Here is a 72,089-nt window from a genome sequence, read left to right as displayed (position 1 = left end):
TGTCCACAGAGTAACCACTCCTGACAGGGATGAAGTGAGCAGATTTGGTGAGTCTGTCCACAATCACCCATATGGAGTCCAATCTGTTGGACGTCGCCGGTAACCCCACTACGAAGTCCATAGCTATATTCTCCCATTTCCACTCTGGAATCGGTAGTGGATTCAACATTCCAGCCGGCTTCTGATGCTCTAGTTTCACCCTCTGACACACATCGCAGGCTGACACGAACAGTGCCACGTCCTTCTTCATAGCTGGCCACCAATACACTCTCTTCAGATCCTGATACATTTTGGTGGCTCCAGGGTGAACACTATACCTGGTATTATGGGCTTCCCCCATAATATCTCCCTTCAGACCAATGTCATCTGGCACACATAATCTGTTCCCGTAGCGGAGGATCCCCTTACTGTCAAATCTAAACTCATTATCTCTGCCCGACTGAACAGTCCTGGCAATCTTTACTAACTCTGGGTCCTCATGCTGTTTCTGAGCCACTTGCTCCAGAAACACGGGTGTCACTCTCATCTGAGCCACTAAAGCACCTGTGCCAGACAACCCCAACTGTAATCCCTCACTCATAAGTCTGTGGAACTCCTTCACCACCGGCCTCCTCTCTGCTGAAATGTGGGATAGACTGCCGAGTGATTTCCGGCTTAGGGCGTCTGCCACAACATTCGCCTTACCCGGATGGTACTGAATTTTGCAATCATAGTCACTCAACAGCTCTACCCATCTCCTCTGCCTCAAATTCAAATCTCTCTGACTCAAGATGTGCTGCAGGCTCTTATGATCTGTGAAGATCTCACACTTTACCCCATAAAGGTAATGCCTCCACATCTTGAGTGCAAAGATCACTGCTGCCATCTCTAGGTCATGTGTGGGGTAATTCAGCTCATGCTTCTTCAGCTGCCTAGAAGCATAAGCGATCACCTTCTCATTTTGCATTAGCACACAACCCAGTCCCACACGGGACGCATCACAATATACTGAGAAGTCATCATCACTTTTTGGCAGAGCTAACACCGGTGCTGAAGTCAATCTCCTCTTAAGCTCCTCAAAGCTTTCCTCACACTGATCGGTCCATATGAACTTCTGATTCTTCTTTGTCAATTTGGTCATAGGAGCAGCAATCTTTGAGAAGTCCTGAACGAACCTCCTGTAGTAACCTGCTAAACCCAGAAAACTCTTGATCTCGGTCACTGTGGTGGGTCTAGGCCAGTTAGCTACAGCCTCTACCTTCTTGGGGTCTACTTCAATACCCTGTTCTGACACAATGTGCCCCAAGAATGAAATGCTCCTAAGCCAAAACTCACACTTGGAGAACTTGGCATACAAGCCATGCTCTCTCAAGGTCTGCAAAACTGTCCTCAGGTGATGGGCATGCTCCTCTGCATTTCTGGAATACACTAAGATATCATCTATGAAGACAATAACGAAGTGATCCAGATACTGACTGAATACTCTGTTCATGAGGTCCATGAATGCTGCAGGGGCGTTGGTCAACCCAAACGGCATCACAAGGAACTCATAGTGCCCATACCTGGTCCTGAAAGCTGTCTTCGGTACATCTTCATTCCTTATCCTCAACTGATGGTACCCTGATCTCAGATCTATTTTGGAGAAACAACCTGCTCCTGCTAGCTGGTCGAATAGATCGTCGATCCTCGGCAAAGGGTACTTGTTCTTGGTAGTGACCTTGTTCAACTGTCTGTAGTCGATACAAAGTCTGAGGGATCCATCCTTTTTCCTCACAAACAAAACCGGAGCACCCCAAGGTGAAGTACTCGGTCGGATGAAACCCTTATCTACCAGTTCTTGCAACTGTTCCTTCAGTTCTTTCAATTCAGCTGGTGCCATCCTGTAGGGAGGGATAGAGATCGGTCTGGTACCAGGCATTAACTCAATCTCGAACTCTATCTCCCTAGCAGGCGGTAACCCTGGCAGCTCGTCTGGGAAAACATCTAAGAACTCACTCACCACAGGCACTGAGGCGGGCTCTCTAACATGACTATCTAACTCCCTCACATGAGCTAGAAACCCCTGACATCCCCTCCTAAGCAACCTACGAGCCTGAAAAGCGGAGATCAGACCTCTAGGTGTACCCCTCTTGTCTCCTCTAAAGACGACCTCTGACCCATCCTGATCTCTGAATCTGACTACCTTGTCTCGACAGTCCAAGGTAGCACCATGGGTCGATAACCAATCCATCCCTAGAATGACGTCAAAATCTGTCAAATCTAGAACCACAAGGTCGGCGGAAAGGCATCTTCCCTCTATGAAAACTGGACTACATTGGCAGACTGCCTCTGCCACTGACGGGTCACACTTGGGTCCACTGACCCATAGGGGACACTCTAACCCAGAGACCATCAATCCTACCCTCTCCACGACTCTCGGAGCAATAAAAGAATGAGATGCACCCGGGTCCATTAAGGCATACACATCAGAACAACCAATGATGAGATTACCTGCCACCACGGTGTTGGATGTGTTGGCCTCCTGCTGAGTCATAGTGAAGATCCGTGCCGGAGCTGATGGACCTTCACCTCTGTATCCTGCTGATGAAGAGGCTGACCCTCTCTCTCTGCCTCTGCCACTGGCCTGTGTTGCGGCTGGAGCTACTGGCTGCACCACACTGCCGGAGGTTGTCTGCTGAGACGGTGCTGCAAAGGCTCCTCTAGGACAGTCTCGAGCCAAATGACCCGTCTGTCCGCATCTGAAACATGTGTTTGTCCCTGCCAGACAAACTCCCTTGTGTGGTCTTCCACATCTCATACATGCTGTAATCTCTGTGCCAGAGCTTGAGCCACTGCCTAAACCCAGACCTGACTTGATCTTGTTCCAGAACTTATTCTTCTTAGATTTTCTGTGGCCTCTGTCCCACTTCTTACTGCCTGCAACTGCTGTATTCAGAGAAGAAGAGTCTAACCTTTCCCCACCTGGGGTCTTGGAACTAGAAGACTGTGCCACTGACTGTTTTACCTTCCCCTCAACGATAGCACTAGCCTCCATTCTCCGAGCCATATCCACTATGGCATGGAAACTCTCCCTCTCTGCTGACTGTACCAAAGAGGAATACCTGGAGTGCAGCCTCATAATATATCTACTTGACTTCTTTTGATCTGTGTCTAAATTCAGCCCAGCATATGGCAACAACTCCAGGAACCTGTCTGTGTACTCCTCCACACTCATCTGATCAGTCTGCCTCAACTGCTCGAATTCTATCATCTTCTGCTCTCTAGAGCTCTCAGGGAAAGCCCATCCTGCAAACTCATTTGCGAATTCCTCCCAGGACATACTGTCCGCTCTCGGGTTCACATAGTTCTTAAACCAACTACGTGCCTTCTTGCACTCTAGTGTGAACCCAGCCATCTGAATGGCTCTACTGTCATCAGCCCCTATCTCATCCGTAATAGTCTTGACCCTGCTCAGGTACTCAAATGGGTCATCCCCTGCTCTGTACTGAGGAGCACCCAACTTCATGTAATCGGTCATCTTGACCTTGCTCCCTCCAGATGAGGTAGGTTTGGGTACTTGTGTTTCCGGGACAGTAGGTACTGGTGGTGGTGGAGGTGCAACATCCCCTGGGGTAGGGTTTGCTGTACTGGTATAGGGAGGTGGAGGTGGGTACATGGGGTACTGAGAGTATGGTGGGTAGTAAGGTGGGTATGGCATGTGTGGAGGATATGGGCTAAAGCTGGGGTAATCCGATGTACCTCCCATCGAATACCCTGGATGGTGTGTATAGGGTGGGTAGTGAGGTGGCTGGACATAACTCGAGGCCTGAGTGCCTCCTTCTGATTCTCCCATGCCCTCTTCCGGCATGCTCACACCAAGATTGCCATCCCTCCTCTGGTCTACTTCCATATCCTCAGACATTCCTCCCTGCACTGTTCCCCTTACTGATCTGCTTCTGCCCAGATCCAAAGACCTTCTAGGGTCTCTAGCTACTCTGTCTCTGTTGGACCTACTGGACAATGCCCTAGGCAAAGCTGAAGGACGGGCATCAGTGCCCTCGTCCTGAGGTGGCACTCCAGTCAATCGTGCAGATCGACGAGTTCCTCTCATTCTATCTTCTGAAAAACAGCACACAGTATAAACAATCATTAGCATCATAGGGTTCATGTGGAAACACATGAACCCTCATCACATACATAGCATCATATCATAGCATTTATGCACATGCATATCATCATGGCATATCATATCATCATATAGACAGGACTCTACATCCTATCCTAGTGGACATGATTTTCCTAGTGTGCTTGACCTTCTAAAACATCTATGAGCCCAACACTCTAGGTCCGACCATATGAACCTAGGGCTCTGATACCACTCTGTAACGACCCGGAAATCCGACCCGTTACCGGCGCTAGGATCCAGATCGGCTTAAGGCCGCCGGGACCCGTAGCAAACCAAGCATACCTGCTGTAACCTGTAATATCCCATACATGATCAACAACATACATGAAACTGTAAACTTTTTCTTTCTTTTTCCAAGCTTAACCTGAACAAGTGCACATCTAATAACATAACCACCACTGGAGTCCTCATCAAATGCTCCAATGGGGTATTTCATCATTCGATAAGCTTGGACTATCAATCGTATCATAAAAACATTTCTATAAATCATGTATCAAAGGGATAACCATAAACATAGGGTCAAGCACATACTAATCCTCAATCATCATCATTACATTACATGGTCATAAATACTTATTACATCATGTTCATGTCCACTACTATCTATAATAACATACAGGACTTGACTTCACTCTAGCCGACTTCTCGATCTACCCTGTACCTGCAACTCTGGGGATAGAGGGAGTGGGGTGAGCTACTAGAGCCCAGTGAGCAGAAACTAAAAACATTTGTTTTAATTCCTCCATTTTTAGGTACATTATTATTCATTTTATTATTATTATTATTAATTAACTATTTCTTTCTTATTCATGCTTTCATGTATGCGCCATAACACAAACATTTCACAACAAGGATGAACTTGTCACCATTTAGCCCCCAATCTTTCTTACTTATACATGCCGGGGGCGTAGAGCCGTAGCAGGCACACCCGGACTTCCATAATCTGTCATAGTGCCAGGGGCGTAGAGCCGTAGCAGGCACACCTGGACTCACATAGGCTATCATGACATACAAGGGCTAATGGATCATTCAACATTCATCCACATCAACAACAAAGTATGCAATGCAACATATTCGTGAATTCTAATGCAAACAACCTAGTATTGCATGGCATAATGATGCATGGGCAATGCTTTATGATTCATTCATTTATTCATTTACTTTAAAGCTTAAGGAGTTGTTCCACTCACCTGGTAACTGAAGCTTTAACAACGCACTCGGAACGACTATCTCACAACCGGGGGTCTCGGTTCCTCGGGTCCGAACCTACACAGGTGGACTCAAATGAGGCACCAAACATACATGAACATGACTCCAAAATACTCCCCAAAGACCCCCTAAACATCCTGAAAACATCACATGAAATCCTGCAAGAAACGGCTAAACAGGGCACTTTCGGCGGCAGGTTCGGCGGCCGAAAGTCCCTCCAGAGACGAAAGTCAGGCAGGTTCGGCGGCACCTTCGGCGGCCGAACCTCCCAGACAGAGACGAAACTTGAGTTTCGGGGGCAGGCTTCGGCAGCCGAAACTGCCTCCACAAGGGGGTTCGGCGGCCGAAAGTCACTTCGGCGGCCGAACCTGAGTTTCTGCCGAAGGGCAGAAACTTGGTTCCCTTGTGTCCACAGCCTCCAAAACAAGCATAAACTTGCTTCAACGCATGCATACACATCATACATCACACCTAGGGGTCTCAAACTATAAATACCCCATCTACAACACTTCCAACAACACATAAACAAGCTACATTGTTCATCAAAGCATAAAAACCCATAAACTCAACATATACCCTAACATACATTTCTACCCATAGATCTTGCATAAAACTTAGTTAAAACACATAAGGAGCTTAAGATCGGCTCTTACCTCTTGAAGATCGAGAGGGAGACGACCCAAACTTGGAGATCCACGAAAATGAGCTCCTGAGTTCCCAAAGCTCCAAAACTTGGTTTAAATGTTCAAAACTTGCAATGTGAGTTTAAAACTCAAGAAAAATGGAAAAGATTTGGAGGAAGAACACAAGATTTGCTAAGGGAAAGTCGGAAGCTTGCTGTGGCTGAAGATGGGAGAAAACCTCGCCCATTTCGGCTAAGGGTCCCTTTTATAGTGGCTGGCCAGGCCACGTTCGGGGGCCGAAAGTGCCTCCGCATGCATGCAAGGTTCGGCGGCCGAACTTGACTTTCGGCGGCCGAACCTGGACTTCCCTCACTCATGCTTTCGGGGGCCTAACGTGCCTCCAAAACGCATGCATGTTCGGCGGCCGAACTTGACTTTCGGCGGCCGAACCTGGGTTTTCCTCCAATGCTATTTTCATTCATAAACTCATTACTTAAAAACATGAAATACATGAAAACATTTCGTAAAAATCATAGTTTTTTTTTTTTTACCCTTCTAGAGGTTTCCGACATCCGAGGTCCCACCGGACGGTAGGAATTCCGATACCGGAGTCTAGCCGGGTATTACACTGAAGTTGCAGTGGAGGCAGAAGTGGATACAAAGATGAGAACAAGCAGGGCTTGGAATAACTTGGAAAGTGTTTTAGCGAGAAAGCACATTGTGGCTATTATAGTACAAAAATAAAAGGTGGATTATTTCATGGGTGATTGAAGAGCTTTAGCTTGATAAAGAGGTATTTATAGAGAATTCTTGAGGAAATTTATGCATACACGTACATGTAGTGATCTATCTCAGAATTTAAGCATCTATATAAAAAGCACAAACTAAATTAGAACTCGGTATGATTTGATCTTATTATTTTTGTAAGTTATATATGTATGAGTTTTAAAATTTTAAAGTATTTTTACTTATTTTTTAAGGGTTTGAAAGTACTTTTTGGTAGATTATATACATATATTATGTAAAATAATTTTGGTTAAAAATCAATTTTATCTCTTTATATTATGATCAAATACTTGACTGTATATAAATATAAAAAACTTAAAAAAAAGAAATCAGTTCCAGAGGAAATCGGGTCATTGACTGATTATTATGGTTCGATTATACACTCATTATGGAAGAAAACTAGAAATCAATTTTGTTGCTCTTTCACCATGATTAAATACTTGTTTTTTTTTTTTTTTTCTATCACTCACTGAACAATACATGTTTGGAATTTCCCAATAATCACCATTCAATGATAGAATTGAAGTTCGCATGATCTTTATAAAATATGGGATCAAATTTCTGACATGTCCAGTTGGTCGAGCATGACACAAGTGAATGCAATTGCCAATCAAATGATGTGAAAACGTGACTGCCTTTGTCTTTATTACTTTTTGAGACGGAATGAATAAAAGTGGAAACTTATCGAAAAGGATTCAAATACTTTGAAAAAAATTGAATGAGGAATCCTATAAAGTAAAAATTCCATTTACAATTTTATAGAATAGTAGTATGGGTGATTTATCTGTCAATTTTTCACTATCATCTCTAATGTTGCAGAGATTAAATTAATTACGTGGCAGGAATGGAGTTACGGTGATTAGTTAGACCTGTAAATAAAAGAATGTGAAGTGGTGGGTGTCCACGACAACTACTCTGACGCTCAAGTTAGTATACCGGAGAAGAGAGTTAAAGCAATGGATTGTTTAGAGTTTGAATAGTGTAAAAAAATAGTGCATTTTTGCCTCTGTGATTCTTCTTTTTTTACACTGTAAGAAGATGGAGATAAATATAACATTTCTCGATAATCCAGCACTAATGTGGCCGGCTGCTTGATAAGGAAGATCGCCAGCTAATAAGTTGATAATCCCACAATTACATCACAATGGGAATACGCTGGACTGTACCTGATAACGGTAACTTTATATTGAGACCTGCTCTGTCGAGAAAAGGTAAGTCTTGATGATAATCCGGGTGTTAAGGTGTCTAGGTCTTCCTTTCTTTGAGCTGGACTGCGTTTTCCACTTATCAGATTATTGCCACGTGGCCCTATCTTATAGTAACAACTCATGACTTATCTTGGGTGATTATTATGTAGCATCAAAGGTCTCTCTGCTGGTCTTCGATTCTTTAGATTCGAAGGAAATAATTATTCTCGAGATCTGGGGAACATAGCCTACTGAGATTGGCTTTTTACTGCTCACACTGTTTCGCCTATCTAGCTCCTCAATGATGATTGCCCTGCTTATCATGCCGCACTTAAAGCCTACGTCAAAACCGTCTTATAAGAACCCTTCTTCTTCCCAAAATATCACTTTTGCTTTCATCTGTGAACTTCTGCTTTCAAAAAGACCCAGTCACATCTTCTTGTCCGTTTATATTTCGTATGATAATTTTTTTTTCCTTTTTTTCTCTCTTCAAGATAAATAGAAATACTTCCTCTTCTTGTACCCCTAGTGGAGATTCTACTTCAAGCTTCTCCTCTGATAGTCCCATCCGCACCCTGGCCTCCATTGTTCCATTGAAGGAGGCTCCAGAAAGCGAGGGCAGTTCTATCAATGGCATCCCCTATGCCCTATCGGAGCAGGATGTAGAACGCCTTTATGATACATATCAAATCCCTCGAGAGACCTTTCGCGTCTTTTCCCCTTCTCCCCGTGTTCATGTGAATGACTTGATTCCTGCGAAAGACACTATTATGGTCTTCAAGGAGTAGTTAAAGGCGTGTCTTCAGTTCTCCATAGACCCATTTTTTGCCTACGTTCTTCGATTCCATAAGCTTTCGGTTGCTCAGTTGCACCTCAATAGTTGGAGAATCTTGGTTTTCTTCCGGTTTGTTTGCCTTAAAAAACAACATCGAATCGAGCGTAGCCCTCTTTTCCGAACTGTATCGGCTGAGTACATACAAAAATGAATAATTTTAGTATTTTAGCGGGCAGAAACATCTAACCATGTTCGACCAGATACCTTCTTCTTTAAAGCGATAGAAAAATAATTTTTTTATCCTTCGTCACCGAACGGCTAGGGAATTTGGGTGCATTCAAACAAATTGATACCTTTGGGTGAAACTGAGGAAGGATGGAGTCCCACCAAGGAGGGAGGAGGATGAGGCTTTAGTCTCTCTTTTGACAATGGCTAAGTCTTTGAAGAAAATTGATATTACCTAGGTAATGAGGACACGATTATGTCCTGATGGAGTCATCTTTAGGCAAGCTAGACTCGGGATCCTCACTTACCCAGCCTCCCTAGTCTTAGGGAAGGCACCTCCTTGGCTAGAGATCAAGGTACTTCTCTTTCTGCCTTTTTTAAATTTCAAATTGTCTTACTTACTTACTTTTCTCTTTTTGCAGATATGATTGGGTCTAGGATCAAATTTGCTAAAGCTGCGCGTGCTGCCTGCAAAGGCAAGGCTGTTGTCGGGGCAACAGGTTCCCCTGCTAAGCGTCTTTGCCCCACGGAAGAAGTAATCATGCTTCCTCCTCCCATGGCCCAACCTACAGTAGAAGACTCAGCCTACTTACAACCTGAGTCTTCTGCCCTAAGTGCCTCTACTTGTGCCCCAGTTTCTAAGCTTCCTACTGTTGTTCCCACTCCTTCTGAACTCGTTCCTATGAGCGTGGGAGTTGAATTCCCATGGCCTCCGAGCATCCAGCGCCGGGCGTTGGTGCTAAACCGGGCACCCTCACTCCTTAATGATCCAACTCTAGGTCTCCTGTTAATCAAAAGTGCCCTGAGGCCCGTGGATTGCCACCGCCTGAATGAGCTCGAGACACACGAGCTTTTTGATAATGTCATGCACTTTACGCCTATGTGGCCAAGGAGCACCACAAAGCCTTGAGATGGGAGTTTGGCACATAAGAGACGGACAAGAGGCTCTTGGTCGAGGAATGCTCGAGGCTAAAGACTCGAGTTGATAAAGTGGAGAGCAGCATGAAGGAGATCCTGGAGTCGATAGATAAGCTCCAGGCTGAGCTGAACGAGGCTAATGCTTCGAAGGTGGTCCTTGAGAATCGAGCAAAGACTGCAAAGGACCAGGTGGCCCCATTGCATCGCCAAGTCCTGAAACTACAGGCTCAAGCTGAGGAGGCCTAGACCACCTCCACTAAGGTTTTTGAGCTTGAGGTAGAGTTGTAGGAGATGGTGGCCAAAGGTTGAGAGATGTTTGTGCAAGGCCAAGACTCGGTAAAGAAGGAGTTGGTGAAATGGTTTCCTTTCGAAGACTTTTATTGGATAGACGATATTTTCCCTGAGGAGGTGGGAGATGAGATTGAATGGGGGGGACGAGCTGAGGGCAATCCCAACAACCAAGTCTCTATAGATAATATAATAAATGTAGAAAATAGTGATATAATAGAGACTCGTACGGACGAACCTGAAAATATTCCTCCTCCTATGTAATCTTTCATAATTTCATTTCCTAATGTCATTACTTTTACTGAGTGTCTTTATACCCTGTGCTCGTTCACAATCCTCTTTCAAGATTTAAACAATTTATTTTAAAGAATTGTTAAGGGTTAACACCCGTCCACCGTAGTAGTAATAAATAGCTTGAAAGCCTTTGAACAATGGGGATAACACCCGGATATATGGCCTAGCGAATGCATGTCTCGGGTCTGAAATATCCTATAGGATTTCTTATATCCTCGAGGCTAGTACTTACCCATCTTGTGGCCTGGACATCAATTAGTGGGACCCTTACCCGTTCTTTTGGCTTGATTTATACTCGCTCTGTGACTTTGGTCATGCCTTAGGATTTTTTATAGGGGATCAACACCTAACGAGATCCATCTTGTTTAGTGGGACCAATGCCTGATGGTCTAAGGGAACTCATCTTGTGACTTGATCTGGCGACACCCACCTCGTGGCCTTATTTAGTGGGACAAATACCCGGATGGTCTAGTGGAACTCGCCTTGTGACATGACGTGGCAGAACTCGCCTCGTAGCCATTTTTAGTGAAACCAATGTCCGGATGGTTTGGCAGAACCTGCCTTGTAACCTGACTTAGCGAAACCCGCCTTGTGACTTTTTTTAGTGGGACCAATGCCCGAATAATCTGGTGAAACCCGCCATGTGAGCTGGCCTGGTGGAATCCGCCTTGTGATCTTATTTAGTAGGACTAATGCCCAGATGATCTGGCAGAACCTCCCTTGTGACCTGACCTGACGAAATCCACGTTGTGGTCTTTTTTTGTCTCCTTAATCTTTTTTCTTTTTTAAAGAAGGTGATCCCATCATTACTTATCACTAAAGAACACAACATATAAAAATATATCGTTAATTTTATTATTGAAAAAAATTCATTATGTTACAAATATATCGGGAGTGGGAAATCACTCAACCCTCCAACTCGACCAACTTATAAAGCTTATAGGCGAATGACCTTTGAGAATTTAAGAGGTCTTTCTTCAATTTATTGGACCGGCAATTGTATCGTTAATCTGCTTACTTTTCCTGCTTATCCCTAAGTCCTTTCTTTTATTGTGTATCGAGTTATTTGGAGTGGAGAGCTTTTTACACCTTACTAAAAAAGTTTTTTATATTTTTTAAAATAAATTTAAATATTTATAATTTTTAAATAATTTTTTATTTTGATAAAATTATTTATTATTTATTGCAATATAAATTAACATAAAATTATAAACTTAATTAACATTAAATTTATTTTTCAATAATAACTATGGAGCTGTTTCGTATTAATTATTATTTTTTTTAATTTATAAATAAAGATTTAACAATGTTAGCGTAAGAGAATTAACTCATTTATTATCACAATAGAGTTAGGAAGAAAAATGTGGAAAAAGGGCTTGAAATTATTGTAGTTAGGGTGAGCAGTATTTAGTTCAAATAAAAAATATTGATCGAAATAAATTAATTTGAAATCTCGATTTGATTTTTTATTTATTTCAATTTGGTTCAGTTTTTAATTTTAAAAATTTTGGTTATTTCAGTTTAGTTGGATTTTGATAAAAAAATCAAAAAAACTGAACTGAATCGATTTAGTGATAATTGTATATTATTTTTAATAATACAGATAGATTAGATCATATTAAGATTAAAATATTTCAATTAAATTTTAAAATACTAAAAAAAAGTGTAAAAAATAAAAAATTTATTAAAAATTTAAATCGAATTGAATCGAACTGAATCAGATCAATTCGATTCGATTTAATTTTTTATTAAAATCAATTCAATTTAATTTTTATAAATATTAAAATTTTATTTTTTAATTTATTTAATTTGATTCAGTTTAAAATCGAACCGAACGAATTTTGATCATGATCATAACTTTCCTTGTGTGTGGGGCAAAAAAAGAAAACCATAATGGAAAAGGGTTTGAAATTATTGTAGCTGTCCCGTGTGTGGGGCAAAAAAAGAAAACCATAATTGAAAAGGGTTTGAAATTATTGTAGCTTGTCCCGTGTATGGGGCAACAAAAAGAAAACCATAATTGATTTTCTCCATGAAATTAAAGGTGAAGTCCCCTGGATTGGCCGAAAAAATAAAATGATTGATTTGTAATTGCTCTAGAATTTTTTATTATTTTCCATATAATGTAATAAAAATATATATATTATAATCATAACTATATTACATATTTAATTATTGTGTTTAATAAATAAAATTTACGTAATAAAATGACATTTATATAATATAATCAATTATGCATATTTTAACTTTTTATTTATTTAGTATGATTTATTTTGAAAATAAAAGAATTTAAATATATTCTTATAAAAATTATATATGATTTATTTTTTTTAAATAAAATAAATTTAAAAAAATAATTTTTTTATTTTAAATAAAAAAATTAAATTAAATTTTTATAAAATTATTATTCTAAACAACAAATAAATAAAGTAACAATCATTATATACTCATGAATGCATTATAATTTTTTATTTTTATTTATTTCATTTAGTTATTAACAGCCGCTGTCACAGTATTATTGTTTTTATATGCAGTGACGCGTGGATAAAAGCACAATAATATATATATTTTTATTTTTTATTTATATTTTTCTTTGAATACTAGTGTTTTTATATTTCTTTAATTATATTTTATTATTTTATTTATTTATTTAAAAAATTATTATTATTACGAATATTAATATAAAACTTTTCAACTTATTGTCTTTTATTTAGGTTCTATTAGAAAATAAAATTACACCCATCAAATATTAATTTTTAAATTACATACACATGAAATTTAATGTGTGCATTGTCATTAAATGGATAAAATTATAATTATTTTATATTATTTTCAAAAATTAAGGTGGGCAATTGTCTACCGTATAGGTTTGTAACTGCTTATCCCATCGTATTTGACCGTTAATAAAATTATTACTACTGAAGTAAAAAGAGCTTAACAATTAAGTAATTAAAAAAATTATTAATTATACTTTATCATTCTGGCAAAGATAAATTTATTTTTTCTGTTTTCTTATCCTTTCTGAATTATACGAAATTTTTTTTATATCATAATTTATTTATTATCTTCCTAATAAATTTTTATTTAATATAAAATAAAAAAAAAAACAGTTAAAAAAAACTCTCCCAAAAACTTCTCAAGAAAGAGAGAGAAAGCACCGAAAAATTAAAGAGATAGAGGGTAAAAAGAAAGAGAAAGAAGAAGAGAGAAAGGAGAAGTGCGAGGGCAGAAGAAGAGGAAGCGATGTTAGTAACTTTCGATGAGAAAGATTTCTCTGGCGAATATTTCTCTTCATATATTTTTGTGGGTTTCTGTCTAGGTTTTTCTTTCAAACCTTTCTCTACTTTTTTGGACAGAAGAAGGTTTTTTTAGTTTTGTGCCCATAGGTCCGACGCTGTGTCCCTCATCACCGCCAGCCTGACCTTAGGATTTTTGTTTGTTTTCTTGCTTTGCGCTCTTTCTAATAGTTGATTTTCTTTAGGGAGATTGTTTTCTGGTGATTGAATGTTGGGGCTTGTATGTTTTCTTTGGTTTACTTGATCGTCGGACTAGGTATGAATTGGTGATAATCAGTGTCGGAGCTTTGTGTTTAGCTCTTTAAGGTGGCTTCCTGGTTATATAAGACTGAGAATGTCAAGATTAGTTTGTTGCTTTGTGTTTAGCTTTTTAAGGTGGCTTCCTGGTTATATAAGACTGAGAATGTCAAGATTGGTTTGTTATCCGAGGATCTTGATGGGTGAGATATACAATGATACAGATAAGTCATACTTCTCTGATTTCAGTTGAATTGTTGTTTTTTACTTTTGTTTAATTTGGTGCTTTCTCAATGAATTCTCCATTGAGTGGTGGAGTTTGTTTTGTTATGAAGGGGAGTGCTTAACGAACGGATGCGTAGAACAATGACTTTGCTGATTCCTTACGAGGACGTAGCATGACCGGTTGCGATGGAAATGACTATAGTCGGTAGGGATGTGCAATCGGTCGGTTCGGTTTCGAACCGAACCGAACCGATAAAACCGAAAATCGAAATGTTAAAATTTTAAAAATCAAAAAATCGATTATGAATATATAACCGAACCGAATCAAGCCGATAAAAATCGATTCGGTTCGGTTCAAACCGAAATCTGCTGGGTTGGGCTTGGGGCCGAAAGGGATGGAGGGGTTGGGATGCTGGGTTGGGTACGAGGAGGGCTTGGGCTCGGGCTTGGGCTTGGGCTTGGGCTTGGGCTTGGGCCTAGCCACTAAATCGATTTTTCAGTTTGATCGGTTATTTAACATGTTTAAACCAAACCGAACCGAAAATTGAATAATTTTAAATATAATAATCAAACCAAACTGATTATTCTGAAAAACCGAACTGAAAAATCAAAATCAACCGGTTTGATTCTGTTTTTCGATTTAGACCGAAATATGCACTCCCCTAATAGTCGGTTGGTGGTTGTTTTCTGGAGCATTACTCTTTTTGGATTAAGTTGGTTGGGCTAGCTTCTTTTTTTTTTTTTTTTTGCTAAATTTTTTGAATGAGTTTGTATCTCTCACAGTTGAGGACATGTCTTATTTGTATATTAGTTTAGCATGTTTGAACCTTAAAAAATACAATAAATCTTGCATTGGGTAAAAAAAAAATGAATGAATAAATTTTATTGTTTTAATTATATTAATTATATTTTCTTAATTTATGTGAAAATAACTATAATAGGAGTAATTAATAAAAATTTACAAATTACATTCTCTCAAAAAAAAATAACGATAACTTTTTTTATAAAGAATAAGTTTTATTAACTTGAAATAATTACAAAATCTTAAGAACACAATATATAATACACATATCTTAGTAGAATTACCTCGTATCTTTAATCTACAACCTAATATTAAATGAAATACATTGTATAAGCATATCAAAATAGAAAATTATGAGTAAATAGGAATAAAATAAATAGGATTATTGGAGTGGAGAGGGGTGGGGGAATCCCCCAACACCCTCCTTCCCCTCCTGCATTAAGCCATTATCAACTATTTTACTAGTATTATCACCACTTAGCCACTACTCTTACCACTAACAATATTATTCAATCACCATTATCTAATAACCTTAATAACCTTCTATCACCTGGCCACCACTATTTTATCTCTGCTATTGCCGTTACCAATATAGCTATTACACTGTTATTAACCATTAAAATCAATTATCATCATCGAAAATAAGGAAATATTAAAATCAAAACAATCATTATATTGAATTACTTATATCTTTATTATACAAATGAGCATAGTAATGCAATAAATTAAGGTACATCATTATATTACATTATTTTTTATTATTAATTACATTTTATTTTATTATATTATGTCATATTAACTGTAGCCTTATCGATTACGCAGTAATTTAAATTATGAAATTGATCTACTTAGCACTCTAAAATAAATAGAGATTTACTATTTAGCTATTAAATATTATCATTATCAACAAGTCAATTTCTACATTTTCAAAAATCTATTAAAATATCTTTATATAATCCCTCTTCTTCCTTAATAACCAAATTTCTACTTTTTCTTCCTCTCCACATCAATAACTCAATTTTTAAAATTCAATTCTTTTTCTTTTTCTTTTTCTTTCTCCTCAATAATCCAATTTTTAAAATTTAATTTTTTTACTTTTTCTTTTTTTTTCTTTCTCAATAACCTAATTTTAATTGAAAATATTTTAATTGAAAAAAAAAAGAAAAATGAAGTAATTTGGTCTTTTAATATATTTTTAACAATAGAAATAAACGAAATTAGACGGAAAGACTATTTTATTGATAAAAAAAATAAATATATTTTAATAAATTTTTAAAAATGTAAGAATTGTTTTGTTAATAATAACAATTCATAGAGACTGGATAGTAAATCTCTTTTAAAAAATAAAGCTATAACTTTAAATTAATATTTAATTATTTTTAATATTAGTTATTAATACTCCTGAATCTTAGCTACAAATTTATAAACTCTAGACTTTAAAATGTCATGTGACCCATATAAACTACTTAAAAATTAAGTTAAGATGATATTGCAATTCAATTCAGCAGATACTATGAATTTTTAAAGCTTTTATTTTTTTATCGGTTTGAATCTAGGGTGGAGATTTGTCCGAGTGCACAAAATATGAGTGAGTTTCAAATTGCAAAATTTATATATTATGTATAATTATCAATTTTTAATTTAATTATTTGACTGTTATGATGAATTAATCAGCAATTTGAAATTTATAAATACACATCAATGTATGCATACTTCATATTATTTTGTACTAAGATTGGGATAATAAAATTTAGGATATGAAAATGTATTTAATCTTAATTTTTTTTTAAATGAAAATTGAAAATTAGAGTATTTTTCAGATTTACTCAGATGCACCTACCACTAGTTTATTTGTGCGTGCATTCTAAAATTTTAATAATGCATTCCAAAATTTAATCTTTAATCTTAAATTTTAATAATTCATTCCAAAATTTAAGCATATACGTGTAGAATATTCCATGATATTAATAACCAATCAAGAAAATAATTGGTAAAGACTTCATAATGTTGTTGGTTTTCTGCCTTAAATCCCTTTGGCTCGCTTGAAAGAGAAGGACCAAAGTCTCAATATTTCGTAAATCAAAGTTTAATGATTCAGGGTTAATCGCTAGAGATATAAAAATTAATTAAATACTAAATTTTGTAGTATTTAAATTTAAATAAATGTTGCATAAATAAAATATTTTTTAAGTTTGTTTTTTTCAAATTTTAAAAATATTTTATATTTAAGATTTAAATTCAAAACACTGATTAAAAGAGAAGGGTTGCATGTATTATTTCATTTCAAATTAAAAAAAAAAAAGATAAATATAATAGAAATTATAACGCGGAACCTCTAAAATTTACTTTTGTAATTATTTTTTTATAATTTAATCCGTAAATTTGATTGTTATTTTTGCAATTTAAAATTTGAATAATTAAATTTACGTACATATATAATAAACTATAAATTTTAAATTGTATAACCTTACTTATTAAGAATTTTTTAGAGTGAATTTGAAATTACACTATCTTATAAATCATTTTGAATTTACATTTAAAATGAAGCTTTCTATATTTATATATCTTAATATATATTCATCACTATAATTAATTGAACAAAAAATATATTTATGTTCAAATTTCATATTTTAAATACTCTTATCCAAAATTCTCCTATCCAAATCAGAAGGTTAGTCAATAAGAAATTTTTATAATTAATTTATGTGTAAAAAATTAAATTAAATATTTTTAGTTAATTATCTTAAAAATAACAAAAAATGACTAAAACAAGATAATGATATTAAATTAAACTAATTAAGAAAAAAATAGATAAAAAATGGTTTAATAAATATATTAATTTATATTTTTTTAAAAATTAAATAAATTTAAAGGACTCGACTCATATGAATTCATTCATAAAAAGATAAAGTAATATATATATATATATATATATATATATATATATATATATATATATATATATAAAGTTGAATTTAAAATAAATTATAAAAAAATTGATAAGTGACATATTTAAATTCATGTAATTGACAATGGCACATATAAACATATATATTTATACCAAATAACAGGCTTAATATATTTTATTTTTATTTTTAAATTATATTTTCATATTTAAAATGTCACAATTTAATATGTTCATAATAAATGCAATTTATTTTTTTTTGAATTGGAATAAATGCAATTTATTATTTTTATTGTTATAATTTGTATATAACTTTTAAATTTTTTATTATTATTAGTATGTAATTTTTTAATTTTTTATAACATTTTTAATTTAATATAATATATTAATTTATAATTAAAAAATTAAAAATTAAAAATTAGATATATGTTTAAAATAATTAATAAAAAATTAATATATATATCTATTTTTCTAACCATAAAATGTGAGAAATAATATATTTAAATTTATAATACGAATTTTTTATTATATTTCTATTCTTAGTAAATTTATTTATATATATAATTTAACTTTAACTATTAGATTGACAAGTGACACAATTAACTCTATATACTTAGAGATTGACAAGTGACACAATTAACTCTATATATTTATGACATGCGTAAATATATTTATAATTTTTTATATAATTTTAATTTTATATAAAATAAAAATTAGTGTATGTGTAATAAATACAATTTATTATTTTTTAATCACTATTAAAATATAACATTTTGATTTCCTACAAATTTTTAATATAATAAATATAGTTTTTATTATATTTAGGGTCCCTGTTATATAATTTTTAATGTCTTACCATTTTTTAATATATTATATTATTAATATTACAATAAAAATTTTATTATATTTTTATTATTAAAAAACTTTATTGTATTCTTTTATTTTAATAATAAATAAACTATTAAAAATATATTTATTCAATATTATGTAAAAAATATTAATAAAAATATAAAATAATTAAAGAATTAATAGAATTAATTGTATAAAATATTATCAAATTAAAATTTTATTATTCAAATAACTATAAAAAATTAATAAATATAAATAATTAAAATATAATAAAAAATAAAGTTGTGATTTTAATTCTCCAAATCAAGTGTTACAAATATTAAATAACTAAATTATTAAACCTAAATTACTATAATTTATTATATTAATGTTTGTAATAATTTAGTCTTTTCAGCTTCCATAAAAATGTAACCTTCATTATTTATTCTATATAAAATCTATCAGTATAATCTCTATTCTATATATTTCTTCACCCAGATCTCTCTTTTATTTTTAAATAACTTATATATTAAAATTTTCTTTTTTTATTATTTTTTTAGTATCTAGCATAAATATATAGCTGTACAACTTTCGATGATTAATTCTCTACATGTTTTAATGAGATCATCTTATTTTTTTATCAACCGTGGAATATATTTATACGTAGTTGTTGTGAAGTCATTCATAACACTATAAAATAGTATTCGCCTAATACAATTAATATATTAAATTTTACCATTCAAGAAATTGCTATACATGAATAGTATTATGATTAAGAAAATGATTCTCTTCCTCTATCACTATCATTACCATTATCGCTACTGTCATCTATTACCATTGAATTTAGTAAATTTTATTTTTCTAATAATATAATTTTTTAAATAGAATTTATTATTGTATATTAATAATATATGATAATTAGTACTAAAATTTTTAATTTTTTTTATTGCAATTGAATTTGATATATAGTGTATAGATATGTACTTGACTACTATTTTAAATTTAAAATTTTAGAGAAAATATTTGAACTTTTTCATAATTGAATGCAGCTCCTTAACAACATCCCCCATTTTCATTCTATTTTGAGGTGACTCTACTGAGCAGGCTACTCTAACTTTGAATATTAAAATCAGCAATCTGTTTTATTAGCAATGCTTGCTCGGCTCAGGTTCCCATTATTCTCGACTCTGCTTCTACTTGTATTTCGACCTGTTCATCTATTTCAACATTTGTTATTGGTGTTTCTTACATTTTTTTTTTTTTTTGAGAGAATGGTTGGGTCTGTGATTTGTGCAAATCCTCTGGCAATTCATCCTTGATAAAGTTATGTAGATTTGAAAAGCCTTCAAATATTTTATTTGTTGGCCTTTTTCCTGAGAACATTTCCAATACAAGAATCCCAAAACTATATACATCTCCCTTTTTTTAAGCTTCCAGATCCAATTAAGTTGTGGATAGAGAATCCACTTGTTGCATTATAAAGATCCTCGTATGATGCCTTTACAATGTGATCCATTTCCTTGGATTCGACAGATGAACTTTTTTTTTTTTATATATCCTGCTCCTATAAGTAAACAGGAAGGCCAATATCATTAGGACACTAAGAATCATACAAGGAATTATGATTGCTAACTTAATGGCACTTTCCTTTCATCATTGCTTTAATAGGACATTTTGGCAGATGGAGTTTCGATACACCACCGCAAAGCTTATTATTACCCATCAATGAAATAGCACTTGCATTTTTTAAAACTCCTTCCATGGAAATCTCACCCACAAGATCATTAACAGAAAGATTTAGGTACAATAAATACAGTAAAGTTTATAAGTGTTTTGGAATTTCTCCAGTAAGATTGTTTTGTGAAAGATCTAATACCTGAATCTGAACATGACCTGATGGTTTAAGGAATTTCTCCAGAAAGCATGTTTTCTGAGACATCCAGCATATTTGTACTTATCAGCTTTCCCACATCTACTGGTAGGTTTCCGGTTCGAGATTCTTGCAATTTTTGAAACTTTGAGGAATATTTCCATCCAAATTGTTTTACGAAAAGGAAAAACGAAATAATTGAGTCAGATACTATTAAATTTGGATAAAATCTAATTCACTCCAAAATTTTAATATGAATTTACCTAAGTGATTGAATTTTTTTATATAGTTAATTTAATATTATAATCCAATCAATTATATTCACATTTATTTTATTGTATGTTTCCGATATGGGATTCTCAACAAAGAAGTGTTGAAGTTTTTTCAGTTTTCCCACAAAAGAAAGGATGAATCCAGTGAAAAGATTTGGTCTCGTGTCCGAAATTAAGTTGATAAAATTCTCCAATACTTCAGGAACACTTCCTGCAATTTGATTTCCTCCAAAGTCTGGTCTGACTCATTTCTCATCAAGAAACTATAAACAGGATACATGTATATACTCAAGGGATCAACATACTCATACTATAGGCAAAAGCACATTCTATCTCATATACACATTAACTTACTATCTATTACATCACTTACAATATCTCTTTATTTACATCATGTCCACTACTCTATTACACATGCAATACTGAAGCCTTTACTCTGTTGCTCTCTCACTTCCCAGCTAACCTGAACCTGCAAAACTGCGATTAAGGGAAAGGGATGAGCTATAAAGCCCAGTGAGTAGAAACACTGAAAACAGTTCATTCATACACACTATCAATGCAGTATGTCACAGCTCAATGTATTCCTCATCTGTGAGTAGACATGACATCAAAACTCCCTCGACGGGCTATTGATGTCGCCTTGGTCCAATCATCTGGAATTAGACATGACCTCAAAACTCCCTCGACGGGCTATTGAAGTCGCCTTGGTCTAATCCTCTACTGTCAATGTATAAACCTGTCACCACATAGTCCCACTATCTATATCGTGCCAGGCCATCTACTGGGGTCCTGGTCTTCCTGTCATGCATACATACAAACATTCATTTATTCTTATTAATCTGCCAGGCCATTGATGAGGTCCTGACTTTCTTAATCCACCAGGCCATTGATGAGGTCCTGGCGTCTCTGTATTATTATAAACGTACCAGGCCATGGAATGGGGTCCTGGATTCGCTATATCTGTCTGGGACTATTGGATCATTCAGCATTTACTCACATTAACAGATAACTATGCAATGCAACATCTTCGTGATTCTAATGCAATCACCCTGATATAAATCATAGCATTCATGATGCATGAACTATGCTCAAACATTCGGTTACTGTAATATAAAACATTACGTTTAATTCTACTCACCTCTGCTCCTCTAGCAGATACTGAACTGACTCTGCAACCTCTAACTCTGATGACCTCCTCGATCTCTCGGGTCCAATCCTGAATCAAATGGACTCGAATGAGGTGTCAAACATATTCTAGCATAACTCTTAAACAATCCCCTATAATCCCCTCTGAACCTCTGAAAACAAACACATAAATATGCAAAAGATAAGCTGGACAGAACACATTCGGCGGCAGGTTCGGCGGCCGAATGTCCTGAACAGAACCGAAACTGGCATACCTTCGGCGGCCGAATCTCTTCTTTCGGTGGCCGAATCCCCTAAACAGAATCGAACCTCAAGGCACTCGGGGGTAAGCTGTGGCAACCTAAGCTACCCTTCAAGATGTTCGGCGGCCGAATCCTTCTTCGGCTGCCGAACCTGAGTTCTTCATGAACTCAGCTTCGTGCACAACACATTCTGCCAAGCACTAACTCTACTCTATCATGCATAACTCACTTCTCATATATGAACCAAGGGGTCCAAAACTACCTACTAACCCCAACAAAACAACAAGCATAACATGTAATCAAACTTCTCCATAAACACATCAAAACTAACCTAAGCATGCAACTCATGCATAAACTCTCTACTCCCTCTTTAAAAGCTGTTAAAAGTTTATTAAAACAAACGTAAGAACTTCTCTTACCTCCTGAAATCAGAAGAGGAACAACCAAACTCAGCAACGCCTCCTCCAAAGCTTCAAACCTTCAAAACTCACTTTTCTCTCAAAAACGTTCAAACCCTTTGCAAAATGACCAAACCCTCTGCCTAAGCTGATAAAAGCTTGCAGATGAGTCATGGGAGACGTGGCTTACCCCCTAGCCATGAGCTGGAGGCAACAGCTGGCCAAACCACGGACTGAGGAGCATGCACAACTTAGCCGACCACCCCAGTTTCGCCTGCCGAAACTGCATGCAAAACCATGCAACTTTCGGGGGCCGAACTTAACATTCGGGGGCCGAAACTCTATCACTTTCGGCGGCCGAACTTAACATTCGGGGGCCGAATCTGCCAAATGTCCCCATGGTCTTTTCTTTTCAAAATCAAATCCGGTTTGATTCAAAACCTTCAGAATACCTTAAAACCTTTTAGAAACCCTTCATTCTTACCCTAGAAATCTCTGACATCCTCGAATTTCACCGGATGGTAGAATTCTGATGTCTGAACTAGCCGGGTATTACAATCTTCCCCCCTTACAAAACATTCGTCCTCGAATGTTAAAAACAAACAGATAAGCAAGTAAAGCATTGTGTTGTTGTTGAGAGAGATTTGTTGCAATGAAATAAATTACCAACTTCTTGTGGAATTTGACCACAACCAAAATACTTCAACAAAAAGTCCATGCAAGGAAAAGATCAAACTCCAATTTCTTGAGAAAGAGAAGGAGAGTGAAAGGAAAAAGGAACCTACCTCTTGAAGACTTGCTCGTATATGTGAAGGATAGGCAAAAATTCAAACTCTTAGTGGTCCTTAAAAATCAAGCTTCCATATCTTCAAACATTGTAATTTAACTCTTTTAAAATTGTTTTTACTAGAGAAAGGAAACTTGAAATAACAAAGGGAGGCAAAGAAATTTCCTCTAAGGAAGAATAATCTGCATTTTGTCCGAGGTTACTTTTTATTTCCTAGTTGCTAAGGGGAATTTCAGTAGCAAAAAGTGGACTTTGAAAGCCAAAATAACTAAATTGAAAATTTTAAAATCTTAAAACTTTTTTTTAAACAAGTAACTAAAACCTAGTAGTCTCTAAGACAAGGGAAGGCCTAAAAGAAAACTATTATAAACGGGGTTATGTGTGGAAGCCTGATTTTCTGATGAACGTGGGTTCAAATGGTGAAGTATTCAACCCTAAAGTAAATTTTTAACAATCTATTGATTGAAAATGTCACAACAAGTGCTTGCTTGCTGCACCGCAAATGCAGCAAGACATGTGCAGCAAGCACCACTTAAGAATGCATTCAAACGTTCAAGAATAGAAAAAAAAGTCAACTATATATAGCATATTCAAAATTTATAGACCTTAAGCTTTGCACTCCAAGTTCTTGTTATCACTTGGATTCATCCCTTTGTAGTCAATCTTCATTAATGGACTTTCTTCAAAAGCAGCCCTTACAACTCCATCTTTGCTATGATTAGAGTTAAAAAAAGAATTTTTTGAACTTGTTAAAAAAAAAAAAAAACAACCTGTTTGAAACTCAGAGAGACAGATAATCCAAATTATAGACATATAACCTTGTCATATATAATTTCAAAACTAAATAAAGTTTCTATAGATATTTGTGAGTATTGGCGAACACACATGAATCAACCGACTCAAAAGAGAATTTAGACTACAAATTTGAATCAGATTTCACATTTGTTCTGCACTCCACATTGAGAAGGCAATTTAACAGAAGTAACTTTCCTAATTTACATGTTGGCAGAAGCTGGAGCAACAAGAAGCTGGATTATTTTTATATGAATAAATGGTGGATGACTTATCTAATTTACATATTGGCAAAAGATTCTTCCCTTTCCTTAATTCATCGGCTTCAGCTTTTGTCAACTCTTTAGGAGCTTCTTAATCCATGTAGCTAAGCAGTTAGGACTTCAAAGAAATCAATTCAGTTGAATAGTCATGCTAAGTATTTGGCAAATGTCAAAAGCATTTAGAATTATTAATTTCTTCTATGCACTTAAAATAAGGATGCAGATATAATCATGACTTACATAACACACCATGTAGTTGATTCAAGACAGTCACACATGAATAATATGCAGCATTAAACAAACTTTTGCAAATTGCAGTTAAGTTGTGTGGTAGCAGGATCCACCTTCAAGATATCAAATTAGTTTTAGACAGAATGTTTCTCACATAACCACTACAAATATTAAAAACTGGCATTTACCTATAGAAAGGAGAAGCATTTTGTGCATACATCATAGGATAAGCAACAGTAACCCCAAATCATCCATGATTGAATGTCATCTGCAGATGCCACAATTATATTGAACCATAATAGATGTTCTCCAAATATGAATATATAATTCATTTTGCAAGCCATTCACAGATTAATAACTAATTTGAGCATAGATTTTTTTAGATTAATACTTTAATTTTATAATTTTTTACTCCACAATAATAGTACTTAGTCTAGATCAATCCCATATTTATTTTTCTAGATTTTTCTAGATTGATATTTAATAAAAGAAGAGTGAGAAGGAGCACAGAGATTCAGATTTCGAGTTTGCTCCTTTGATTAAAGATTTGAGAGAGACCCTTGCGAGTCCTAGAATTCCTCTATACCCAATTTGCTTCACAAATAAAATCCAAGGGTAAAGAAAACAGCCAGATCGCCTGAACCTTTCGAATCATCATTGTTTCCATTGATAATGGTAAGGCTTGCATCGAAGAGAGTGATTAGACAATTGACGCCATGGCCGCTCTGATCCTGCCGCATTTCTATCACGAGAATGTGATCGACCACTTCAATAACCCCATAATGTCGATTCCTTCGATCAAAGTGATCCATCAGTGGGCATTAGGCTCGTTAGTGCAGCAACGTGTGAGGATGTCAAGAAGTTACAGATTACACTAGATGAGAAGATAGTGTAAAGCTTGGGTTCTTCTAACTTCTGTTCAGGCTTTTGCACTTTCCTTTTTTTCATTTTGTTTTTTTTTTATTTTTTTAAATAACGATGAAAAACAAGCGGTATCCGAATTAGTCCTCCTATCTTTTTTTTTCTTAATAGCGATAGTAAGTCTTTTAAATTACTTTCTCTAAAAGTATATAATTTTTTTTAAATTAAGGGATGAGATATAGATTTGGTCTCTAATATCATACTATTGCGAGTACTTTAGGTAATCTTCACAAAAAAATAGTCACTAAAAATTCATTTTTCGGTAACAACATTTAAGTTTAATTAATTTCAACTGAATTAGGACTTTGGGTCAAAATAGCCACTTTAATTATAGGTTTAATGTATCTATCACGATTCAAGATTAATATTAATCTTTTAAGGCCATCTCCAACAAGATTCAAGATTAATATTAATCTTTTGGCGTTGGAAATGGCCCTCCAACGCACGCCAAAATCTTACGAGATTTTGGCGCACCGCTACAGTGTCACGCCAAATATGGCGTGATACTATAGCAGCGCCATTCTTTCTTTTTTTTTTTAATTTATAATATAATTTAAAATTTATATTTTTTTCTATTTTTTTAAATTATAATATAATTTAAAATTTATATATATTTTTAATTAAATTTAATTTTTTTTCATTCTCATAATTTATTATATTTTTAATTTATTTTATATTTTTATAATTATTAAAATTTAATTTAAATTAATATATTTACAATTATAAATAATATTTATAATAAATTAATTTATTTATAATATATTATATAGAATAATATAAATAAATTAGTAAAATGATACATATATTATAATCCCACATTTTTGAATAAAGTAAGATGGAATTTCAAATAATAATTACACCAACAGTATGTTTATAATTAATGTTTAAGTAATGTTTTTTTTATAATTATTATTTAATTAATATATTTTTATAATTAATATGTTTTTTTGTTTATTTATAAAATAATTAAATATTTGAATATTGAATGGAAATATAAAATATATAAATATTTAAAGTGAATATATAAAATTTTATGAATTTTTTGAATGAAATATATAAATAAAATTAAAGTAAAATAAACAATATAATATTAAAGAGAGAGAAAAATATAAATAGAATATTTTTTTTGGTGTTAAAATTGGTGCAGAAGGTTGAAGAGAATATTGTATCATTTTAGTGTAAAGCACCAAAATAATACAAAAAATGGTGTATAGGGTTGAAGATGGCCTAAGGTAGAAAGAATGCAAATGGATGGAGATGTCTCTAAGTGTGTATATATAGTCATACTTGTTTGGATCCAATCCACCGTAAATCAAAACACAAGCAACTGAGTTCCTCCATAAAAAAAATATATGAGTATTGTTTTTTTCCTAATTTATTTAATTAGAGTAACAATGAGTTATGGGTATTAGTTTTAAGTGAGATGAAACGAAACTTCTATACAATACAAGCAACTCATGTGGTAAGCTATAAAAAATTTAGTCACTAATAGTAAAAAGTAGTCGCTATAGGTTCTCGGCAACCGAAGTCTATTGCTTAAAACCTCATCATTAGATTTAGCAAGATTTTTATGCTATTCATTATAGGAAAATTAAAAAATAACTATGATAATTAATCACGACATCTGATATTATTTATATTTATCGATAAATTACCAATCATATAAATAATGGCTGAAATAAAATAATAAATAAAATAATACCAATGAAATACTGACTATTTTTTATTGCTATTTTACTGAACATGACTTATAATTGATAAATATGACGGTAAATATTATATAAAAAATTACCAAGAAATTTAGTAACAGCATTAAATCATTTGCGATGCTAATTTTGAGTTGGTAATTAGCAAGAGCAAAATAATCATTAGTAACAATGTAAAGATGAGGTTTAAATTAATTTAAAAATCTATTTAAAAAAATTAATTTAAAAATATAATCTTAAAGTATCGAGTATTATAAAGGATAATAATTCATTGAAAATTGAGACTGTGATCAATAGATAATATAAATATTTAAATAATTTTATTAAGTGTGATATAAAAATTTAATAACAGCTGTCGATATTAAATTTCATATACCGACAATTATTAAATAGTTATTATTTTATTTTAAATAATTAATTAAATAAATATAAAAATTTAATAATTGTATCAGTGTGGTTGATATTAATTATAAATATGGAACCTATATATGTGGTGGTGGGTAAATTATTTCAGATATTTTAAATAATAAGTATTGTAAATTTAATATAAAAGTTACGGACCACTTTGATGTAGTCGGTAGCTAATTAATTGCAAATATACCGATCTAAGTAAAAGTGGTTGGTTCAAGCTCCAAAATCAAATGAAATCCCTAAATCTAAAAAGTCCAAAATCTACTACCTGCAGTACTTGACATACTCTCTCACAACCCACAATCGCTATTTCCCTTGTCAAAATATGTTGCTACTTTCTCTGGTAGCCGAGAGCTTGCTATACTGTCAATGGTCATTATGGCGTGCAATCAAGGAAAATCGTGTTTGTCTGAATTCTCGTGCGATAGAAGACACACCATTTCAAGTCCCCATTTGCGATAGAGAAGAGGGCATTCTTGCGCAGAATAAAGGTCGTACTTTTGATTTCTTGATAAATGTAGATTCTATATTCTCATGGGTTATTGTGAAAATGGATACTGAATTATTAAGTGTAATTTTATTGTTTAATTGCATGTTCTCCGAAGCCTTGAAATCGTGAAAAAAATAGTGACAGTTTATTATTTTATTTTATTTTATTAATTGAATTGCAAACTTCATATTGACTCTGAAAGTCTTGAGTATAGTCTTAATTGAAACATGATAATACACGAATCTAAAAGTACATAGTTTCATTGTTTCTTTTGATTTAATTATCTAAGTTTACAGGTTCATTTTCATATGACAAACTTTTTTTATTTTAATAGAGACTTAAAATAGGAACCATGTCCTTCCTAATGTATAAAACCAGCCACTAGGAAAGAATTTATTTGGGGGTTTTGAAGATTAATATGAGAACTTCCTTGGATGCTTGCGGTATTGATTCAATACATTTGAAATTAGTGACAATATGATTAGCTTGAGCGCATACATGTTGATTGAACAATTACCCAAAAAACACGAGAAAGATGAAAGAAAGAAGAATAGATATATAAAAATAAAAAATTTATATTATATCGTGTGATTATGAAATTTGATACTTACTTTTAGAGATTTCAAGTTTTGAATTATTCTTTAAATTTATAATTTATATCATGTTATTACTTGTGTACTTAAGACATATTTCAATAAATTACTTTTCAATAATGAAAGTTTTCTGAAAAATAAACTCAAAATTTTTATTTTAAAATGTTTACTCAAAGTTAATCTATAGGAACATGTTAGCCTTTATCATGTTATTTCTTATATATCCATATAAAAAATATAACAAGCTAGGCCTCTTTCTTGAATTTGGCATATCCATGAATGAAGAAATTAGAGTTGTGATGAATGATACAACACAACCTTTTGGCACCAATATTTATAAATTTATAATGATAATAATTATTCATCTAGTCCTTGGGAGAAATTTGCATCACATCATATCAAATCTCTAGCTAGAACGCAGTACAAATTGATCAATCAATAACCTACGTAGGCTTGGACCAGGCTAAGCAGCATTCTTTTATGTATAATTACTATAACATAATCTGAGATTCAGAAAATAAAATTTTACAGGAATTCTGTAAATTTAGAGAAAAATTTAGGCCCCCAAGAGAGTACTCCTCTCCTTTCTTTTGTCTGTCAGTGATGTATAACGGCTTTACTTCCATTGGGCCATCTGTCTCTGTTATATTAATACGGACGTACGAGAATATCAGATCTCTGCTCTATACGTAGCGGCCATTTAATTTTCTCCTGGCACGCATGCTGATGGACCCGCCAGGCGGACGGGCTGACCTCCTTTCCTCCTTTGGACTGGGCCGGAAAATGAAATTAAAGCTGAGTCTGAAGAGGATCTGATCGCTGGGCCGAAAAGGCTGGACCAGCTTGATTGAGAAGTCTGGATAGAGCCCAGTCTCAAGACTGAGTGGGCTGGACCTAGCCTATACAAAAAACTTAAGGGCCTCTAAATAATGGATTGCTGTCGTGGGTTTAGTCACAGATTGAAATGAAGAAATTCAGCGGTTATCACTATGCAGCAAGTAATATCTTGCCAACTTACATTATTATTCTTCACTTCACTGCTTGTAATTATTATATATGAAATAATATGAGTACTTGTTAAGCCCTAGAACCCAAACATTTACCTACTCGTATAGTACGTGAGAGGATAATGACTTGTGCATTTACAACAGTTGCAAATCATAAACTTCACTAATCAATATTTAGTCGTACAGAAGCGTTCCTATAAAGATATAGTCACATCAGTCAATTCGATCCAATCAACGACGTTCTCGCCCATGAGATTGGGTCTACTAGCTCTCAAGTTTCTTCCTTTCTTAGTAGAGATTGATTCATCATGTATAAATTATTAACTCTATTCTAGTTTAAATTATATTAATTCTTTTCATTTTAATTATTCATTTTATAAAAAAATAAAAATTCAAATGAATTTTTTTTAAAAAAACCAAGCAAGATATCAACTTTTTTAAAATGAAATTTTTTAAATAAAAATAATTAAATTATTTCATTCCAAACAAGAAAATTATTTAAAAAAACTAAATTAAATTAAATTTTTGTAAAATTTTTAATTTCCACAGAAAGTTTAAAAAAATTTTAATTTAATTAAAAATTAAATATTTGAATTAAATTATCAAAATGTAAAAAAGATATTAATTTAGTTTTATAATATATAGACATAATTTCATTCTTCATCTTATAGATATATATAGAAATTCATATGTACGGCTTGGGAAGTATATATATATATATCATTGTTTAGCCTTGAATTCAGGAAACATGGAGGATATGCCACAACCCAGAAGGTGAATTCCCCAGAGGGGAAAAAGAAAATATAAACATTAAACATTAACCATTAATTAGTTAAGCACTTCCCCTGATAAAATGGAGGCAATTAACTAACGTACCTACATTTCTAACTACCAACAAATCCTCCCCGTATTTAGCTTCTACCTTCATCCCTCTTCCCTTCGATTAGGGTTTTTCTTTTTTCTTTCTCTTTCTCACATCATGGCCTGCTCATAACACAAGGATCAAAAAAGTAAATAAATAAATAAACAAGAAAGAGAAAGAAACCCTAATCACATATCATTCAATGGGAGGCTGTATTTCTGCACCCGGAAAAGCAGGTTGTCTAATATCCAGGAGGTTGCATGCCCACAGACCGAAACCCTTGCCGGAGCCGAAGGCGACGAGGATCCATGTCGGGAACGTGCTCAAGAACCCAACAGAGAAAAATATCAGAAAAAAATACGATATTGAAAACGAGCTAGGAAGAGGAGAATTCGGGGTGACGTACAAATGTTTTGAAAAAGAAACAGGGATTGCGTATGCATGCAAGACTATATCGAAGGAGAAGCTGAGGACGGAGACAGATATAGAAGATGTCAGAAGAGAGGTTGAGATCATGATGCATTTGCCTAAGCATCCAAATATTGTGAGCTTCAAGGAGGCTTTTGAAGATAAAGAAGCTGTTTATCTTGTTATGGAACTTTGCGAGGGTGGTGAACTCTTTGATCGGATTGTGGCTAAAGGTCATTACACTGAACGTGCTGCGGCAATGGTCACCAAGACCATTTTGGAGATTGTCAAGGTAAATTTTATTACTCATACGTAGATTATGGAAATGGAAATGAAAGATTAGGATCAAAGGAATTGAATCTATGCTAGTTTTTCGACACTAGTTCGTTAATACAAAAATACTTAAATTATAGCGGTGAGTCCTTGCAGGTATGCCATGACCATGGAGTAATACACAGGGACTTAAAACCTGAAAATTTCCTGTTCGCAGATGCTGGAGAAAAATCACAATTGAAATCAATTGATTTCGGCCTCTCCATATTCTTCGAGAGTGGTATTATTTCCATCTTCGCTTCTATGTTATATTGGAAATTTAAATTACTATAATATATGTTTAAATTATAATCATAATTAATAAAAATCAATTATTAAATTTATAATTTTATTAAATATATGACAAGTCATTTAATAAAATAAATTATTTAATTATAGAATTTGATTTGAAACAATCTAAAATTACTGCTAAAACATTAGTATAGAAATATTAAGGCAAAATGGTGCCTAAATCCAAAACATAGACAAAATTTTATTAATTTAAATTAAAATGTGAGACTTCTCATAATTTTCGATAAAATGTTCAGTTAGTTTCGGCTTTTTAACAAATGTATGCATGGCGGCAGGTCAGCGTTTCGGTGAAATAGTAGGAAGCCCATATTACATGGCTCCAGAGGTGCTAAGACGAAATTACGGATCACAAATTGATGTCTGGAGCACAGGTGTCATCCTTTTTATCTTGCTTTGCGGAGTTCCTCCCTTTTGGGCTGGTAATTAACTATTAAATTAAGGAAAATTTATTATTTAATTTTTATAAATTAATTATTTGATTACTTAATTTTAAAAAATATATTAAAAATATTTCTGAAATTTTAAAATATCTACTAATATAACCCTTCGTAATTAAGTTTTAACCATTAAGATTATGCAAAAAAAAAATGATAAGTACAGAAACTGAGGAAGGGATAGCACGCGCAATTATTGGGGGCAAAATAGATTTTACAAGGGATCCTTGGCCTAGGGTTTCTGAACAAGCTAAGGATCTAGTGAAGTGCATGCTTGATCAAAATCCTTACACCCGATTGACTGTTGAAGAAGCCCTTGGTAAGTAAACATACCCTTTTATTGCTTTGCCTCAACCAACTATCCTTATTTAGATCAATCTACATAAATTCATAGTGTATATATATAAAAAATTTTGTGAATTCTATAATTATTTTACATTATAAATTTATATAAATTCGATTTAAATAAAAAATTTTCTTGAATCAATATGGAAAGTTCACCGACTTAATAAAACTAATGCTTATTGTGAAGAACACCCTTGGATCCAAAATGCGAGAGATGTACCTAATGTGAATCTGGGAGAAAATGTTAGGACAAGGATCAAGCAATTTTCTTTGATGAACAAGTTCAAGAAGAAAGTTCTTAGAGTAAGTTTTGAAACCCTTAAATTTACTTCTACTATATAATATGTACGGTGGTTTAACGCTGAATATATTCTTCTACTAAAATTTTTATTTATAAATTTATTAATATATTTTATTTTTTTAATATTTTTTATAAAAAATATTTTTTAAACACAAATTATTTTTCCAAATAATCTGAGCCTAAATGTTAAAAAAAAAAATGGTTGGTTTTAGGTCGTAGCAGACAACTTACCACCTGAACAAGTAGATGAGATCAAGCAAATGTTCTATGTGATGGACACTGACGAAACAGGAGACCTGAGTTTTGAGGAACTCAAAAATGGTTTCCACAATATTGGACATACCCTTCCTGATCCTGACGTCCAGATGTTGATGGATGCTGTAAGTTTCGTTTTCTTATTATTTTTTTTAAAATTTATTATTTAATTTTTATAGTATTAAAAAATTCATTAATTAATCCTTCATTATTAAAAATATAATTCATTTATTAATTAATCCTCTCTTTAATCTTATCTATCAAATATTTTACTATTTAATTCTGAAAATTTCAATAGTTGTATAAGAATTCTTATTTATGGATGTAAATGTATAAGAATTTTATTTCATGTATCATAAAAGGCGGATATAGATGGAAATGGCACATTGAGCATTGAGGAATTTGTGGCAATGTCTATTCATCTGATAAAGATTGGGAGCGATGAGCATCTCTTTCAAGCTTTTAGATTCTTCGACAAAGACCTAAATGGATACATTGAGTTTGACGAATTGAAAGATGCAATGGTAAATGACAACCTGGGTCCAAATAATGAACAGATAATCAAAGACATCATGTCCGACGTTGATCTTGACAAGGTACTCATCAAACACCATTGAAATTGGTTTCATTTGTTTTTCTTTTTTTTTTTTATTTAATTGCTAAAAAGGGTTTGTGGAATTTTTTTTAATGCAGGATGGTCGAATCAGTTATGAAGAATTTAAGACAATGATGAAAAGTGGGATGGACTGGAAAATGGCTTCCCGTCAATATTCCAGAGCTATGCTGAATGCATTCAGCACGAGATTACTCAAAGACAAATCCATGCAGCTCCAGCTTAATTGAAAACATGTGTTGTCTCGTTTTCTCGGGAAACAATTAAGAAAATGATTCAAACTGTAATACATTAGCAACTTGCAATACTTGCTTGGCTTGTGTAAGCTAGGAATTTTTTGCAAAGTGTAAAAAGACTATTTGAAGGATAGTTTTTATTTTGTTTTCTATATATTTAATGATAATTAGGATAAAGAGGGTATTGTGGAGATATAAATTCGAGATAAATTATCTTGGAACTCCCTCCCTCGTTATTGTACTTCTGGAACAATTATAGATGTACAAAGTTTTTAAATTCAACTAACCCAACTTAGCATCCTTAATTCCCGGACACAATGTCCTTGAACTGGAGGCCCGTAAGGTCTTTTTCCCTTGGAACAGTTGATAATAAAAACTAATTTCTTAGTCCTCAACTTTCAAATAGAAACTATATATTTAGTTCCTATAAATTGTACAAATTAAATACTTGAAATTTTAAGATTTATACAATTAAAATAATAGTATTTTAATATAGCAAAAGTAAATTAATTATAAGCCATTTTAATCATCTCTAATGGTTTTAACGGTTGAAAAGACAAGCACTACCGTGCCTTTTTATATATATAAAAAAAGTCTATTAAAATTTTATTAGTTGTCATAGTAACTCCAAATTTTGGCTGGTATTGTCCAATAGAGCTTTAATTCTAATTTCCGAGAAAAGAATTAAGACCATAGATGAACGAAACTGTTGGTAACATAATGAGTCGACTCATAAAAGCTCCTCAAATAATTTCTCAATGAATCAAACTCAAACTTACTTTTGAAGCTCATTAAATAAACTAAGCCTAACTTGCAAATATTTAGCTCATTAAATCATTTAGTTATAAATTCAAGAATTGACTCATAAATATGTTTGTTTAATTAAAATTATTTAATATTAAATTCCTTATTTTTAAACTAAATTATTGTGGTGGTAGATGAATCAAATTGCTTATGCACTATCCAAGATTTAGCTCCATAAAAGCTCCACTTGATTGAATTTATTTGCTAAATGAAATAAGCTTAGGCTTATTGATATTCAACTCAAATTCAAAATGTTCAACTCGAAAAAATCTTGTCGAACCAAACCTAAGTTCTTGAAAGCTCTGCTTTTATTAGTTAACACACACACATTGCCCTCGGAAATTAAACTTTAGACCTAATCAACAGATTTCTCAACACCTACTACCAACAATAATAATAAATTCAGAAACAAGAAAATGGCTTCCTCGAGCCTAGAGGCCAAGCAAAACCAAATATCAGTTTCAGATCCTTCATGAGAGTATAACATATAAATAGGCATGGAACATTTCATAATAAGAGAAATCTCACTAAATACACTAAATGACTTAGAGGCTATTAATAGAAAGAAATTAGCATTAACCCTATTTGTTTAAACCACAGTTCCAAACTTGAACAAAATTGAATTTATCGCTTAATTTATCAGATCTTTAGAAAGGATTTGATTCATTGGAAAAGACAACGAGGAAAGTGATGATCAGCAGTCCGTTGAATATATAGTTTTCTTCTTGCAAACAAGTATATTTGCTTTTGCAGATAGAGTTTGTATTATTATTAGTAACAACAGCAAATTGCAGAACACCAATACCTTAATAGATAGAAACTACATACATTACACCATAATATATTGTTCCCTCAAAACACAAGGGTTTATATAGACTGACATCTTTTTTTGCCCCCTCCCTCTTTCGACATCTAATTACCATTCACACATTGAGCAGCTCCCAAAAAGATGTGCCACCAGACAGTAACAAATAACCCCATTTGATGTTAACTTGCTCACAGAAGTAGGTATACCAAGCAGACCCCACCAACCAAGGAATTTAAAAGTTTTAACAGTTGTGGCAGCATACCTGAACATTGGTGGCTGACTTGGACCTGGAATAGTTGTACTAATCATCTATAATTCTGATGGAATCACCGGTTTTAGTGTTTCCTTTCCCCCTTCCACCTCTTCCCTTGCCAACATTAACCACATTTTTTGAGCTAGTTGTTTTGCTACAAGCACCATGAGCGTCCACATCTGCTAGACCATTCTCCAATGCTCTAACCAGATTCTCAAAGTAATTTTTGGTAACACTGTTGCATTCAGAAATATGCAAAGCTTAAACAGGTAGACAATTACTAGCATCTCATTGATGTTTCAACAACAAAAAAAAATGGAAAAACTTCACTAGATTCTCATCAAAATATCAGCCCACACAAGGACTTTTCGCAAGGAGAGGAACTACTTAAAAAGTGGGAGTAGTTTTCGATTTTATATATTCAACATGATTATTGTTAATCTTTGTGTGTGTGTGTGTGGGAGAGAGGGGAAACAGCAGCAGTAAAACTAGAGAAAATGAAAAATAATGACCAACACCTTAAAATCAAATTGCCAAACCATTTGCCATATACAACTCCACCTTAAAATCAAATTGCCAAACCATTTGCTATATACAACTCCATATTCAAGCACAAAGGGATATAACAGCTTCTATCTAAATAAGCTGTTAAAACATCAGCAATGATATGTCCATGATCTCGAAGTTCAGAAACATCTTAGATCTCAAAAATTTTTTGGGACTGACTTGCATCGTGTACTAGAAGCACTGTACATCTGACACAAATAAAGCAGTTTGAAGTGTTAAATATATAATGCGCAGCCATATTCTAAACAAGTTTATCCACGTAAATTCTACTAACTTGATACTCAAAACCTTAGACAGATTATTGTTTGTAGTATCCATTTGAACAGATTAGAAATTGAATGGAGTGTTTGGTAACTGAAGAGTAACTGGTGACATAAAAGAATTGATGATCCTTAATATTTCAATTAAAAGAATTGATGATCTCAAGTGTTAAATTGAACATCAATATATAATTGCAAAAGATACCTGGTGAGCCCAGCTAGCTTTGTCCGGAACTCATCAAATTCCTTCGAGGGACCTTCTGCATTAAGGAACTGTTCCAGCTCCTTCTCTGCACATTGATGAAGTCTTTCCAATCCAGACTCAGCCTCACCTGATGATTAAAAAAAAAAGATGGTCCAAAAGTAATTCTGTCTCCCATCCTTTTTCTCCCTTAATTGAAAGAAACACACAGACCTCAAGTCACAAGACCATCAATGACAATTCTCACACAATCCATGTACATATATTGTTATATTTAAGCACGTATGCGTATGTACCTTGCAAGTACTCAAAAAACTGTCTCTTAGCATGCTCATGCTCAGGTAGGTAATACCCATATGCATAGGTCCATTTCAAAACTCGCCTGCATTCAACTGTCTGTTTACAAGACAAGAAGACAACAGATAATAACAAAACTGGACACTTGGCCTATTTTCAAAAAAAATGTTTTCCTAAATTTTAGGAAGTAAATAGCAAAATTCCAACAGTGGCTTGTTTTATATTTTCTGGAGAAGTGTGCATTGTTAGAATATGATCTCTTTCATTCTTCTGAACAGAATGGTAGAAAAAATTTATATCATCAGACAACCAACTTTAGACTACCTGAAGCCATGCATCGGTAATGAACTTGAGCTGAGATTCAGGTGTGCAATGTATGTCACTGAGTTTCTCAAGCTGGCAAAAATTAAGAAATCCATATAGTTAACTCAACTCCAACAGCATCGGAACATAAATTAAATGTAAAAAATTACTAGAACATGAACAAAAATTTTGCTTATAACATAATTTAGACGAAAACCAATGGTTGTTCTCATTTAAAGAGGAAAGGCAAAGATGGCACAGGTAGTATCATAATAATATGACACACCAAAATAAAGAAACCATATTAGTAAAATTTGTCAAAAAAGATAAAAGAATTCAATAACAGAGAAGTTCATATATTTTGATTTTTACAATTCATTTTTAATAATAGCACTTTTAGCAGTAGTTTTAGTTTGTATACAGTTAATGGGAGTTACTAAATCATTGCTTATTAAAAAAAATGACCCACAAAGTTTTTGACTCAACAAGAAACAATCTCAACTCAACTGAATTCAGCTCAGTCAGCTGACTTCTCTTCCTAAATTACTGCTATAGAATTTAACATGCAATTCAAAAAGTTAATCAAGAGGACATTTTCCAGGCCCACACAAGTAACCACATTTGCAGAAAACAGAATCTTGCTACTGCATTTCTTTTATATATATATACATATATATATAGGCAAACTTCAATTACTCAGTCTCAGCAAGGCATCATCCTTTAATCACAAGTTACTGAAGTTATGCAGATTACAACCCAATCTAATGTATGTACAAAAAAAAAAAGAAGAAATTTGACAGATTATGCAAGGATGCCTATGCTATATTGAACAAATTTTATATGATAAATTAAACTAAAAGAAACCAAGTAATTAAGTAATACTAGAATCCACTGTTAAACCCAGATATTATTCAAAATGCATCCACAACCAGAAGTAAAAAATAAATAAAAAGAACATTCCAAGCAGATGCAAAAAACAGATAACGCTATCAATATATTGGACATACTATTTGAAGGATTAACCATCCAATTAAAAATTAAAGGTTGAAAATCTAAGTTAAACAAAATAAAATAACCTACATGCACAGTTTGCATTTGATGTAAATCTGCGAGAGCTTTTTGCCTCGACTGTCACATAAGAAAGCAACAATTTCAGATTATATAAATATACATTTGAAGTCGTTCGCATACCTGATATTTACTATTATACAAGAGATGCAAAAGTGAGATGGAACCAATAGTAGATATTTAGCAGCCAAAAGAATAACTAACTTGATGAAATTATAAAGCCAGAGCCAGACAGTTTCTCAGATATCTGTAACTTTCTTCAGAGATCCCTATAAGAGGTAGGCAATTAATCCCAATTTGACACTTACAAGTTGCAGGCTCAGTTGTTATCATATTAAGAGTGAAAATAATTCGACTATTTTTTGTATGTAATGGCTGTACTTATCTTTGAAGTGCCAATTTAATAATGGTATAGTAAATTACTTGAAATATGTGAAACAATCATAACAGGGGCTCTGTCATTATTTCTTCTAATTTCCCTCCTGTTAACTTTTGTCTAACACTTAATTGCATTATTCAGAACCTTTTCCATCTATTCCTACAACATTCAGCTATTTCCTCAAAAGATTACAACATTGAGCCACAATAAGGTATAGCCCAGCCACATTTCGACATTTCTCATCTCTGTTGTTCACCCCAAAAAATAATAATAAATAAATAGTCTACTGATATAGACAACAGCAAGTGGTGCAAGGCAGACCCCCTCTCATGCTGCCATGAAGAATCAATGTCTGGCTTGATGCAGGACTCCTGCCTTCAAACAATAAAGAACACACCAGGGCAATCACAGGCCAGAACATACCTCAGGTGTGTTTCCTTTCCCAGCACATAAAGATTTTTATTTTATTTTATTTTTATTTTTTTTGCTTTTACAGCAGTCGAAATACAATTCAGACTTCTTTTTTCCAATAACAGCAGCAGAAATTATTTTAGAGAGAGTTTAGGAGTTCTCTATTCTAACTACGATTTATTTTTTCCAACCAAATAAAGGTTAGTTAAGTTTCCGTTCCAATTAGGTTTTAGTTTTCGTATTTTAGGTTTTTCATTTGTAATTGAGTTTTTCTAAAATTCCTAATAGCAGTTAAATTTTCTCTAATTAGATTAGGAGCTTAATATCTCCATAAATAGGCCTTAAATCAATGTAATTTAAGCTTTCAGAACTTTTAGAGTTCTCTAATTAGATTAGGAGCTTAACATCTCCATAAATAGGCCTTAAATCAATGTAATTTAAGCTTTCAGAATTTTAGAGCTTAGGGGCATTAGACTTCTTAAAACCGTCAAATTGTGCCTGCCTGATCAATGGTTAGACATCAACAGACCATTAAATAAAAATATACATAGCCTACACTCAAATGCTACCATAGTTGCAGATCACATCTAAGCCAAATTACAAAAGAAACTAACACAATCTTAAATCTGGAACTTGATAGGCCTGCATTAATATAACAATCATATCACACCTGATTACCTCAAAATTTATTGAGGAAGGTGCTAGACAAAAAGCAAATAACAGAACTAAATATTTGGATTGCCATGTTAAACTTTAACCCAAGCTGCACAAAGCTTCTATCCAGTACCAAAGAAACCAACTCCAACTTCCCTAATAATCTCTTGAATGTAAATAAGCAAATCCAAGACATAAGCTTTAAAAAGCTGCTCAATGCAGCTATAGAGATTCAGGTGGGAGGGGGGGAGATGTGAACCTTTAAGCAAGGAAAAAAAAATCAGCTCCACGCCATTTATGATTGGAATATATTGAGAGTGAATGAAATTCTTAGCAGAAAATGGTGGAAGGGAAAAAGATGTGAGAAACCAAATAGCATGTACCATGGTTGTAAACAACCCCCAAAATATTACTCCCCTCCCCAGCTCCCCCATCCCTTTTCTTCCCATTCTTTCTCTACGTCACACAAACATATTGAGAGTAAATAAATCCTATCCCTCCTACTTATTCTTAAAGAATGCAGGTAACAATGACAACTTACAAGGTCAAACAATCATAACAGAGTACAGATTGACACTAACAAACATAAAGAGAATGAACAGATAACAAAGACATGCCATGGCATAAGATAAACAAAAATAAAACTCCAAAATTTCTCATACCGATTGATTGCTTGCCCAACGTTCATAATAATGAGTATATCTTTCCAAAGAATTTTTTGCCATTTCTCGCCTCCTCTCTGCTTCATCATACTACAAGCATGAACATCAATTTTCTTAGTCATAAAGAGGATAGACTTCACCACTATTTATAGAAATGGCTGCAGCAATAAGTAGAATTTTATATAAATGACAACTTATTAATGCCCATACTGCTCCCTCTTGTTTAGCTGCCTCATATCGGTTACAAGCATAGAAACCACCAGTCCTCTCCCCATGATCTGACCATGCACCAAGACATAGCCTGCAATTACACATTCACATCCTTAACATATCAAAAACTAAATTCCATCTAAGGATGAAGGCAAAAACAATTATGATTAATATAAAAAATAAAAATCTAACATAAAACACAAGTTACCAGCAAAACTCAAATTTACAGGGTGGTGTGCACGTCATATGCATACACCCTTGGTTTTTTTCAATGGGACGCTTGCACTTTGGACAAGGCTTGGAGTTGGCAAGTATCCTGAGTGTCAGAACATCAAAATTAGCATGGAGCAAACAATAAAAAATTAAGACATTAACATAACATAACAAATATTATATATTCTTACAGTGCACAAATACATTTGTCCATAAAATGTGGCCAGCAATAATGAACAACACATGTTTTCTCTAGTTTGTTCAGGAAGGTGAAGAAGTAAGTCTAAGAAAGTATCCAAATCAACCACTTGTTACATCTTTTCACCACCAAATGAAAGCACAATTCCAATATTAAGAATATATAGAAGTTACTAATAATATTTGTGTTCAAATATGTGCACAAACAACGCCTGTGCATATCGCCTGAAATCACATTATAGTTTGTTACCATGAAGACCAATCAACCCTAATGAGACGTTGTCTAGTCACTAGTATCTATCATAAGATCCTTTCTCCACTTCAATCCTGGAAAGTTCCCCCACACTTGACGACTCCTTTTCTTAATAACCAAGACAATTGGCAAAGTTCAAATGATATCATTATATTAACCGAGGATGTAGAGATCAACAATGATATATGTAATATTAGAAACATAGAATACTCCTCTCTCTTGAAACTACAAAGATTATGCTCATAATATATCCTAGTATTCTTTAATAAAAAAGCAACATTATTGCTTGAAAACAGAAAACACACAAAGAACAAATTGTATACTCCTTTGGATAATATCATATGCCACTCAACAGCAATCAAAAAAATTCAATGTTAATATGTGAAATGAATGACCCTACTAAACCATCATATTTTTAAAGAAAAACAAAGAAGGAATATCATTAAAAAATTTGCCACCATGCAACTGAGGTCAAACCAAGAAAACACCCTAAATACATGCACAATGCAAGGCCAATTAATAATCCTGCCATACCATGCCTACAAATTGTCAAATTATCGCAGGTGAAAAACTAAGGGAACAAATTATTAGAAGCAAACCCAGACAACTATAATCACAAGATATAGCTTTAGACGATTCAATATATTCCCTACCAATTCATGTTTTCTGACTCAGCACTGTTCTTCAAAATCCACTTCGACACAGTTCCACAGTCCACAGGACGGTGAGCTTCCTCTGTGCACTGCAATAATCAAATGGTTTTTACTAATCAGTTTACAAGAATTAATCTTAACACAATAATATTTAAAGTCAATAGGAAACTCACATTCCAGCAAAAGCTATATGAACAGAGGCAGGAAACATCAAAGCTTCCACCACCAGCAGCAAAATCAACAGCATACTCACACCCTGGAGCAGGACACCACTTGGTCTAAAAGTAGACAACAAAAAATGCATGAAACAAAAACATTTAGAAGCACAAGAAACATAAAACGAAGAAAAAACTGGCATTCATTTTAGATGTTTTCAAATGTAAAATGCAGGAAAATCATTCTAGGAATGTAATACTTATAAAATTGCTCTTCTCCATGAGACTCATAATTTGCTTCCAAATATAAGCTCAGTTCCCATAATATTAAACCCGAATTATCCTACAATAAGGACTTTAATGCTGACTATATCAGAGGAAAAAGGTTAGGAGGGTACTTCCCCATGATTGGAAGTGACACTGAGATATTAATAAGTTTACATAAATAGATAGATGCTATATCAACATTTTCTAAAAAGCAACCGAGGAAAAAGAGATTAACAGCTCTTCTTTCTTGAGTTTAAGAAAAGATAGCAGAATAGAATGTGTGACAAAAAAAGAAATCCAGACTGAAATGCATTATAACATTTATCTACAACTATGATTGGAAATAATGACAAGTTGTCAAAGCATTATTAGCAAGTAACTACCAAAGTCAACATGGCAAGAGGTTTTCTTTGTCATTAACTTCAATGTCATACAGATTTAGGGACTACAACCTCTGAAAACCCTGACAACTTACTTCATAATGAGATGAAGGTGATAGATAAGCTAGTGTCTTAAACAAAGAAATTCAAAGTAGGAGCAAAAAAGAGTTGCTCAATTTTCAATCTTCAGCACATCAGCAAATATTGTTTCACAGAAGGCACCAGTGTTAAAATATAAGAAAAAGACCTTAAGGTTTTCAAATCCAAGACAAACCTTTCTGTTGTCTTCAACATAGGACCTAAGAAGATAACGAGAGTATTTATCCTTATCTACATCAGATGCCAACAAATCTATCATGTCTTGACCAACAGCAGCCCAACAAGATGGATCAGGGCATCTCAGCATCAAACATCCTGGACCATCATTAATTGTTGTACTGATGTAACCTATCAATAATGGTAGATGACAAAGAGCTAATGACAAACATAATGGAGAGTTGCAGAAGAGATCAAGTATCCAACAATACATGACAATAAATATTGATATTTATTGATTGCTTATTTGCTTTCAACAAAATAAAAACTAAACACTGCCATCTAACAGAAAGCAGGGCATTCACTTGGTCAAAATTAAACCACAATTTTTTATAAAAATATTTATGAAAGAGACGTACCAAAAAGGTATCAGAAAATTACTGAGAAGTAAACAACAGTGCAGAAAAAGGAAAAAAAAAAAAAGAAAAGAGGAACAAATCAACCAATTAATCTAGTACATCAATCAAATCTAAGAAAAATAGAGAAATTCACAATAGGTAAAGACTAGAACCAAGATATCCATTTTCTTAAAATAATAGACTTGACCTAATCAGAACATTCTATTGAATATTATATGATTCTTCCAAATTCATAAACCCAAAGAACAAAAGGACATATAAGAGATATTTCTCACAGTACATAGAAAGGATAACAAATTAAAAATAGATGCTTACATCAGCTCACGACAAATTTCATACTAATAAACAAATCAAAGTACGGTTTGACATTTAGAAATAAAAACAAACAAGGATACCAGCTCATTAGCAAGGGAGATGACTTAAGGAAATGTTTACTGGAACTTCAAGCTATCTTATATTATTAGAAAAACAAAAATGAATATACGTATGGAAAACTTAAGATATCAAGTTTACATCCAATAATGGAACATAAATATCAGGAACATTCAACAATGGGACATCGATATCAGGAGAAGCTCCATCAGAAAATGGCAGACGCACCTGACCAGCATGACAAGCAAAAGGGATGGCCACAAGCAGCTGAAGTAATCTTCTCACAAGGAAAGGATTCAAAACATATTCCGCAAGTAAACTGCTTTAAAATTTAAAAAAAAATGCAAGACAGACAAGAGATAGTGATGTGTAAGATTAAACAAGCCGAACATTACCCACCCCAACTGCACATTAATAATAATATATGAAGTACGAACTTCTCTAATATTGGAAAATTGGACAACTGGCTTGTCCAGTAAGCCAACAGATTTCCGGGCTGCCTCTTCATCAGCAAACCATTCATCATGCACCTTACTGACACTCCTGTAAGGCAAATTTTTATCAGAATACCAAGAAACCAGAAGAAAACCTGTCATACAGCCATATCATATAAAATGCAACATCAGAAGTTTCCCTTATATACTTCCGTCATATAATTCATTCATTATATCTTCTCAGAAAACCAAAAGATGCATATGATAGTCCACATATTCTAAGATGCAATGCTGCATATCATTATCCAGATAAACTAGTAAACCATAAAAACAAAGAAAAATGAAAAAGCAAGAGTCCAGGTACCAGTTATAGTGACGGAGTAAGATGATTGCATCAAATCTTGATATGGAAAGGACAGTGGACACACTAGCAATATCATCTTCCAAACGTTGTTGTATATCTCCTTCCCTCAAGACAGTATAACTTTGCTGAAACAGAACAAGTATAAAATGTCAAAATTAAACAGACAAAAATACAGTAAATTCAAAACCAAAGACTACTGAAATTTAAAAGCACCTATTTATAATAAAATTTTTCCAAATTCAAGGATGAACATAAATCCCGTATTAAAATTTCTTATGATGTATTAAAGGTTCAAAATGCCTTTGAACAACACATAACATGTGATAATCGTGTAGCCACTAAAATTAACAGAAAAAGCAAATATGTATTAAGAAAAAACTAAAGCCTAACAGCGTCTGATATTCTGTTCTTAGATGAAAGGATAAACTCAATTCAGTCAAGTAATTACACAACTTCTACAAATATTTGTATGCTATGGAACAAGTGAAGATTTTAAAAGAAAAAAAACAAGATACAATAAAATAAAAAGTTTAGCAGCCATTAGTTTCCTCAAACAGTTATTACAATTTTCAAATGCATATAAAATTCCATGGGCAAACAATAAGTTGTATACTGGGTAAATAAAAGCAACAATGAGAATAAAATTTCTACTTCTAGCTATTATATACAATTCCATTTTTCCATAAATTGTCGATATGGGATCGTGATATTAACACAATCAGAATGATCTCAAAACTAATCCCCCCACTCAAAAGGACCAATTTTTTACTTTCTACATACCTAAATTCTGATCAACGAAATACATATAGAATAAAATCTAAAAATACCAAATAAAAATTACATAGAAAAATTACTAGATTAAAAAGTGAATAATAAAATCAGAAAAGTTCACAAAAATACCTGCATCCGGCTCAACACCATATCATCGAGATCATCGGCAGCCTCAGCCATAAAATCGTAGTCAGGACCATCATCATAACCGTCCTCACCGCCATCACTATAGTAATCATCATCCATGTCACCGCTGTAGAAATCATCGTCTACAGAGTCAACATAGTTGGCGTCCATCATATCGTCCTCGGAATCCATGCGGAAAAAAGAGTGAGGAAGAAGGAGATAATTATAAAAACCCTAAGAAAAATATGGAGCTTGTTTGGAAGGGAGGAAAATGAAGGGAAAGATGCGAGAGATGGAAGAGTTGAGAGAAAAAACTTGGAAATTGGATTGTTTGCTATTGGGGGATTCTTTGTAGCAGGTTTCCTCTTTGCCCCTTTACTGTTAGACACCAATTAACAATATTTATAAGAAAGGAAATGAGTCAGAGCTAAAGAAGAAGAAAGTGTGTGACGTAGTTAAACTGGAGTATGTAATTCAACCCGGCCGCGGTTTGGTTTGGTTTTTTAATTTTTTTTGTTGTTTAAACTCAAAACGAGTTAATCGAAAAAAAAAATTTTGAACTTATGCTAGTTTAATTTAAATCGGTTACTTTTCTTAGTTTAATTCAAATTGAATTGATTATTTCTAATAGTTTGATTTAAATTGACTAGAAAAATAGCTTTAATTAGGTGAGGAGAGTAATTTTTTTAAAAAATAAATAATTTCAACTGTTAAAAAAATTAAATAAAAATGTCAATTGAACAGATATAATTTTAACATTTTTAAAAAATTTAAAATTTTTTAATTAAATTATCTTTCACTAAATAAGTTTAAATTTATAATAATTAAATCCTAAATTTTATATTTTCTCCAAAAAATGCATTTTGCAGTTAATTAAGTTGTTTAATATATGTTTTGTCTCAAATATATTTTATTATTTAATTTTATTATTAAAAACTAAAAAAATTATTATTAGATATCATTATCACATCATTTTACTGTATCAAAATTTATAATAAAATTAATTATAACTTAAAAAATTTTAAATTTAATTAGTAAATTTTAAAAATTTAAAATGCAATTATATTTTTTTTTAAGTTTAGGGTGTTTTGATTATTGCTTCAAAACTAAAATTTATAATATTAAAAAAATATTTTATATCATAGTTATAATTTTTTTAGTTTTTCCAATAACTTAGTTATTCAATTTATTTTAATTTAAGTCTAAATTAAATCACCTCCTAAATTTTTTAGTTTGAAATTCACTCTTATTATTTAATTTTAAAAAGAGCATAATTAACAATATGGATAAAAATAAAAAAAAAAATATTATTTAAAAAAGCATATTGAAAAAAATAGTAATATTTTATTATTTTATAATTTTTAGAACTAAATTATGTAAAATATAATTTTAAATTAATTTTTAATATTTTATAACTAAAAATACAATAAAGTTTTTTCTTAAGAATAGTAACATATAGTAATACAGCAAAAATTAAATTATCTCAATCCAAATTTCATTTATATTATCAATATTCGAATCCGTTCTTGACTTAATTATTATTATTATCCGAATAAAAATTATTTAGTTTTATATATTTTAATTAATAATTTATATAAAATTATTTTTCATTAAAAATTTTATTTAAAAAATTCAATATTTTTAAAAAATATTTTAATTTTAATTTTTAAATAAAAATATATATATAAATTTATAAATATTATTGAAAAATATATTTTTTATATTAAATTAATTATTTATATAAATGGATTCGAATAATAGATACCTTATATATAAAATCCGAACCTGATTCGAATCCACAAATATTATTTTTTAAACTCGAACTCATCTCAAACCCGATTATAACTATCTAAATCTATTTTATTAGGATTTCATCGGATCGGGTATCGAAAATAAATACTTGATTTGTTGTCTGATAAAATAATAACACCATAAAATTAATTTTTAAACACAATTAGTATGAGAAATTAACATTTTTTAAATTATAAAATTACAATTTTCATAAAGAAACTTGTAAATCTTAATTTTTGAATTAATCACAAAAAACTCAAATTTTATAAAATTTATAATTATATTATAAACTTTAAAACTTTACCAATAAAATTATAAACTTTTAAGTTATTATTAATTTTTTCTTAAATTTTATTAATATAGCAAAATGATATGATAATGATATATTAATAAGGTGGCAATTCTGTTAATCCTAGCGAAATAAAATATAAAATTTAAGATTTAATTGGTAATAAATTCAGTTATAATTTTGTATGTTACGGTTTTGTATTTATCGCAATTCATGTTTGAATGTTGGTTTATAATTAATTTTAACGAGCAAATTAATTTTTTGAGAGAGTAGCAAGCCATGGACTTCTACCAAACATAATATTCTACTTGATGAAGAAATGGTCAACCTACTAACACAATCTTCCTTTGGTATGCGTTTTAATTTGCGATTCATATTTGGTTGGTTTTCTTATCATTGGGCTGGGTACAGGTTAACTAAAAGCTATTCTCATAGCAATTATGGCTTGTTAGTCCTAATCTTAGAATTTTTTTTTTTTGCTATATTGATCCAAGACTAATATCAACTTTTTTTTCTAGAACAAAAATTGACAAGTCTTCAATTAAAATATTTTCTATTAATGCTGAAATTCATACTAATAATATCATCTTCCCCTAGATAATTATTAATGGAAATATTTTCTTTATTTTTATAATTAATAGATGTATATGATCTTCATGTGGTTAACCACCATTATTTTGTATTCAAGACCTTCCCCTTGCAACCAAATGACCCAAACAATATGTTAAACTCCAACAACATTCCAAGTACCTATGCTTGTCATTTTCATGGGATTAATCTCCTTTGGAGCTTGTGGCATTAGGTGATATTCCCTAGCATTTGGGGAAAAAACTTGACTGACCATAAGGTGCGATATCAAAAGTGTATAAAATCATCTCAAGTGATAAAAACGGTGCCATATCAAAAGTGTATTGAATCATTTCAAGTGATAAAAAGGAGGAGATTATCACAGGGATGGGAAATTAAATACTAAAATATTTATAAATCTGATTTTTATTTAGACTACCAATTGTGAAGGATGAGTGTAGACTTAAAATAAAATAGGAAAATAAAATTAAATACTTAACAAGACAAAATGCCTGAAAGTATTACAATACATTGATTTTACCCGGATCTAATTCAATTTATTCATTTATTTGATTAACAATCCAATTTTAATTACCAAATTCAGAGTAAATAATCCTAAAGTAATTGACTCTCTCTTTCGAGTAAGACCAATTTAATTACCTAAAAATTATTACCTATTTTTTAATAATTTGATAATTCTTTAACTAATTTTACAAACTCTATGATTATTTTGTCTAAGACTCCACAAGTCAAATCTTTATTCTCAATTTAATTAGTATTCTTGTGATATTCAATTCTCAATTCAGTTCTAAAAGTTCCATTCCAGTATTAATCTCATGATAAAATCATTCAAACATTCCATAAGTACTCAAAAGTATTAATCTCACAAATTAAAAAATAGATTGGTAAAGAAAATCAATTCAAATAAATGAAAGAGAATTAATAATCCAAGTTATATCAAGTCTCCTGTCAGAGGAATCTAGTTACTCATGTTCAAGAATTCAACAATAAACTGTATTGATAAATTATCCAAAATCATTTTACAATAGTTGGGAACAATAAATCAAAAGAATTATAGAAGAAATAAAAACTCTAGATAAATCTCTCTTTCTAGGTCTTCCTTCTTCCTTCCTATGCTCTTTTTGATTTCTGTCGTGCATATGTATTCGCGATTTTCACCATGTATATATGTTTAAAAGTAGGCAAAAAGTATTTTAGTCTCTCAATTATGATGTATTTATACCCTCTTAAGACTTCTAATCTGTAGCCTTAGGAGAAAACCTATAAAATTAGGACGTCTGGAAAAAACATCAGGCGTTACGTATTGATGTTCTGAGATCCAGATAATAGGGTTTTTCAATAGTTGAGTAAGTTTTTCCTGAGAGAAAAGGGTTCCTCTCTTTTTATTCCTTTCCTTTTGTTCGCTAGTGACGTGTAACGGCCTTCCTGCTACGTGCCACTTGCCTCTGTCATGTAGGTCTGTATGTACAAAAACGTCAGATGTCCTTTCCACGCCAGGTGGCCATTTAATTTCTCCCAGCGTGCGTGAGGACAAGGCTGCGAAGTGACCGGATTTACTATCCCTCCCACGTCACATCACCGGGCTGAGCCTGTAGTGAGTGGGCGTGGGTTTGTGAATGATCCGGTCTACTCTATGAGCCTGAATCGGGGCTTTGAGTCTGGACTGCCTTTGAAGGCCTGGCCTCATACCGAGGTGATGAAGCCCAGCGGTTATCACACATGAAAATGAGCGAAATACGAGTAAAGCCCATGTTTTTCACTATGACTTTTGGCTTCAATTCCCGTTCAGTGGACCAGAGGCAAAATATGAGACAGAGGCAAAATATGAGACAGAGACAAAAATACGGATTATCCCATGTTTTTGTTTGTTTCCTTTTGGTCTCTTTAAATTTTTCAAAATTTATCTCTAAAATGTCTCATTCATTTCTTATGTTGTTTTAGCGTATAAAAATACTGAAAATTAAGTGAAAATATCAAATAATATACTAAAACTAAAAATTTTATAATTAAATATAAAAATCCAATAAAACTAAGAAGAATTAATCAAAATAAATCGATATGGTGTAAAAAAATATGAATAATTGTGTAAAATTTCGAGGATGACCAATTAGACAAAAGATCTAATCCAAAAAATAAGGGATGTTGAAGAGCTACTTCGAATGGTATTATGCCTGCACAACTATTATTGTTTTGATGTCTATGACAACAATTGTTTATATTCAAGAACACCATGATTGGAAAGAGAGTCATAGGGTTCCTGCAATCCTTATGTTCTTGTTCGTTTTCTAGTTCTTGGTTGCTTCTCCACTTTATTTCAAGTAGAAAGAATGCACAAATTTACTCGCAGGCTTTGCACAAGTCCTCGTGGCTGCTTACAAGAATAGAAAAGTTCATTTGGATAGCAAGAATTATCACAAGAAGGTATTATTAAATTACTAAAAGGTAGTAACTGAAGAAACCAATATATTGGTATTAATAAAAAAATTATTATTGTTAGGTTCTTCAACAAGGTTTGGATCATTATAAACCCCTAACAAGATTTAGCTCTAGATGGATCAGCATCAAACCCATAGAGTCTTTGCATAGTAAAGAGAGTAGAAGAACTCAAAGTTATCATCAGCGTTATCCCAATATGGTCTATAAGGATTATGATCTCAATAAATGTTAACCAAGACACATCCAACTGCTCCAAGCTAGCTCCATAGATAGACACCTAACTTCCAATTTCAAAATCCTAACAGGTTCTTTTGCTATGTTCTTAGTCATCTCTATAATTGTTCAAAAACACGAGAGAGGGAGAGAGAGAGAAAGCGAGATAAAGCTCAAAGAGAAAAATGACGTTACAAAATGTTCTGGAAGCTTGTCGCTTCTTTATAAACCAGACAACAACTCTTGCACGTCATGTGCATAGAAAGCCAATCACAAAGTTACAGATCAGCCCTACACTAGCTAAAAAGAACCAACAATAAAAACGACACAGTTTAACAATACAGAGTTGCAAAATAAACAACATAAACGATGTAGTTTTAACACCCCTTCCTTAAGTTGAAGATGGTAAAGGCAAAAGATTCAACTTGTGAGTGAGGCTGCCATGATGACATGCAGGCAAGGCTTTTGTAAATATGTCTGCCAACTGTCCTTCGGTGGGGAGATAATGAGACAATATGAATCCCTGTTGAAGTTGATCTCTGGCCAGGTGGCAATCAATTTCGATATGCTTTGTACGTTCATGAAACATCGTGTTCGCAGCTATGTGCATGGCGGCCTTGTTGTCACATTGCAATGGGATTGGCAATGGGATAGTAACCTGTAAATCCTGTAAAATATAGTTAATTCAGAGGAGTTCACATACAGTGTTAGTCATAGCACGATACTCAGCCTCGGTCAAGGATTTAAAACAGTAAGATGTTTCTTAGTTTTCCAAGAGATAAGGCAGGACCCTAGGTATATACAATAACCAGAGAGTGACTTTTTGGAATAGGTACAAGCAGCCCAATCAGAGTCACAGTAGGCATTCAGTGACATGTCAGCACTTACTGGAAAATAGAGACCTTGATGTAAGGACCCTTTAAGATAACGAAGCACATGTAAAGTAACCTCCCAATGGGGCTTTTGGGGCATGCTGAAAAACTGGCTTAAGTGTTGGACAACAAAGCAAATATCAAGTATTGTGAGATTAATGTAAAGCAATCTACCAAGGAGCCTTCTATACAAATCAAGTGTATCAAAAGGCTCCCTTGTATCAGGAGATAAGTGTAAACCTTGAGGTAAAGGGCAGGAGGCAGGCTTACAATTAAACATGTCTGCATCCTTTAATACATCTAAAATGTATTTAGTTTGACTAATATAGGTTGCTTGAGTGGATCTAGCAATCTCTAGACCCAAAAAATATTTCATGGGTCTCAAATCTTTAATAGTGAACTTTAAATGTAAAGCATGCTTGCATTCAGTTATAGCATCAATACAGTTTCCAGTTAGAATGACATCATCAACATAGACAAGTGATACCAAAGTCAAAGTTCCAGTATGCTGTGTAAATAAATAGTGGTCATGGGGAGATTGCACAAAGCCTAAACTTTTGAGAAAGTTGGTGAATTCAATGTTCCATTGCCTGGAGGCTTGTTTAAGCCCATATAAGGATTTTTTAGCAAGCAAAATTCCCATAGCTGGGCTTTGTGATAGCCTTGTGGAGGTATCATATACACCTCCTCATCTAGATGTCCATGCAAAAAAGTATTATTGATGTCTAGTTGAAAAATTAGCCACTGTCTAGAAGTGACAAGAGTAATAAAAATTCTCACAGTTGTAAGTTTGGCCACAGGAGAGAATCTATCCTTGTAATCCAGGCCCTTTATTTGGTTGTAGTCTTTAGCTACTAATCAGGCCTTATACCTTTCTACATCCCCATTCGGTTTGAATTTTACTTTATAGATCCACTTGCAGCCTATTGCTTTCTTATCCTTAGGTCGACTAGTAAGAACTCATGTGTTATTACTTTTCAAGGCCTGAAACTCTTACTTCATGGCCTCTACCCAATGTGCATCCTTAGATGCTTGAGTAGAAGTACAAGGTTCAGTAATTTTGTTAATATTGCAAATATAAGATTTATGCAGGGGATAAAAAGACATGGAGGATGTTTGTAAAGAATTAACATAGTCTTGCATCCAGGCAGGGGCCTTTCTTGGTCTTTAAATCCTTCTAACTGGAGGGCAATTCTGAAGATCCTCACTAGTATGACTAGAAGGAGAGGAATCTTGATCTATATGATCATCCTTAGCCACAAGAAGAGGAACCACAGGTCTTTCAATCATATCAGTCCCTTGAAAGAGAAAGATATTTTCATAGAAAATGACATCCCTACTCACAAAGAAGGACTTATCATTCATGTTATACAATTTATAGCCTTTGTGTGTGTTAGCATAGCCTATCATTACAGCTTTAATAGCTCTTTCTTGAAATTTATCCTTTTACGTTCCCACAGATATTGCAAAGCATAAACAACCAAACTTTCTTAAATGAGAATAGTTAGGTGAGGTCCCATAAAGCCTCTCATAGGGAGTGGTCCAATCAAAGTATTCCATAGGCATTCTATTTATCAGGTAAGTGGCAGTAAGAATACATTCTGACCAGAATTGAATGGAAACATGTGATTGCATTTTTAGTGCTCTGGCAGTGTCAAGAATATGTCTATGTTTCCTTTCCACAACACCATTTTGTTATGGGGTGTATGGACAAGATCTTTGGTGTATGATTGTTCTAATAACTTTAATGATAGTGTCAAATTGGTTCTCTACCATATGAATGAAGTGTTTAGTTAAACTAAAGGCTTGACTTTTTAAGTGCATCATGAAAGTCCAGACAACCCTACTATAGTCATCAACAATTGTGAGAAAGAATTTAGCTCCAATAAAAGAATTGGTCTTATAAGGTCCCCCATATATCAATGTGAATTAATTCAAAAGGTTTTGAAGCCAAGGTGTGGCTTCTGGGGAAGGGTAATCTGGCCTGTTTTGCTAAAGGGCTACAGGGCAACATTTCATAGGCTCATTGTTCACATTCATCCGTTTAATGTATTTGAGTTTACTAATGGATGCATGTCCTAGTCTATCATGGATGTCATTCATTGTCACCATACAATTATGTGCTTGTTCATATTGCATTGAGTAGTCTCTATTTGATTCCATGAGAGAGAGAGTACTATTTACAAAGTTGTAAAGACCATCATTAGATTTCATGATCTTAAGTAAGCAATGTCTTATATCAAAATGAGAAAAACTCATCTAGTTTATTCTGAAAAGACCTCTCTGTTTCTTGCCTATGGCCACCACCTTCTTATTCAGTGGATCTTGTATGAGGCAGTAATGATGGCATATCATTATACAGTAACCATAGCTACTTATTAATTGACTAACAGAGATCAAATTATACTGAAAATAAGGCACATATAAGACATCATCTAGAATTAGCTTCCTAAAAAGATTTAGCTTTCCAAATTGAGAAACCTGAGTTATTTTTCCATCTGGAAAGCATATAGATATGTGCTTGTGTGATGATTGCAAAGTAGTGAAGAGAGTGCTATTTGAACACATGTGGTTTATGGCTCCAGTGTCTAGGATCCAACTAATGTTAGTGTGCATTTGTGTATTACAGGCCTCATATATAGTAGGTTTACTTGCAAAGTCCATTAAGTGTGGTTTTGGTCTATGAGATGTGCTTGGGGCAAGAATTCATTTACCCTTTGCAAGTTGGGAGACATTTTTTGTTTCAAAGAACTCAGCATAGATGTCAATTCATGTATGCTATTTGACGTGTCCAGATATTCCAGAGGACTATCCTCTTCTGGCTTATTTCCTTCAATAGCAGCCATAATTTTGGTGCTTCTAAAACCTTTGACTGGTTGTGTCCCAGTCTTGTTCTTACCCTTGAACCAATCAGGGTAGCCAATCAACTTAAAACACCCTTCCCGAGTGTGACCATTCATGTTACAGAAGGTACAATGTCCCTTCTTATTCTCAGACCTTCTTGGTCTGGTCAGATTTTGAGATTGAGTTTTGTTTAATAGGGCAAGAGATTCAGTGTTGTCATTCATTGCTCTTAAGATTTCCCTTTGAGATTCAAATTTTACAACCATAGAGTAAGTTTTGTTTACTGTTGGCAGATGGTCCATCTCCAACACTTGGTACCTTACAGACCCAAAAGTCTCGTTCAGACCCATCAGGAATTGCATGAGCCTATTTCTGTTGGTTATGTCAGCTATAGCCCTAGACGCTCCACGGGTACAGGTTGGAAGCGTTTCTACAGACCCAAGTTCATCCCATAATCTCTTCAACTTAGTAAAGTAGGGTGACACAAATGCATTTTCCTAAGATATAAGAGAAATCTTCCTATGCAACTCATAGATCATAGGTTCGTTGCACTCTCCGAATCTCTCACAGATCTCTAGCCAGAGATCTCTGGCAGAAACAGTGTATATGAAGCCATCAACCAACTCCTTAGAGATGGAGTTAAGGATCCAAGATGTGACCATGAAGTCACATCTTTTCCACTGTTCATAACTCTTAGAATCTTTGCTAGGTGCCGAAGTTATGCCTTCGACAAATCCTAATTTCATCTTGGCACCTAGGGATAGCCCTACTCCAAGATCTGAAATTAGACCCTATAAGAGGTGCAGAAACTAAACTCATACTAGATGGTCAGAGGCTTAAAGGCTCAGCATATCTTCCATTCTGACATTCGCAATCTGCGATTTCTCGGGTGGTCCAGTCGCCTTCTGATCCTTGCTACTGCTTCATCGCTCCGCCATTATCAGATCTTTCAAAGGAATAAAGGATCGCCTTCATGCAACCGGCGATACGCCGGTGTGAGCTAGAACCCTAGCTCTGATACCATATTTAAAAACACGAGAAAGTGAGATAATTTTATTTCAGAGAGAAAAATGACATTACAAAATGTTCTGGAAGCTTGTCGCTTCCTTCAAAACCAGACAACAACTTGTGCACGTCATGTGTATAGAGAGCCAATCACAAAGTTACAGATTAGTCCTACACTATCTGAAAAGAACCAATAATAAAAATGACACAGTTTAACAATACAGAGTAGTAAAATAAACAACATAAACGATGTAGTTTTAACAATAATAGCATGAATTTTTTTATATGATAAAGTAATCCTACCCTTGGCATCAAAAATAAAATGTGAGCCAATGAGACTCGATGTTAAATTAAGAATACGTTTCGGTCTACTTTTTTCTAGCATGGCTATGGCAGTTGTAGGAATCGTTGAGAACATTCGATGAAGAAAAGCAATCATGGAAGGTTATTTAAACAATTCTCAAGTTGTTCTGGAGATGTCTGCACTATGGCTCATACCACAGTTTAACTTGAATGGCTTACCAGAAGTATTTAACTCTATAAGTCAATCAAAATTCTTTTATTCAGAGTTCCCAGAGAACTTCTCAAATATTGCAGGTGCTCTATTTGGACTAAGAACAACAGTGGCAAATTTGTTGGCAACCATTATTCTGAGTATTGTTGATCAAATTACTTCAGAAGGAGGCAAAGATGGATGGTTCCTAATAATATTAATAAGGGTCATTATGACAATTACTATGGGTTTCTTGCAATTATGAGTTTTGTGCATCTGCTGTATTTTTTGTTATGCAGTTTCCAAGGATCAACTCTGAAAGATTGGGGATATTAATCAAAAAGAAGAAGAAATATATATTCTAGATAGTACGGATAAAACGAAGGTAAAGTTGTAGAAGAAGAAAAGTTGTCAAGAGTTTAATCAGTAGATTCTCAAATTGATCCAATGTAGCCATTTGTATTATTATACTTCAAAACACAAAAGTTCAGGGTAACTTTTTTTCACAAAAAGATACAGTATACTATGTCCTTACTCAAGAATTATGGTTGAATTTTATTGTCTATGTTGCAATTTTTAATATTTTTTTCTTCTCTAATTGATCCAAATGTATGCTTTGAAATCAAACTTCATTTTTTAATTAATAATTTCATATGATAATACAACTCAATTATTAAAAATAATATAACTTTTAAAAAAAATATATACATATATAACTTTTTAAAAAATTAATAAAAAAATTCTTTTTTTAGAAATTATAGCAATTGCACTCCATATTAAATTTATTGTCGATTAAACTTTAAAATTTATAATTTGTTCAAAATACACTCTACGATTACCTTTATTGTTAAAAACTAATAAAATTGTCATGTCATTTGATACGTCATCACTATGGTATATATCTGTCACATTAACAAAATTTATGATAAAATTAGTAATAATTTAAAAAATTTAGAATTTAATTAATAAATTTTTAAATTTTAATGTATTATTATAAATTTTTTTAAAATTAAAAGTTTTTAGTAATTAATTTTAAAATTAAATTTTATATATTTTTTTATGAAAATTATAGCTTTTACTAAAAAAAATTGAATTTACAAATGGAAAATTCTGATTGTAAAGAAGCAAACTCTCTTTAATTACGTTTATAGACGGATTAAATTTGCTCTTTGTAAATCTTATTTGTAATTTTATTTCAACAGATCGAAAAACCTATTTATACCATAAATGTATTTACAAATGAATATTTTATTTACAAATCTCTTGATCTATTTGTAATTTCTTTTGTTAATTGATCTTAATTTACAAACGGATTCTTTATCATAAAGAGAATTTCCATTTATATTACAAACAAAAATATGAATCAAAAGCCCATTTGTACTATAAATAGGTTTAGAAACAGATATTTCACTTACATTACATATGGATTTCAAATCCGTTTATAATTTCCCTTTGTTTTGATCTTAATTTACAAACAGATATTTTATTACAAAGAAAATTTTCATTTATAATTCGTTTATATTATAAACATAATGACCATTTATTATAAATAAAAATTTCATTAATATTACAAACAGAATGACCATTTATTATTGTTGTTTTCAACTATCACAAACAAATATTTTATTTATTTGAAAATTTATTTATAATTTTAAATATTTTATTTTTAATTATATTAGTAATTTTTAATAACCAATCATTTCAATATAAATTATAATAAAAAATACTAATAAAAATTATTTTTATTTTTATTATAGCTGAAATTTAAATACTAACATCATAATAAATAAGAGGAAGTATTCGCAATTAATAATAATTATATATTTCAATAAAATATATTAATAGTTTGTACATATCTCTATTGATATTAATTGCTAAAGACAAAGAACCCATAAAATGATATCCATATCTGATGATCCATTCTCAATTTAGCAGTATGCTTATTTTTATTTCTCGGCTAGAAAAATCCCAACAGTAACTTGATCAAACTTCAATACTGCATAATCAATAAATAAACTTTTAATCCAAATTACTATCCGGAGAAGGGAAACAAGCCCAAAATTTAATAGAGTTCACCAAGTAGGTCAATCCATCAGTGCGCTACTCAATCTGTAATTGAAGCAAGCCGGACTGATTCAAAAACTGAACTCCTCAAAAGAGGCTCTAGCACCAGTAAAGTGACAGGAAGCAAGAGAACAAGTTTGATTACGCTCCGACCATATCAACATGCACGCTGGAGAGAAATTAAATGGTCATCCGACAAGCATGGACTAGCATGTATGTGGTACGTCCGTATGTACGGGACTGCATGATAGAGACACATGGCTCTATAGCATAATGGTGATTATGTATCACTAGAAAATAAAGAAAAAAAGAATAAAATAAGGAATATGTAATTCTCCCATACTAAATTTAGATACTATTTTATTTGGATTTTAGAACATCAACCACTAATAAGATTCTACAAACGCATTGAAGGCACTGCATCAACCCAAATTACTCTCTAGCACATTGCTTTTGCATTTTCCATTGAGGGCACTGCATCAACCATACGCATAGTTAAAGAAAAATCCCTTCACGGCTAAAATTAATTTAAAGAAAAAGATACAAGAAATGCTTTGTTATGGCAAGCTATGTGTTGTGCGACTCCAAAGTTGCTTTCAATTTTTGGAAAGAATAGTTGTGGTAGCAGCTAGTGGTCACAACACTAGCATTGAAATCTATACAAAGCATGACATTTGTTCATTAAATACATTTACACAACTGAGAGCTAAGAAATAATACAAGACCTTGGCTCTCTGGTTACACCTTACAGGCTTAAGGAAAGCAGGCACCGGGTTCCCATCCTTCTTTTTCTAAGTCTCTCTGCAATGATAAATGCTAGCTCCATAGGTTGAGAAGGATTAAGCCTGGCTTGAAAGGCACTCTACATCAAGGGCTATGCTTCCCTGTTACTGCCACCATGCCTCTCACAGCTTACTGTGACTCTGATTGGGCCTCCTGCCCCTTTTCGCGCAAATCTCTCACTGGATTCTGCATCTTTTTTGGTTCCTCATTGATTTCCTGGAAAACCAAGAAACAGCCCACTGTCTCAAAATCATCCGCTGAGGCGGAATATCGTGCCATGACTAGTACTGTTTGTGAATTATTGTGGATTTCTTATATTCTTCAAGACTTGCAGGTACCTACTCAGCTGCCAATCCCTCTCCACTGCGACAACAAGGCTGCCTTGCACATTGCCGCTAATCCGATTTTTTACGAACGTACAAAACACATTTCGATTGATTGCTATATTGTCCGTGAGTAGCTTCAGCGGAGCTTCATCCACCCTTTGCATGTTTCCACTACTGCTCAACTTGCAGACCTGCTCACCAAGCCCTTATCTTCTAATCAGCATCACCGCCTTTGTTCCAAGTTGCCCCTGGTCTCCATCCCAGTTCCAACTTGCAGGGGGCGTGTAGAGAATGCAAAATAATCATAAAAATCATATTATTTTGTTGCTGTATTGTTTTGTTATATCCTTTGTTGTCTCATGGGTATAATTGTCTTTTTATGAGTCTGAGCACATGTTATACTCCACGTGAGGGGTGTTCCATTAAGACAGATTTCAGATAACTTTCTCTTGTAAATCTCATTACATCCTGAATAGAAGGCAAAAGGCATGTTTCTCCTTCTGTCTCTTCAGTGTGTTTGATAGCATGAGCCCAAGTCATCAAAAGTTATTGTTCTAGACCCACCAATGCACTCGGTAACATTTTGGCTAGTCATCTCTAGGTGAATTCCTCCAGGGTAGCTTCCTTCTTGCTCATGGACATCAATGAATTGCTCTAAACTCAGCCTACAAATAAATACAATCTCATCAACATTAGTGAAGAATGTGTTACGGTAAACAAAATAATGATGCACTGTATTCATTCCTGTTAACAGTTTATATTAAGACATTGTCTCGAATAAGAGGTGAGATTTATATGCCCAATAACCAAAGAAGAGGTGAGAGACATATGGCTCCAATAACCAGGATTATTCTACTTATTTCATCAAATGCTACCGATCATCCACGAGCAGAAGAAATAAAAACTGCAACTGGACTAATAGCAAATCAACAATAGCAACATTGAAATCAAATCTCTACTAGAAATTTTTGGATTATAAATGAATTTTTTCATTGATAATCTAATAAAAATTTATTGGTAAATAAATTATTAATGAATTATTAACATATTACAATCACTCATTAAAAAGCTCGTTAATAAATTTTTACCAACAGTTTTTAAGTTGCTTAGTAATACTAACAGATTTATTAATAAAATTTTCATTATTATTACTAAGCAATTTTAAATCCGTTAATAAATTAAGAAAAAATAATTTATTAGTGGATATGAAATTCATTGATAATTCTGTTAATAAATTATCAACGGATTGCAATTTATTAATAAATTTATTGGGAATTTAAATAATTTAAAAATAATAATTATTTTGATTAAATAAAAAATTTTATTATTAATATTATTTTTTATTAATTCAATAAAATTTAAAATTATATTATTATTGTTATTACATTTTTAATTTATGTTCAATAATTATTATAAATACAGAAAATGTAAATAAAAGAAAAGTAAATGATATAAAATGATAAAGAAAAGAAAAAAAATGATAGAAAAATAAAAATTATAGAAAATAAGAGAGAACGAGACTAGAGTAAAAGATGGTCAGGGAAATGATAAAAAAAGAGAATAAATGATTAAAGAAAAAATAATATAAATTCGAGAAACTAATATGAATGTAAATTATGAAGAAAAATGAAGAAAATAATAGAAGAAGAAAGAGAATGAAAGAAAAAAATATAAGAGACGAAAGGAAAATAATTTTATAAAAAAGATTTACAATTTAGTATTTGGGTATTGCTATTAATAATAAGTCAATTTTTATATTTTTAGAAACCTATTAAAATATTTTTATCTTTTTTTTCCGTAAATAAAATAGTCTTTCCGTTCTCTTTTCCATTAAAATTAGATAAAGTATGAGGGAGAAAATTTTTAAAATACAACTTTACCCTCAAATAAAACCTCTTATTTAGTCCTTGGATATTGTTATTATTAACAAGTCAGTCCTTACATTTTCAAAAATCTATTAAAACGTTCTTATTTTTTTTCATATTTATTAAAATGTTCTTATCATTTCTTTCCGTCAATGAAATAGTCCATATCTTTTCTCATATCTATTAAAAAGTTCTTATCGTTTCTTTCCGTCAACGAAATCGTCCATCTCTATATTTTCATAAATCTATTAAAATGTCCTTATTATTTCTTTTCGTCAACGAAATAGTCTCTATCTTTTCTCACATCTATTAAAACGTTTTTATCGATTCTTTCCGTCAATGAAATAGTCCCTCCTCTTTCTCCTCCTCCTCCTCCTAAAAAAAGAAGAAAAAAAAAAGAAGATGATGATGATGAAAGAGAAGAAGAAGAAGATGAGAAAGAATAGATGAAGAAGAAGAAGGAGGAGGAGGAAAAGAAGGGTAATTTGGTATTTTACTATATTTTTAATGGCAAAAATCGATGAGATGACTATTTCATTTATGAAAAGAAAAGATAAGGACGTTTTAATAAATTTCTAAAAATCCTCTTTCTTCTCTCCTCCTCCTAAAAAAAGAAGAAAAAAAAAAAAAGATGATAATGATGATGAAAGAGAAGAAGAAGAAGAAGAGAAAGAATATATAAAGAAGAAAAGGAGGAGGAGGAGGAAAAGAAGGGGTAATTTAGTATTTTACTATATTTTTAATGGCAAAAATTAATGAGATGACTATTTCATTTATAAAAAGAAAAGATAAGGATGTTTTAATAAATTTCTAAAAATACAGGGACTGACTTGTTAATAATGACAATATTCGTGAATTAAATTATAAATCTTTCTTTAAAAAATGAGAGGAAAAAAAATATGAGATAAAAAAGTAGAATGAAAGAAATTAATAAAAAAGAGAAAGTAAATGATAGAAAAAGAAAATGAAAAAAGGAAAAGAAAATAAAAAAAGAAAAAATGATAAAAGAAGAGTAGGTAATGTTATATTTATAATACGAATTACAAAAAAATTAGTAATAAATTCACAATCTATTAATAAATTTTGAAAAAAAACAAGTGAAACTTTTTTCTTTAAAAATAATTAACGAATTTAAAATCCGTTAATAAATACATTCGTAACCGGAAAATATAAATTTAAAAAAAATGCATAAAATTTATGTGAAATTTTATTTTAAATTTATCAACGAATTTATTAATGGATAGCATATATCATTAAATTTAATACTTTTTTAATTATTAATTTAATGATAAAATTTAATAATTTATTTCTAATTTCATTAATAAATTTTTTGACAAATTATCAATAGATTTAGAATTCCTTAATAATTTAATTACTTTTTAAAATTTATTAACAAATTAAAATTCGTCAGTGAACTACCAATAAATTTACTAACGAATTTAACACTAATTATTTTATATATTTATACTTTATTTATAAATTTTGAAATTCATTAGCAATGGATTTCAAATCTGAAAGTGAATTTTTATATAATTTCTATTGGTAATTTTGTAGCAGATAAAATGAGGAAGAATAGCAAATCTTGATAAAGGATCCATTGAAGTAAAGATTAAATGGAGAAGGATAGGTAATCGGCACCAACATCCTTCTTCTTACATAAAAATCAACAATATCCCAACTTGATGTTTTTTATATCAGTAGTCAACCATTTCGATTTAAAATTAATTCGAATAAAAAAATTACAAATTAAATTTATTAAAAATATAAAATCAAACCATATCAATTAAAAAAAATTATCGAATTAAATTAAACTCACAAAATCGATTCAGTTGAATTATTCTTTTTTCCGCTGCACAATCACTGTACTCGAATAAAAAATATTCTTGATATTAAAAACTCCTGTTCAGAAATATCCAGCAATATATAGAATTACAGGTTAAAAAAAATAGAAGTACAAGATGACAAGAAATTAACAAATCCCATTCATAAATCACATCCAGCAGTTAATAACAAAAACAAATATGGAATTACAGAATTAGAAAATTTACATGATCTAAACTAAAACAAAGCAATTATTACAAAATCTAATATCTTTATTGCAAATCCAACAAAAACTCAATAACTTTATTACGAATCATTATTGCAAATCCAACAAAAACTCAGTAACTTTATTACAAATCAGAAACTACGAACATAGAAAAGCGAACAACTCAAAAACTCATTTATAACTTTACTAATCTGAAATCATAAATGAAGAGGAAGAAGAACTGAAAGACGGGCTATGATTGATTTCTGTTTGGCTGAGCAACTCCCGACGAAGACGATGAGCACAATAGCCGCAACGACAATGAAAGCAAGGAGAAGGAGAGCACAAAGGCTATTGGTTTTTTTCTCTCTGAGTGTGAATGAAAGAGAGAGTTTAGAAAGGAGAAGAAAGAAGGCCAGAGTTTTCTCAATGTTATGTATTTATACCATTTTGTTGAATGGTTAGGATGCTTTCTATCAAAATGGACTGCTAAGATATTTTGTTATTAAATTAAAAAAAATATACACTCTTGATATTCAAAACAAAGATCTTTAGAGGTGTAAGATTGAGATGCCTCCACTAAGCCATTCACCAATAGAATTTAATAACATTATATTTATATTGGTTCAGTTTTATTTTATTTTATTTTATTTTATTTTTTTGTTTAAGTAAGCATGAGCGTTATTAGAAAAAGAATAAGAAAAGAGACAAAAGAGCTGCACTTTAAGCCCACACTGAGATCGATACTAACAACAACTCGCTCCAAACTCAAAAAGAAACAATCTAAGTCTAATGTAATGCTTGGTTCAATTCATTTTGCAAAATGTTACGGAGTTCATTGAAACTCATTGAAATTTTAAAGATAAGCCCAAAGTCTGATTAATCAAAAAGCAGAATCAAGACCCAAACACATAAAGAAAGGAACAAAAAAGTCCAAAGTATCTGGAATCCTAAAACCCAATCCAAGTTTATGACCTGTTGAAAGATCCGAACCTACTACCTGAGCTCTTACAATGCCTCTTGGGCTGATAAGAATGACAACCTCACTACAACTACCTGTATAGGCTCTGGAACCTACTGAAGCACTGAGGAGAGGGGAAGAAAACACCCATAAAATTCAAGCAACCTAGCCACAGAGGGAGAAGAGGAAAAACACGAAGAGAGAAGCACATGCAGGCTATCGGAGAGCTAAATCCAAACAACTCCGCGGCCAAGGAGGCTTCAAAAAGACAAGACGAGGCGATGAAGGTGTGCTCTAAGACGACCCAATTGCGCCTTTATTGCAAGCCATTTTCGAACCCAGCTTGGCTGATTAAGAACCCAGGTATAGTACAACACCGATTCAGTCTCAAACCTACAAAACAATACCACCAATATCACAGGAAAGGAAAAAAAGTATATCTAATTTTTAAATTTTATTTAGTAATAATATGGTATTTTTGTTAATTTTTTTAAAGAAAATATTAACAAAATAGGAGTTCATAAATATAAACAAAGCAAACAATATTATTAAAGCACACTTCCTAAGTTCGCGATTCTTATTATTTATTCAGAAAAATTACAAATTCAATATGTGCTAATGAAATTAATTATTTAATTTTTTATTCTAAAAATATATTAATTAGGTCTTATATTTTTAAATTACAAATTTTTTAATTTTTTAAAAAATAAATATTAATAATTTAATCCCTCTAAATGTTAATATATGAAATAACTAAAGTATACTTATATCTACTTAGTCATGTAATTTCAAAACACAATTATTCAATTCATGTAATTTTAAAACCTCAATTATTTAGTCCGCTGCAACTTTATAAATATAATTATTTCGTTTTTATAATTTTGAAATCACAATTATTTTTAATTTTTATAATTAACAGTAAAAACTAAATAGATAATAACTTTAAAAAAATTAATTCAAATATTTTTAAATTAAAATATTAAATAGTTAATTTCACTAAATTAGTGACTATAGTAGTTTCCTTTTGATGTTCAGCCAAAGCCAAATTGAATTTGAATTTGATAATATTGACTGTATTTCCATGGAAAAGTATAATAAGATATAAAATTACTTTCTATTAGACTTCAAAAAAAAAAAAATTACTTTCTATTAACTTCATTTACTTTTTGAATTCATAAAATAACCAAATTCATGTTAGTTTAAACTATTGGTATTGAACAATAGTCGATCTAAGTACATATTATACACTAATATTATTTAAAATTAACCATTAAACACATAAATTAAATTTACAATCTATTAAATATTTAAATTTATAAAAATTATAATAATTAAATATAAATTAATCATTTTCAAAAAAAATTAGAGGGCGATCACAATTACAATTAATTATATTTTAAATTTTACTCATTATACTTGAAATTTATTTATTATACTTTAAATTTTTATAAAATAATAAAAATAGTTCTATTTTACTGATGACATCATTTTATAAATATAAAGTATAGTGAATAAAATATAGAGTATAATTTTATTATTTTTAAAATTATTAAATAACTTGATTAATTTATATATATATTTAACTGTTTTGATTCTTATAAATAAATGATTCAATAGATTTTAATATTAATTGAAGTGTTATAAATTTATTATGTACAGTACAAAAATGTGAACGTGACAGTGAGATGAGTGTATGGCAAGTTTGATAAAAATATTTAATTTCTATGATATAATAAAATTTATTAATTAATATTTTAATTTAAAAAATATTAAAATATTTTTAATATTTTAAAAATTTTAACAATTACTCTTTTTATCAATTTTAGTGTTAAATATTTTATTATTTAATTTAAAAATTTTATTAGTTAATTTTTTAAATTTTTAAAAATTTTACTAATTAATTTCTCTATATTGAAATCATTTTAAAATCAATTAGTAAATTTTTTTATATTATAAAAATTAAATAATAATTATTCTAATAAAAAACTACCCATTTAGACGACTATTATATCCTATGGTGAACTTGAAAGTACAATTTAATATATTAAAACTTGTCAACTTGTTAGTAGCATTTATCCAAAACCTATTTGTCCACTCGTGCAAAATAGGATAAATGAATGTAAAGTGGCTTTTGACAGTTTCCTTTACGTGACCCTTTGATAGTAAGGCCTAAATCTCAATTTTAATTGAATTAAAATATTAAATTTTGTAAAAATTTAAAATTTTAATACCATAATTTCTATTTAAAATTAAAATAATTAAATAATAGCATAGTTTAAATTATAAGAATTAAAAAAATAAATATTTTAAGTTTGCTAATAATTTATTTGACATAGAATTTGACTTTATAAAGTTGAAAAATAATTTAATTTGAATTATTTGAAATAAAAACCAACAATTTTTTTTTCAAATTGATGACAATAATAATTCATTCTTATTTTGGTGGGAGGGGAGAGAGAAATAATAATTAATGGAGCAATGTATACCAAGTCATGTTCTACCCGAGTTGGTAGCTTTTGGGAGGTCGCTTTTGTTCCAATTGGGTGGAAAGTGATGCCTGCTTTGTCCTTTGCATGAAGAGTAGTTTTGGTAGGTCCACGAACAAAGCTATGTTTTTAGAAAGATTTATTATTTAATTTTTGAGTATAGTTATTATTAATAAATAAGTAATTCAAATTTTATTAAAATATTTTTATGTTTTATTTTTTTCAATAAAATAATTTTTTGTATTCGTTTTTGATTAAAAATAGATGAAAAATGAAAGAGAAAATTTTTAAAATCTAATTTTACTCTCAAATAAAACTCCTTATTTAGTCACTGAGTATTGTCATTATTAATAAATTAGTCTTTACATTTTTTAAAATCTATTAAAACGACTTTTTTTTAAATTTATTAAAATATCTATATTTTTTCTTAAATATATTAAAATGTTCTTATCGTTTTTCTCGTTAACGAAATAGTCCATCATTCTTCTCAAAAAAAAAAAAAGATAATAAAGAAAAAAAAAAAGAATAGCCTCTTTCTCCCCCTCTTTAAAGAAATAAAAAATTAAAAAAGAGAAGAAGCGGAAAAATCAAAGAAAAAGGAGAAGGAGAAGGAGAAAATGGAGTAATTTGATTTTTTACTATATTTTTAACTGTAAAAATAGACGAAAAAATTATTTTGTTGATAAAAAAAAAATAAAGACGTTGTAATATATTTCTGAAAATATAAGAACTGATTTATTAATAATCATAATACTCAATAACTAAATTATAAATCTCATTTTTTTAATTTTTTTTTAATTTTTCTTTTTTCATCTCCTTTCTACCCTCTCCACACTCAAAATGTATTGAATTAATTTTTGCAGTTTCATTCTGGATTGAAGTCAATATTAATTGCTTTAAGTTTTTTCGACGTAAAAAATTTAGTAATTAACGTAATTAATGTGTTTAAATCAACATCTTAATCTATTAATTATGATTAATTTTAATAGTTGATGATGACAATTATATTCTAAAATTTAAATAATACTATTTTAATTTCACAATTTTTATTTATTTTATTTTTTTTATTTTTTTTTTAAAATATAATTTTTTATTAATTTTTAGTTATATCCATCTTAAATATATTAAATTTTATTAAATAATAATTTTCATCTAAATTTAAAAATATACTCTAGTATCATCCACCTCATCACATGAGAGGCTAAATCCTCAATTGTACTATTGAGTTTCGTCTTTTTATCTAAATTAACTTAGGAAGATTATTTAAAGTTCAATTTAGCCTAAAAAACAGTTTATAAGATAATTTTTTGATTTTTTAAATTTAACTTCAAAATAAAAAAATTTAGTTTCTTAATTTAGTTTAAAAAATAAGAATCCAAATTACCTTGATTTTTGAATTAAATTAAATTTCAAATAAAATTTAAAATTAATTTATAAAAATATATTAAACTAAACTTTTGCACTTTAAACTCCACAAGATGACAACTTTCATTTATTAAAATTTAAAATTTATTTATTATATACAGTTTAAAAATAAAAATTAATTATACTCACATACTTAATTTGATAAGTGGATCTAAATAAATCTGAGAGATTTCAGTTTTACTCTCCTAATTTTTAATTTTCATTAAAAAAAACAACTAATTTTTCAACGTTGTCAAACTCAATCATAATTTTAATTTTTTTAAAAAATAATGATATTCAAATAGAGTAAAAGTAAGTTTTTATAGGAAAGTATAAAAAAAAATAGTCAAATTGAATAAAAAAATAATCACATTAGAAAATAAGTAAAACTATTTAATAAAAATAAAAAGAGAGTTTGATCCAACTAAAAATAAAAAGAAAATACCATTAAAAAATATTGAGATAAAAATTAAATCACAAAATATTATTTAGATACAATTAAAAAAATAAGTAAAACTATTCAATAAAAATAAAAAGAAAAAACGTGGGCTCTATTCTTGTTTTTGCGTGAAAATTTTTTTTCTATTCGTAAGAAATTTATATTATAAATAAATACATTAAATTATTGCAATAAGAAAAGGAAAGATAAATGATATAAAAGCCAATTTTATGGTAATGCTCCTAATCTCTGCTCGCGGTTAAAGGGTGCTTCTAGCACTGCCACGTGCATGACTCAAGATTTCCTTTTGTATATTATTATATAACTATTAATTATTATTTGGATATGGTGGTACACATGGATAATGGATATGGATAGGGAGTTCCTTCCACATCATTATTTTTTATTTTATTTTTTGATATGATGGGGATTTTCTTCCACATCATCGTTTTGTTGTCATACGTGTGAGTTTCATTGGCTGTTTTGTTTTTTGTTTTTACACATGATTTTTTTTATTGGATAATCTTTCCGCTAAAATTGACATTTTCTAATCTTTACAAATTTTTAGTACTACAATAATTTAATTCCAATTAATATGCAAATTTTAGTTTACTGTTTTTATTATTAATTTATCAAAATTAATTCTTTTTATATAATTTTAATTTTTATGATTCTAAACTCATATTAATTTAATCCTAACTATCATAAATTTAAATTCAATTTATGGATTAAATTTTCATGAAAAAAATTTAAGACTAATAACTATAAATTATTATAAATAATATGGTTATTTCAATGTCAAGGCTTCTTTGTCATTTTCTTGGCTTGAGATTATTCTCTGATATTTTCTCTCTATAGTTTTTTTTATGAGATTCTTAGGTTTCCATCCCAATTTTCTAGAGGTTGTCCCTTACTCTTTCAAACAGAGGATGACCCTCCATATTTGTACAGACAATAATTTCTTTCTATACTTTAGAATGGGATTGTAAATAGCTTTTAAAATTATTTTTGCTTATATGCAGATTGTGGTTGAACGGTGAAGGATTTCTAAAACTAGCGGTGGCTTTCTCTTTGGCAATCTACAAAAATTTTTTGTAAATTCACGTTATTGCTCATTAGTCCATAGTGTTGGAATCATTTTTGTCTTTTTGCTTCAATAAAAAAAAAATGCAAATGAGCCTTAGGCGGTGAGAACAATAACTCTAAAATCCTTCAACCGATCACATATTGTGGTTGCTTAACCCTTAAAATTATATTGTAGTTGTTTGACTCTTAAAACTGCATTTATTTAGAGAGCTAACCATCGACTCTTTTCTAGATCATTAAAGATAGTGCTTTTTTAGTTTTCATGAGGAAAGGATCAGCGATGCTATAGTCTTGGAGTGGCGGTGCAGTTGGATTTTATTCGCTTTCAATTTTACTTGATAGCTCTAAGTTTTTGGTCTTAGACCAATTTGTTTTAGAGCTGCATTGTGATTAGTCCACTTGCAAAATAGAAAATATAAGATGGTTGATATCTACGGTAGTCATTCCGACACTCAAGTCAGTAAGTTGAGGAGAAGAGGGAGTATAGTCTTTACAATATAAAAGTTGTGATGTGAGAGAACAATATATTTTTATGTCTGTGATTGTTATATTTTTATATTGTAAGAAAATGAAGATAAACATAGTATTTCCTAATAATTTGGCGATAATGTGACCAGTTCATTGATAAGAGATTTTTACTGGTTAATTAGTCAAAAATTTTGTGATCGCAAACATAAATGAGATCTACTGAATTGTAGCTATTTAAAAGTAACTTTCTTATAGAAATTCATTTTAAAGTTAAGAGGCGAATTTATTCGACTCGAAATGTTCGAGTCTTTTTTCTACAGACAGGATTACGTATAGTTTATCAAATATTATTACGTAACTCTGTAATTCTGTTTTATGATAATAACTCACTGTCTACTTTAAATGAGTTTCATGTAATATCAAATATTATATTTTTCTTTTTATCAATTTTAACTAAATTATTATTTTAGCTTGATTTTATAATATAATTAACATTGAAGTGTTCTTTTCATTTGTTAGTTATTTCATTTAATTATTTACGGTTCATTTGTAAATATATTTTTACTTTTTGATAAACTATATTTTAATTATTGTTAACTCTGAAATTAATCTATTCATATATTGCTATTATTATATTCATTAATTGATTAAAAAGTTAAAAGAAAATCAATAATAAGTTTTTAATTTTTAGTGATAAAAATTATCTTAAAATATGATATTACAAATTCAAATGTTATTTAAATCCAATTAATAAAAAAATTAAAAATTTTTATCATCGACTTCAGGACTAACTATGAACTGATCCCAATTATATTAAATTTATAATTTCAGTGGAAATTAATTAAATATATATTTAATTGGTTTTGGTAATTATGGAGAAATATAATATGTAAATTTATTGTTGATATTTCTATTATTAGTAATGTATTGATGTCTGAAGACAGACAATTGAAAGCAACAATACGCAAGACCTGTGATAGAAATTGATGAAATGACTAATAATTGAAGGATCAAAAAAGTTGAAAATTAAATAATATTATTTTCAATTATTAAAATAAACAAAATTTAAATACTCTTAAAAAATTCAGTTACTCTGAAACAATTAACTAAAATTAAAACAAGTATATCCAAATATTCCCTTTAAAATTACAAAAATACATAAATTTTAGACATTATGATATCTTAGTTATTTTAATTATACGATCTCTTAAAATCACTAATGTTTTACTAATATAAATAAAAATATAAAATTATTATATTTTATTAATCATTAAATTTTATATTATTATAATCTTAATTAACTTCCTCGGTAAAAAAAAATTAATTAACCATTAAAATTCCATATAGATTTAGTATTGGCTATCTGTCAGGCTAATATAAAATTTTATTTACACTGAATTTTCCTTTTCATCATATTTTTCCTCTTTCTCACTAGTTTTACACAATTGTTGAATACAATTCTCAAACAATATTATATTTTAAAATTTATTCAGCAATATTTTACCGAGTGTAAAATATTTATAAAAAAATCTGTAAGTGATTAGTTAATTATTTTTTTCCATTTTCTTGTCTTAAACTCTAAAATTTAATATTCAACAAAATTTTATGATTCTATGAAAAATATAATAATTTAACACAATTTTATAATCATCTTATAATATTCTTAATGCTACTTTTTTTCATAAAATAATTAATAAAAAAACTAATTATTAACTTAATAAAAGAAGTAAAGTTGCTTCATGTAAAAAAAGAAACATATATAATATTTATATAATATTTACTAGTATAGCAAAATAAAATATTAGCTAAAGATAATATCAAACGAGGTATTGTAATCTAATATATCACATTTAAAATTTTTAATTAAATTATAAACTTCATAATTTAGTAAAAATTTACGATTTTGTAAAAAAAAAATTGATATTTTAACATAATTTTGCAACTTCTTCCATGAAATTTTATT

The 72,089-nt window shown here is 31.4% G+C and overlaps 2 protein-coding genes and 1 pseudogene across 5 annotated transcripts; 2 read left to right on the top strand and 1 right to left on the bottom strand.

The window, feature by feature from the left end:
• The first annotated feature begins 24,515 nt into the window (after positions 1-24,515).
• On the top strand, positions 24,516-33,943 carry LOC110626405 (calcium-dependent protein kinase 24). The gene is made up of 9 exons (XM_021772271.2): positions 24,516-24,583; positions 31,085-31,433; positions 31,571-31,694; positions 32,041-32,184; positions 32,366-32,518; positions 32,732-32,847; positions 33,058-33,225; positions 33,463-33,696; positions 33,794-33,943. Exons 1-9 carry the CDS (start codon positions 24,516-24,518, stop codon positions 33,941-33,943), a joined length of 1,506 nt encoding a protein of 501 aa, XP_021627963.2.
• A 1,515-nt stretch (positions 33,944-35,458) lies between these two features.
• LOC110626404 (probable E3 ubiquitin-protein ligase ARI7) lies at positions 35,459-46,111 on the bottom strand. Of its 4 annotated transcripts, none has more exons than XM_021772270.2 (15): positions 45,691-46,111; positions 44,791-44,915; positions 44,430-44,535; positions 44,221-44,314; positions 43,221-43,393; positions 42,318-42,422; positions 42,145-42,233; positions 41,036-41,143; positions 40,828-40,918; positions 40,618-40,707; positions 38,524-38,571; positions 37,465-37,536; positions 37,140-37,239; positions 36,847-37,032; positions 35,459-36,049 (listed from the first exon to the last, which is right to left on the bottom strand). In XM_021772270.2, exons 1-14 carry the CDS (start codon positions 45,877-45,879, stop codon positions 36,860-36,862), a joined length of 1,563 nt encoding a protein of 520 aa, XP_021627962.2. In that variant the 5' UTR covers positions 45,880-46,111; the 3' UTR covers positions 35,459-36,049; positions 36,847-36,859. The 4 variants fall into 4 exon arrangements, with proteins under 4 accessions (XP_021627962.2, XP_021627958.1, XP_021627959.1 ...); XM_021772266.2 differs by having other exon boundaries at positions 36,847-36,973; positions 45,691-46,110; XM_021772267.2 differs by having other exon boundaries at positions 36,847-36,973; positions 44,221-44,311; positions 45,691-46,110.
• Positions 46,112-48,408: 2,297 nt separating this feature from the next.
• Positions 48,409-56,554, top strand: LOC110625672 (annotated as a pseudogene).
• Positions 56,555-72,089: the final 15,535 nt, after the last annotated feature.

Source organism: Manihot esculenta, chromosome 11 (assembly GCF_001659605.2).
Source record: "Manihot esculenta cultivar AM560-2 chromosome 11, M.esculenta_v8, whole genome shotgun sequence".
Taxonomy (NCBI): Eukaryota; Viridiplantae; Streptophyta; class Magnoliopsida; order Malpighiales; family Euphorbiaceae; genus Manihot; species Manihot esculenta.
This window is presented reverse-complemented; position numbering and strand designations above follow the sequence as displayed.

Bases quoted from the DNA above. Each gene is read 5' to 3' on its own strand.
- LOC110626405 (XM_021772271.2), top strand. From the start codon at position 24,516: ATGACTTATCTAATTTACATATTGGCAAAAGATTCTTCCCTTTCCTTA. The intron at 31,434-31,570 runs GTAAATTTTATT...GAGTCCTTGCAG, and splicing joins CCATTTTGGAGATTGTCAAG to GTATGCCATGACCATGGAGT. The intron at 32,848-33,057 runs GTAAGTTTTGAA...GGTTGGTTTTAG, and splicing joins TCAAGAAGAAAGTTCTTAGA to GTCGTAGCAGACAACTTACC.
- LOC110626404 (XM_021772266.2), bottom strand. From the start codon at position 45,879: ATGGATTCCGAGGACGATATGATGGACGCCAACTATGTTGACTCTGTA. The intron at 42,234-42,317 runs GTGAGTTTCCTA...TGATTATTGCAG, and splicing joins CATATAGCTTTTGCTGGAAT to TGCACAGAGGAAGCTCACCG. The intron at 36,050-36,846 runs GTATCTTTTGCA...TGAATGCAACAG, and splicing joins AAGCTAGCTGGGCTCACCAG to TGTTACCAAAAATTACTTTG.